Source organism: Dreissena polymorpha, chromosome 6, assembly GCF_020536995.1.
Source record: "Dreissena polymorpha isolate Duluth1 chromosome 6, UMN_Dpol_1.0, whole genome shotgun sequence".
In the NCBI taxonomy this organism is placed as follows: Eukaryota; Metazoa; Mollusca; class Bivalvia; order Myida; family Dreissenidae; genus Dreissena; species Dreissena polymorpha.
This window is the reverse complement of record NC_068360.1, coordinates 94,131,524-94,203,612: the sequence shown is the minus strand read 5'-3', so window position 1 is coordinate 94,203,612 and position 72,089 is coordinate 94,131,524. Positions and strand designations below refer to the sequence as shown.

Here is a 72,089-nt window from a genome sequence, read left to right as displayed (position 1 = left end):
ATTTTTATAATAACTGTTCGTGACAAGCAATGAAAAGCGAAAGTTATAAATTAAATATGTACCTAAGGTGTTGTAAGATCACTGAGCAACTTTAAAATGCAAATTATATACCACGTTATTTGCATAATTTTACCGGCTTGCAAAACATACAGCTAGACTTGGTAATATATCCACATACCTGGAACACATAGTGTTATTTCCGATCATATACTGTTATTGCAAACGCTTTCGATCGCGCTTTCCTTCAGCGGCAAATATCCATTGTCACATTTCAGGATTCGTGCAGACCCGACAACTGACGAGTTCCCATCAACTGTTCCATGTTTAGGTGTGATAAATGTCATACAGTCTGGAAATATATTATGTGCGTAACGTGTCTTTTTTAACCATCAATAAGCCTTTTTTTAAATATTGTATTAGTAAAAGAATGTCCACTTATTATAAACACACACAATATCCAATGGTCTCGCTTATCTTATAAGCCATTAAAACCTTACCCATATCTGAAAAGGTATTTGAACTGCATTTCACATCAACACATTATTGTCCTTTATATCACACAACGGAACAAAATTGTCAAGTATATCACACATCTGAACAACAACGTCAACCATATCGCATTCATGAACAGCGATGTATAGTACATCATTTGAACGGAAAAGTCATTTACAACATATATCTGAATAATAACGTCGACTACGTCACTTTAATGATATTATCAGACATGGCAGCTACATGACACATCTGCCGAGTTATGTCAACAAATCACACATTGGACATCAATGTCAACTACGAAACTTTAAAAATCGTGACGATAATGTCATCGACATAACACATCTGGGCAGTACGGTGGCATAGAGGTGACATTCAGTCATTTTTTTTAATTGCACTCCTTTTTTTCTATCTCGTGGCCACGACTTAGTAACTCGTGGCCACAAGTTAGCTCTGTCGTGGCCACGTGATAGAAAAAGAGGAGTGCAAAACTTAATAAAAGAGGTGTGCAATTAAAAAAAGAGCGGTGCTGTCAATTAAGGAGGGGTGCATTAAACAAAAGAAGGGAGCATTTCGAGATCTCGAGATCCCGACTTAGCTAACTCGTGGCCACGAGTTAGTCAGCCAATCAAATTTTGCGTAACGTGTAAATATTATGTACGCATATATATAGCTGGCCAAAGCGGGCTTTTTATCTGATGATTACTTCCTTTTCTATAAAGATCAGCAAGGACGACCCTATGGAACAATTTGATTGGCTGGCTAACTCGTGGCCACGAGTTAGCTAAATCGGGATCTCGAGATAGCAAAAATTCTCTCCTCTTTTGTTGATGTTTACCTCCTTTTGTATTAAGAGCACCATGAACGCCCGTATGGAACAATTTGATTGGCTGACTAACTCGTGGCAACGAGTTAGCTTAATCGGGATCTCGAGATCTCAAAATTCTGTCCTCTTTGGTTTAATGCACCCTTCCTTTTTTTACTGTACCGCTCTTTTTTAATTGCACTCCTCTTTTATTAAGTTTTGCACTCCTCTTTTTTTCTATCGCGTGGTCGCGACAGAACTTAATCGTGGCCACGAGTTACTAAGTCGTGACCACAAGATAGAAAAAAGAGGAGTGCAATTTAAAAAAGAGCAGTCAATGTCACCTCTATGCCACCGTAGGGCAGACATGTCAACAACACTTCTTTTCTTGTCGCACATAACTATATCACTAGAAATTTATAAATGGCTAATGCATAACTTGAATATGAACACAATCTTAAAGGTCTAATCACCGTCTTATTGGAGTGGTATCAGTGAGTTTAAATTACGGAACCGGTACATATATATGTACATGATGCGAAGCAATGCCCTAATTGTTCACAATTCCAAAATATATTCCTTCACAAAAAAGGTCGCTTTCTTTCCTGAAAAACTCGGTCATAATGGTAAAAGGTATTGCTAAACATAAAATTATTGACGACAAAAGGATCTACACTTTGAAAGCTTATGCCTCTAAAACATTCCGTTATATTCGACCATTTACCATTTGTACATCGGCTTTCTACGTTCATGGTGTTACGCGGACTGTAGTTTTGGTTGCAAGTCGAATTCCTAGTAGCCCCTTAAAAAATAGAATATCCGACAACCGTCCCGTTTTTTATTTCATCAAACGGAGGGCACACTGAATAGAAACGGTTTCCAGATAAAGAAGGGTTATAGGGCAATCTACCCATTATCTAAAACTATTTTAACATGAAATGGTGAGCTATTTGGAACTTTGATCTGACGTCTGGGACAAAAGTTATGGGTAAATAAATAAACTCATTTTACTAACAACATGTGACGCACATGACAATAACTTTTGACTCAGGGGTCAGATCAAAATTCCGAATAATGCATTGTCGCATATATGCTCATAGCTACCATGTGTGTCAGTTTCAAGGTTCTAGTGCTAATAGTGTAGGAGGAGGTAGTGAAGAATGGGGGTTGGGGATTCCGCTGACCTTCCGTCTGTCCTGGCCACTATATCTCCCTACACTATTAGCATTTTACATTAACTTCTTCATTTCTGCACCGATTCACTTCTTATTGATACTGAACTTCTCTGATGACAATACGGTCAATCTGAACAATGCATGGCCCCATTACCAATCCTGGGGCGCCCCGCCCACAAAGACCACGCCTACCCAAAATTTTGTTTTAACATAACTTCTTCATTTATTCACCAATTGAATTTAAATTAATATTCAACATTTCTTATGACAACACGGTCTATCTCGACCATCCATGTCTACATTACCTACCCCGGGGCCCCACCAACATAGGCCTTGCCCACCCAAAATTGCCTTTTAATATAACATCTATGCGGCGTGGGTTACGCGTCAGCCGATGCCGCGCCTTTTTCTAGTTTTGTATGCAATAATGTTAATTGTTCGTGTATGCATCGCTTTCTCTTTTTTAACCAGTCTTTGCTTTATAGTCCGCAATCTGGGCTTGTTAAAATGCTTTACACTCGCAAACGTTAATACAATTATGTGTATGTATCCGAGCTTATTGAATTGCATCTATATTTAAATGTTCAATTGATATAAACAATGTTTTAGTACATGCGGTTTTAAAACGTACCATAGCTATTCACAATTAAAATTATTAAAAGATTATAGCAATAACATGAAGCTATTCAATTACACAATCGCTTAATATCTCTTGACCTTGAACACAAGTCGTCAAGTTCGTCCATCGCCCACTCTGACATCTACTTGTAACATTGTTAGTGTCAATCGGAAGGTAACCATGGTTATATTGCAGCCTGCGCTTACGACCTTCCTCGTGCATGTTTCAAGAGCCTTTCCGTTGGCCTGATCTTTAAAAGGTCAACCTTATATTGAGGTTTTCACGCCCGATCGCTCCATGACTCTTTTATCGAGGTGTTCACGCCCGATCGCTCCATGACTCTTTTATTGAGGTTTTCACGCCCGATCGCTTCATGACTCTTTTATTGAGGTCTTCACGAATGATCGCTCCATGACTCTTTTATTGAGGTTTTCACGCCCGATCGCTCCATGACTCTTTTATTGAAGTTTTCACGCCCGATCGCTCCATGACTCTTTTATTGAGATTTTCACGTTTGATCGCTCCATGACTCTTTAATTGAGGTTTTCACGCCCGATTGCTTCATGACTCTTTTATTGAGGTTTTCACGCTTGATCGCTCCATGACTCTTTTATTGAGGTTTTCACGCCCGATCGCTCCATGACTCTTTTATTGAGGTTTTCACGCCCGATCGCCCCATGACTCTTTTATTGAGGTTCTCACGCCCGATCGCTCCATGACTCTTTTATTGAGGTTTTCACGCCCGATCGCTCCATGACTCTTTTATTGAGGTTTTCACGCTTGATCGCTCCATGACTCTTTTATTGAGGTTTTCACGCTTGATCGCTCCATGACTCTTTTATTGAGGTTTTCACGCTTGATCGCTCCATGACTCTTTTATTGAGGTTTTCACGTCCGATCGCTCCTCTGCCGATAATGCTCTCAGTTGTTAGCTCATTAATGGCGTGTAAAACGTTGCAATGTTAGCTCATCAATGGCGTGTCAAACGTTGCAAAATTAAACGTTCCATATTTATGTTATTTTTAGCAATCTTCGAATGACAGTTAAACCCGTTTGAAATATGCTCCATCATGCAAATTATAGCACGTATATATATGAAACTTTTACAACAAACATATGGAATTATTCCACACAAATATGAACGTTTAGAACTCACAAATAGTTTGAAAATTATTCAACGAAAATATCAGAATAATACCACATATATATCAATACATATTATACATGTATAAACTTTTAGAACATATAATTGTATGAATATCGAACATAAATATAAAATTATACAACATACATGTATAATGCAATACACACACAACTATATATACTATATAGACCATATATATTCAAAAAGATAAAATAATTATGGGAACGTTTTATTTTGCAACATCTGACACGCCATACTCATCTGCTCTGCAAATGTTTGGTTTTCTTTAAATAAACTCAGTAAATACGCGCTACGGATTCCTAAGTTGAAGTCTGGCTGAAAATCAGTTCCGGTGCTTCTAATTCAATATTAAATTGATCAATTAAGTTTCTTCAGATATTGACCTTATATACTACGTCTGAAAATAAACGCGAATATTTCATTTACGTTTCAATAAATGTTTGTCGAGTGTGTTATTGGATTTCATTCTCGATATAGGACGATTTTTGTTGAACTATTAGCTAAACCATTGACAATATTGATTAAACTCGACAAGTTGATTTTGCATTCGCAATGATTTCAAAAAGCATTTGGAATAAATGCAGGCAGGGCAATTAATACGTTACGTATCAACCGAGTTAGTTTTAATTTTAATTACCATTAGTAAGTCGCATAATTTTATTGTATTGACACACTTGTGAAATACAACGCGGTTGCATTCCAATGTCATTCATATTCCATCTTTGTTTTTATTTTGGCACGTTGCCCTAATTTGAAGAAAAAACAACAGACAAACCAAACAAGTAATCCATGATATACTGAACAGAAATGAACGGCAACAAAGCGTTTAAATGGCATTGTTCTCAGTTTTGCAAATTGCAAATTAATAAATAGATTCAAGCTGAGAACATTTGCATTATATTAAAATGTGCACGTAAACAAATATAAAAAAGAAAATGTTTGACAATAAACGTTCTATTCTGGAGTATTATCATTTAAAAGCGGGACAATATTATGCCTTTTTAAAGCTGTTCACAGATAATTACGCAACAACGTGTGTTACCGACATTACCGGCTTGTGCAACCCCTAATTAAAAATACTGCCTGATGTAGTTCACCAGCGGTAATTGTTATTTCTAGAGTTAACGGGTACACAACTCTGGGAAGAAGTGTTTTTGCTATATTAGTATACTATTTAAAACTATTTAAAGAAGTCCATGTAAAGCATATAAATTTGCAAGAAGCTCAACACTTCTTTCCTGAATCAAATAAAGTAATATTTATCTGCCCTTACACAAACCTATACCAATTGAAGGAAGTTGGTCCGTGAAAGTATCTTTACATGTTAATTCATTTAAATATTACCTTGTTTAATATATCATATCGTCTGAACATCATATTCTGGTATTGCTCTTCACATTTTTCGATGTTGCATTGTGTTAGTTTCGAAGAGATGTTCTCGAAAAATATTTCGCAAAAAACATGCTTACGGTAAGCGACAACTTTGCACCATGGTCGCAACGCACATTCATTCAAACAAATAGCCAACGACGGTTGGAACAGAATGATCCTTGGTGTATTGTCTTTACCTGGGAGTCCGTACCATGACGATTTGTATTCCAAGGTCCAAACATTTGACACTGAGACGAACACACAAAGTAAAAGAGTTCTTAGAAGCCTCTCCATTATTTTACGTCTGCTAATAACAGTTTAATAATACTTTAATGTAAAATATGAGCACTGCAACTGTGTTTAAGAAAGCATTCGCAACCTCAGAAAATGCTTGCGGCCCACTTATTAAATATTTACTTAATGTTTGTCGATTGTTTTAATGGTTAGGCTCAGCAACACATTGCGATTTTAATATCCGGTTATATTGTTTCTGGAGTCTGGAATCTCTGAAATATCGACATTGTAATGGGCCATTTTTCCAGTTAATATTTGTACACACTTTTCAAATGCCATTAGCCGATTACTGTTCAAAATGAGTTGTAACAATAAGTACTGAACAAGTTGGCAATCAACATGGTTCACGTCATTGTGTCTTCGCTTGTCAATTACGTCATAACTCTTTCTCTGTTCCTGGGTACATGGATTTTTTTGACGTCATACGATCAACTTTCCAGTTGTAATCTACATGCATAGGTCATGGGTTTATAACGTTCAATTTTATTTATACTTTCTCTCTGATAGGCGTTTCTTGTTTGATTTTATTATTATTATATTTATTTTTTTAGCAGTCACATAAATTACCAAGCAATGTAATATAGAATTTGTACACCCATTATTGCTGCTTCTTCCTGTATTTGCGCGATGATTATCTGAAATATTAACTTAATGACGCTATATTCTTAAATCTTTTTCTATAAAGAAGGAATGTAGTAGACACTTGTTTGTAGTTTCATTTGATCGTTCGTCATAAAGTTGTAACTCTGGTATCTTCAATTCCATTGAGTAATTTAATTGTTATTAAATTGTATGCGTTTTAATTCCCTTTTATTATCGTTTAATTTGAGTTACAATGCTATGACGTTGAATTTTATTTACACTTTATGTATAATGAATATTGCTTGGCCAAGTGTGAGGTTGAGTGCTCTATAACCGGTTTAAACCCCCAATGCTTTGCATTGACCGTTCCAAGGCGGTGACCCCAGCTTTATTCATATTTTGTGTTTATGTTGGTTGTATTGTGCTGTTTTGTGCTGTTTTGTACTGTTTGGGCAATCGGTCACTTGCCTTAAATAAAGGACCAACTAATTGTTTATAATGAGAATTCAATACTGCTCCAGCAGCTGGAGTTTCACTTCTTTATATTTTATGAAACTTTATTTAAAAGATATTGATATAAACACAGAAGATTGCCACGTTTGACATGTCACATATATCATATATAGCTGAAATTATGCACGTTTCTATTATTTGAAACAATAATGTTGACTATTTGGTTTAAAAAAAGTAATATTGCTTTTTATTATATACCTGTTTAATGCTTTTAAGACTAGCCGGACTACTTTATTTCTACCCATTTAATGACGTCACATTACGCGCATCGAAAATAGGAAACCCCCATATTACGAAATATATTATGTAGTATATCGTGGGACGTCTTTTCTGTGACGAAACACAATAGTTTTATTTAAAGCTCTCTGGAATTTAAGGACATGTCGGACGTGGTGTTTTTAACAATAATCTATTTGTTTAAAACGAACGAATGCAGAACGTTTTTCGGAGTGTGTGTGTGTATCATGCATCAATGTAAATTTCGATAGGAATACAATAAAATAGTGTGGTTTAAACTAAGTTTCGATAAAGTCATGGAAGAATAGAAGTGGAAGTGCATATCGTTTCAACGCTTTTGTTATAAACGTCGGATCAAAGTTGTCAACTTAATTGTTATAAACATTGGATTAACGATGTCATTAAGGTAAGCGTGTCGGAATTCTGTGTTTTCCCGGTTCAAATGTTTACACGGTAATTTACATAAACTGTATTCATACGCGTCTTAAATAAACTATGGCGTACCGTTTAAGTCATTGTTTTGTCAGTTTTGTTAAAGCAAAAACACAATTTTTAACTGTTTTTGTTAGTTGTTGTATATAATTAAAGGAATATTACGCTAGCAAAATGTTCCAAGAGTTTGTATTCAGTCTCGTGGCTTGTGCTATTTCGTCATCACACAAGCCACTCGACTGAATACAAACTCTTGGAACATTTGACTAGCGTAATATTCCGTATATATTACTTTACATGTACACAAATAAAGAGCTACACATTATGTTTTAAGTAATATTATGCACATCTACCAGTATATGCTATATTTATAGGCGTCTATCGCAACCGTTGTTTATTTTAGGTGTTTTCACTTCAAATACACTTATATCTGTTCATGCAGCATCAACATACTAACAAATATTCCGGAAAGACAAAAAAAATGCTTTCAACTAACAATCGAACTTTCGTTTTGACAATTGACGATAGACGATGAACGATGCGTTTCTAAATTTAGTTTGAGTGCAGATTCGTTCATACGACACAAAGACAATTTTTGTTTTACGGATCATTTCGGCTAAGAAGACTGGACAGTCATGTAAAATATCGAATATAATATATATAAAAAAATATAAACAACTGGTAGCAAGATGAGTTTTAGATAATTGGTCAGTTACCACATTTAAACTAACTCTTTTGACCTGTTAATTCGTCCAGTTCAATTCAACAGTAAAAAATGCGCATAATATCACTTATATATATATAATAATATATTTTGGATGATTATTTTGTGCAAATTTCGTCTGGATAAATGTTTGCGCATGCATACACAGGGTATGTACAGCTACTCTCCGAGTAAAGTCAGTGTTTCTTTTAAAATTCAACTTGGTTTCCATTAATGTTTATCCAATTTGTATTAAGATGCTAGTATGTGAACATTATTTAATACACCAGTTTTTATCAATTCTATGATAAAAGTCAAACACAGTTTTTCCTGCTCATATTATCCCCTGCGTGTACCATTGTCATCGATAGTCCAGCATTTACAAAATACGTATCGGTCTGATTATGCCGTTCATGGGCAACGGGAAAGTCTATATAAAGACAATGGTTATGTCAACCCAGTCTGGCCAAGTGTGAGGTTGAACGCTCGAAAACTGTTTTTAACTCCCAGTGCTTTGCATTGACCGTCCGAATGCGGTGACCCCAGGTTATTCTACTATGTGTGTATGTTGTTTCGTATTGTGCCGTACTGTTTTGGGTATTGATCACTTGCCATCGATAAAGGACCACGCATTAAATGCATTAAATAAAAATGCAATACTGCCGGAGCCGCTGGAGTTTCATTACTTAATACTTTACAACACCATGAGAGTGCTGGCCTCTGTTACACTAAGGAAGAGCCTTTTTATATTTGCTGATGTGGAGTACTGTCAGTAGTATAACTTGATACGAAGTATACATCTCGAAGCGGATGATGCAATAGCCGGGATTGCATAAGGGCGGGTAATAGTGCCCTGGGGATAAACGGTTCAGTTAAATTAATACACGTATTTGCTGTTCAGCAATTTACAAATGTTCTAACTTAATTTTGAATATTAAGTGTCCATTACATTTTTAGCAAATATATATTTTATTATAAACAAATAACCACTTTTTCATAACGAAACTGGGCATGATGATTTTGCTAATGGAAAGAAAATAACCATTATAGATCAAAAAATTGTGAAAGTGAGTAAATATCGGCTTTCAATGAAGTTTGAATAAATAATGAAGACAATGAGTTCATTTGTGCCGTCCCCATCGTGTTTTCATTAGAAGGGAACTAAAGTACCCACATGCCGTTCAAGATTTAAAGGGATCTTTTCACGCTTTGGTAAATTGACAAAATTGAAAAAAGTTGTTTCAGATTCGCAAATTTTCGTTTTAGTTATGATATTTGTGAGGAAACAGTAATACTGAACATTTTACCATGGTCTAATATAGCCATTATATGCATCTTTTGACGATTTTAAAACCTAAAAATTATAAAGCGTTGCAACGCGAAACGATTGAATAATTTGGAGCGTTCTGTTTTTGTCGTTAAATTTTGTGAAACTACGAAGACTGCTTATATAATGTATAAAATACTTCGAGTGTATGTACTCGGCGAAATAGCTCAGTAGGCTAAAGCGTTTTTACTTCAGGACTCTGGCAGGACTCCAGGGGTCATTGGTTCGAAACCTGGTCCGGGCAATGTTCTTTTCCTTTTTTTAATTTTATTCTTGATTTTTTACTGGAGCTTTTACGATCCAATGTTTACATTTATCGATATAAAGCATTTAATGAATAAGTTAAAAAATGCCAAAATCTGTGAAAAGGCCCCTTTAACCTTTTGATGTCATTTGTATATGCTGAAAACAACCACGAAACAATGTTAAGTCATAGTGTCAAAATTAAAAAAAAAACATTGCTATAATGGTTCTTTAAAATGAGATACTTCAATTTATTATATAATAGAAAAAATACAGATCCGGACTAGTTAATATTGTGTGCATAGTATTTTATCGTAACAGCTTAACCCTTTCCCCCACTAGAAGCTAGGTTACTAGCAGTCTGTTCAGGTTTTATGTGATTGTTGCTCAAAGGGTTGACAATGACGCCTCTGAATTAGAATATAGTAAGAAATGGAGGATATTTGTTCATGTCAGAGTAAGATTGATTGTTATTTCATGCAGCGGCGAGTGAAAATAATATTTTTCTATGATCACGAGTGAAATAACAAACGATCTTTCACTGACATGAACAAATTTTCTGTTTCTGTTATGCCTTGTTTTCAAGAAAATAATTAACAGCTGTTTCCCTTTCGCTGGAAAGGTACCCTTTCTCGGAGTTTCTTCCGTGGCGTGCCTAAATATATTTCAAAACACAAAATGACGTCATAAGTGACAAAATGACGTCATTATGCCAGCGAAATTCCAGCGAAATTCTCCAGTAAAAATCTGTTACAATGTAAATAAACGGTGAAAAGGCATTAAAAAAAAGAAATGTGTTGGATTCGGTGGATTGTCGATTTTAATTCACTCGTGATCATAGAAAATATACATACAATTATTTATGATAATCTAAAAATAGAAAAAGAAGTTCCGAAAATTTGTTCTTTTCACTGCTTTTATTTTACTGCAGAAATGCCATATTGTATCATTAGGTAATATGATTAAAGGTGCTACCTAATTTACGGGCAAGAGCTTTTTTGATAACGATGTATTTTTTATTAATATATGGACATGACTGTGTTCAAAATATTAAAGTTGTTTCAATAATAAAGTAATGCATCCAAAAAGTCAATCTTCAAACGAGTAACATGTTCCTTGCTTTAAGATCTAGCATCTTATAATTGTGTGTGTGTTTTCTAGCCGCAGGAATTTAAAGCTGGTTCGATGGCTGCGGTATAGTGGATATGGTGTCTGCTAAGTCACTGGGAGGCCTCTGTATTGATCCCTTAAGTGGGAGCGTTCTAAAGATCACCCTAAAGACACTTAGTACTGGTCTTACCAAGGAAACAGTTTATTTCAGCAAATGTGTCAATTCAACTTAAGCTTGCTAAAGCAGTTGATTTTAATTCAGCATACACTGATATAACATAATCAAAATAATGTGATGTGTCAAATCAATTTTTATTTACAGGATTTTTTGTAATATCATTATGTGGAACAGAAAGAAAGAATACTTGTTTTGCAATAAAATAGTTCATAAATACAGGTATCTTGCAAGGTTCTAATTTTCTTTCGCAAACTTTTGGCGAATGGTTTAAATTTTGACGACACTAAAAAACTAGCCATTTTGTACCAATTCATAAATCACAGTCTAAACTGCATACACTTAGTTTGTAGCTGTATAGTTACAATTTGAATGCAAATAAACATAATGTTATACCATCCATATTTTTTTATTTAAACATTCCAATAACACATACAATAAAACATAGATTATCTGTAATCATATGAGCTTATTTATCTGTCAGTCATTGTTCTTGGCTAAGCCGCTAGCAGAAGCCTTGAAAAGATGTTAATGTATATATTCAGTACATATATAAAAAGGTATGTGGTATTGTGAGGAGATACAACACACTTCACATCATTTATTCGCACTTAAAAGTATAGTGACGCAATAAGTAATACTAAAACGCGTTCATCAACTTACAATAATATTTACGTATATGAAACTACAAAGTGATGTTATCCTTTGAAAAACTGTGGAATCTATGAAGTAACATTTTATTACCTTTTACAAAATTAACAATGCTGATTTTTTACGAGAGCATAAAACATTTATCATGGAACAACAAGTAACAACAAATTTATTAATTACACAATAAAAAGGAAATACATATTAATGTCATTATGAATTAACTAAACAAGCTTTTTGCTACTGTTTAGAATTACAATTAAGAATTAAGTAAGAATTTATAATCTAACTAAACATTCTTAGTTTTGTTAATACTATTTTAACATTGATTTGCAGACTTAGTGCTTTTAGATACTTGTGGTAAGTGTTGTTATACTAGTTTGATATTTATTGGCAGACACTTGTCTATATACACACTTAATTTGCATAGGAACCTTAATATTTCTTCAGCATAATTGCCTTCAAATTGTTAATTTAATAACACTTTGACAATGTTTGCACATCTGATCGTAGAATGCAATAGCCGATTTTTGTTTATAGATGTACAGATATAGACTTTTCAAAGTTCTATAAAAGTTCACACATGTTCCATCCAAGTAAACCAACAGTACCAATAAATTAGATCACCACAGCTAACAACTGTGTATATAGCTTGGAAACGTTGATAGTCCAGGAATCCTTCCTTTTTTGATTTCTGGAAACCAAAACTGTCAGTGTTGGTACGAAAATCAAACGGTATTAAATTTTGTGGTTTTAGGCCTTAACTTTATATAGTGATGTGTAACCATTCGGGATGCGAGCAAATGCGGTGTAAATACGTTTAAAATAAGCTAAAAGACTACAAATTTAATCGGACTATCGTTAAATTTTGTGAATAAATGTGTTGCTGATGGATAACAATCAAAACTCACCAAAATATTGCCAATGATTACTCGTAAAACAGGTGTCTGAGAGCGAATGAAAAATGCGTCACGAATTCTGACAGGTTAACACCAGACGCTGTATGCGCAGTGGTTAGCTCCCCTTAAAAATTTTAGAGCTCGAAATCAACGCCGATGTTCATGAATTCAGCGTATTAATTTTTTAAACAGTTTTATTAGCTCATCTATTTTTTTAAAAATTATGAGCTATTGTCATCACCTTGGCGTCGGCGTTGGCGTCGGCGTCTACGTCGGCGTCGGCGTCGGCGTCCGGTTAAGTTTTGCGTTTAGGTCCATTTTTCTCAGAAAGTATCAATGCTATTGCATTCAAACTTGGTACACGTACTTACTATCATGAGGGGACTGGGCAGGATAAGTTAGATAACTCTGGCGTGCATTTATAGAATTATGTGCCCTTTTTATACTTACAAAATTGAAAATTTTGGTTAAGTTTTGCGTTTATGTCCACTTTTCTCAGAAAGTATCAATGCTATTGCATTCAAACTTGGTACACTTACTTACTATCATGAGGGGACTGGGCAGGTAAAGTTAGATAACTCTGGCATGAATTTTGACAGAATTATGTGCCCTTTTTATAATTAGAAAATTGAAAATTTTGGTTAAGTTTTGTGTTTAGGTCCATTTTATTCCTTAAGTATCAAAGCTATTGCTTTCATACTTGCAACACTAACTAACTATTATAAGGGGACTGTGCAGGCAAAGTAATGTAACTCTGACTGGCATTTTGACAGAATTATGTGCCCTTTTTATACTTAGAAAATTGAAAATTTGGTTAAGTTTTGTGTTTAGGTCCACTTTATTCCTACAGTATCAAAGCTATTGCTTTCATACTTGCAACACTTATTAACTATCATAAGGGGACTGTGCAGGCAAAGTTATGTAACTCTGACTGGCATTTGGACGGAATTATGGGCCCTTTATACTCAGAAAATTGTAAATTTGGTTAAGTTTTGTGTTTTGGTCCACTTTACCCCTAAAGTATCAAAGATATTGCTTTCATACTTGGAACACTCGCAAACTATTATAAGGGTACAGTAAAAGGACAATATGCATAACTCTGGTTGTAATTTTTACGGAATAATGGCCCTTTTTGACTTAGTAACTTTGAATTTATGGTTGAATTTTGTGTTTCGATCCACTTTACTTCTTAAGTATCAAGGCTATTGCTTTCAAACTTCAAATACTTTCATGCTATCATGAGGTTACTGTACCTGGCAATTTGAATTTTACCTTGACCTTTGAATGACTTTGACTCTCAAGGTCAAATTATTAAATTTTGCTAAAATTGCCATAACTTCTTTAGTTATGATTAGATTTGATTGATACTTTGACAAAACTACTCTTACCTGACATACCACAATAGACTCCACCCAAACCATCCCCCGTGCCCTCCCCCCCCCCCCGAATCCCCCCCAATATTTTTTTTAAGATCATCTCACAAATGACCACCACACCCTCACACTTAACCCCCCCCCCCCACCCCACCCACCCCCCAATTTTTTATTTGAAACGGTTAAAAAACACAAATATTTATTTTTATTATTTTATGTTTGAAATACCGTCCAACCATCGCACGCAAGAATAACCCCGCACCCCCTCTCCACCCCCCACCGCCCCGAATCCCCCCCTATTTTTTTTAAGATCATCTCACAAATTACCACCACACCCTCACACTATACCCCCACCCCCCCCCCCCCCAAATTTTTTTTTGAAACAGTTAAAAAACACAAATATTTATTTATATTATTTTATGTTTGAAATACCGTCCAACCATAGCACCCAAGAATCCCAACACCCCCCCACCCGCCGAATTTTTTTTTTTTTTGCATTTTTGCATTTTTTTCGCTTTTTTGGAAGATAATGTAATAAATGTCCACACCCCCACACTATACACCCCTCTTCACTCTACCCCTCCCACCTTTGTGATGGAAAATGAGAGTCCCTTCACCTTTAAAAAGAAAACAGATGAGCGGTCTGCACCCGCAAGGCGGTGCTCTTGTTTATTGTGTAGTGAGGATAATAATAAGTTTAAGATATTTAATTAATTGAATCAAATACATTCGCAACTAAACAAACGGAGGTAGAACATGGACATGATAAGTATTCAAGGGAGATAATCGCGAAAATATATGTCGCGTGGAAAAAAAAATTAAGATGCATCCCTGCGCATATTGTTTTTGTCTAAATTTCCATATGTATGAACGGTTAACGCCCGCTACGGGCGCGGGCTTTTGCCAGTATAAAAGTAATGTATTAATTTTAATTTAACTTTCTATGGAACAACACATGTGTCCAAATACGTATCTAAGTGGTAACAGTTTAAATATTGAGGTAATATAATAATTATTCCCACCTCCCCCTACCGCTACGAACTTTAAGTGTACACTTAGTTTAGCAATATATAAACATTCAGTATTTTCTTTAGTGTTTAATTGTAGAATCATAATGTTATACAAACCGACTAAATGTAACCTACAAAATGGTAACATCAGTAATCCCATAATTCAAATAAAACGAGTAATTTGCTGTCCCAAAAACGAACTGACTAACGCGAATTATTTAGTTACATACATGAAATTGCGATAATCAATACATGTATGTATTTGCAACCATTTCATGATTCTAATATTTTGCTTGCAGCTTTTACATTTTTGTGTTAATGGGAAAAAACAGGAAACAAAACATGCATTTAAGTCAATGATTTCACTTTTAATTAGAAACAAATGTAAATAACATACATTTTCTCTGTATGCAAGTATTGTCTATTCAATGTTTTATATAAACACTTCAACGTAACTTGATAGCAATTAAGCAAGTTCAACAAATATTCGAAGCATACATTTCTCAAACAAAAATTGTTGATTAATATTGTTGTGGTGGAATTGAAGAAGAAGCTGGACAATATTTATCCTTATATACATTGAGGGGATATCTTATATTTCAAGTTTTAGTATAGAAAATATTAACGATAATCATAATTATAGTATAGGCAAATTAACGAACAAACAAAGCATTTAACGTACCAACTGGATGTTGAACATAAATACATTTACTTACGAAAGAATTCTTTAGAAACACATTATATACCTTATGTTAAAAAAAATTCTTTATGGGATAGCGAGTGTGTTTTTTGGAAGTATTCCATATACTATGTTAACATAACGCGAAAAACCCACTGTCAAACTGCATAAGAAAATGACCTGGTGTTTCCCTCTTCTTGTTAACTTAGTTTATAAAACCTAAACATCGTCAAACGATTATCATTTTTATCTGATACGTGTGTGTTCATTGAATGACGATGCATTCCCAAGAAAACAACCAATGATGTCGTAATGTTATCAAAAGTGCCGCCCGAAATTCGACCAATTAAACAGCGTGAGTTTCGGCCGTCTTATTGGTGGAAGGCTTGCCGTCTAGTTTTTTGGCGTTCATGCACTTGGTAAGAACGCCGTATGCATGGCTCTTTTGATCCGCCGACATGTCATTTCCGGCGGTCAGGTTCATCAGCAAGTACTCCAGCTGCAATACATGTAAAGCATGATCTGAGAACAAACCAGACTATTGCCAAGTAATGTATGTCCCCTACCGGCTCCACCATTGTCAGATTTTTTGTTTGATATTCGTTGCCATAGCAACTAGAACTGTTGACGTTAGAACAAAATAAAATGACGTGCATAATGTCTATCTATCCACGTTTTAAGTTTCATGAACAAATATGAAGACTTTTAAAGTTATCGCAGGATCCAAAAAAGTGTGACAGACAGACGCAGAGAGCGTAAACCATAAGTCCCCTCCGGAAAAAAATTGTTGATTTGCGCGGCTTATACGATGGCCCTGCTTATCGAAATAGTCGGGTCATTCTGAAAAAATACCACTCACCTTCCAAAATTGCTACAAAAGGTATTTTTACTGAACCTGGTAGAGTAGAATGTCCTTTATAACATAAGTTTGCCAAAATCGTTTCATCCCAAAGAGTTTGATTTTTTAGATGGTACCGAAAAAGGGCCAACAAAACCTATTAATGATGATAAGTGTGTGAGTGTACACTCAAATTGCATTATTTTGGTGTCTATACTTAGGTTTTGGTGGTCAAATAACACATTCAGATGATTAAAATGTGTCAGTATATTACGTAACTGAGACAATCAACATAGCGTCACAATGATCACGTATACAATGCAAGTGCATAACTATTGACCCAAACGTGATATGCTTTTGTTCGCAATTTTATAATAAATAAATATGTATGTTTTGTTTTAAATATGTATTCATATTATAACCTTGTATACGGTTATTGAAGCTCAAACTTAAAAATGAACAACACAATATAAAACCACACCACCACTATACATACATATCAATCCTGCGTGTACTAAACACTGCCTCATTCTTGGTTATTGTTTAGGGTTGCGTCAACAATGCCATTGCATTAGGCCATTTCTGTGTTAAAGAGGCCGTCCAACAGATAAAGCGTCGTGCGACGCGAAACGAAATTTTGGGAAACTACGAGGATTGCTTATATGGCTAAACAATACATCCGCTAAAAGCATAAACGTGGACAGTCGAGTGATCTTGGCGGGAGACTTGCTACTCCAGGACTCCAGGGTCAGTGGTTCGAGCCCTGTTGAGGGTTACTTTTTTTCCTTTTTTAAATTGTATCCTTGTTTTTGTTACTGTGGATTTTGAGTTTAAATTTAATTGCAGCATTTCAAATCAATTCATTAAACAAGTTAAAATCGTCCATTTTGTCATTGATGATTAAATAATGAGTGCAAACACATCCCGACAAGATGTCTGTCCAATATAAAGGAGGAGATTGAGATTTCCAGAATAAATAGGATACTTTTCAGTGGAAGGGAGTGAAGGAAATAACTGAAGCTAGTGTGAAGCGGATGTATGATATTGTAACTACGTCTGGTACTAAAGTACTTACACATGTTGTCAGTAGTACACAAATGATAAAAACATTAACAGTTATGCTGCAATGCAAAGTTGTAGTTCTGTACAAGAAAGAACCCCAAGGCAACCAAAGGGCAGTTTTGAAAGTCATTAAGACTGAATACTCTGTGGTTGTAAGGTTAAATTGGACACAGGGCATTTTGACGGTACACGCACATACCAATTAATTTCAGAGGCCTGTGATTTCCGTTCAGATGCCATATGGTTATTCTATGGAAAAGACGCATGGCGCTGATTTTGGCAGTTGGTCATGCTAGTATTGAAGCAGTTCGTGTACAAGCTGTAATTGCAATACAAGTGGAACCTGCTGCTCAAATCAATCATCTACATCGTTCGAATGTAAGTGTCGAATTCAGCGGATTTGGAACCTGATATCCTGGGCAATGATATAGATTAGTTGGAGAAGTATGTTCTCCCTGCCGCCGATAGTGTTGATCACAATACTATCACATTTGACGTTAAATGTACATTTCATAGGATGGGTGTCAAAACATATATTACCCCCCCCCCCCTCCCCCACAATCCGATTCCGCAGAAACAGGCCACAGAGTTGAACACTAAAAATAAGATAAAATTCCTATCTTGGAGTACCAGTTGGCAAGCCATGCTTACACTGAGGTAGTATTCGAAGGCCTTTCTGGGTTATGACAAGAAGGTCGATATATTCTGAAAGTCTCATTCAGCTTCAGGCATGCGACGACGATTTGGCAGGGAATGATGCATATCTTGCATCAGGAAAGCCAGCACCCTGATCATAAAGTTGTGCATAATGTCAACATTAGACTCTGTTTATAACATTCCCATGAAGCTCAACCTTTTCACCATTTTAATGTTTGACAAACTCTTGTATTGAAAGGCCGCCGAAATCATCATTGATGCGCCACAAAGTAGTTACATAAAAAGTATTTTTTTGATGTTGGTATGTTTTTATACACTCATGAACTTGCATGGGGCCATAGGATTCATCAATCAATGAACAGGCTAAACACACTTGAGACTGTCTATGGGGAAAATGCCCTCGTGCACATTATGACAGGGAAAGCTGTCCAGACGGCATCACGGGGCCATTTTCGTGTTGACAAGTGCCTACACAGTAAGTTCATATCAGGATGATCCCGAGATACAGATAATGCTTGATCAGGCAGACGAGTTGTACTCTTCCATTTTTAGGGTCGAGATGCTTCATGCTCTGATATTTAGATGACACTCGGGACGGCTTCATAGAAGAAGAAACATGAACTTGCCAAAACCATAAAGAAAAGCAAATTATTGCTGAAATATCACCGTATGGTAAGCAAGGCAAGAATATTGATCAAGCCAGGTCGTACTGGTTGTTGGGTGATGCATTAGAGGGCAGTATCCAACTGTCGTTCCGTATTTGATGCAGCTTGGTACTTCATTTACCTGCCAGCTCATTAATAACTATCTTCAGCCAATGAGCAACCTATATGAAAAGCACCAAGACGTTTATTAACAATTCGTTAATGTTTTTTACGTTGTTCGTATGAGCAATCAGTGCTGGGCTGGGCTAAGCAGCGTTGTTGCAATTTACCAAATTGATGAAAACTCTTAAGAACACAGGTTGTCTCAGTCGCGACAATGGGTAAAATGACGTAATGCAAAATGTTGGATCCTTTCTGCACCCGTTACATCCGAGTACAACGGTGCGATGCAGGATTTTATAGAACTTGCCAATACAGCAAGTCCACGACACTAAGACACAACTGAGGTGAGCATCAAAAGAGATTTTTCTGATCTCTAGAAGATGCAGACAAAGATTACAACCTACACCCTATCCTCTTTGAAAAACATTGTCAATTGGATAGTGGCTGGATCAGATGTGAATGTTCATGCATTTCAGGAGGTTCGGAATACGGTCGTAGGATATATCATAGGAAAGTGGAAATTTCTTTTATAAATCTAAGAGAAAAGACAGATACCAAAATCATGGGAATAGCTCAGCTGTTAAGATTGCTAAAGACCGTGCTATTTATCCTGCCCTTCTGTATCAGCGTTTCCTTCAAGTGTCAAAATCTGAAGATCTTTCCTTTGAAACCATGAACATACTTTGTAAAGCAGACACGCCTCAGATCATTCACTCAATGATAGATCAAGCTGTAAACGTATAAAGTGAGGCTCTGCTTAACTGTATTCCTGAATCAGATTGTTACGTGCTTAAATGAAGGCTCCTTGCTTCATCGTTTTCCATGGAAAAATGGCGAAACAGACAACGCAATAGCCAAGTGTTATGCGGATTTCACGGACAAGCAACAGTGGTGTTCGATTGTTACGAAGACGGCCCTTCTATCAAACATCACACACCAGAGACGAGGACAAAAACGTGAACCTCAGTTTGACTTTCAACAAAGAATCAGAATGATTATGCAAAAATTAGGAATTTTGTCTCTAGACAAAAACAAGGCAGGCATGATTGCTCTGATCAGCACAGCTCTGATTAAATGGGGATGTTATATAATTATGTCATCAGGGGATGCAGACGTTGATATTGTTAAAGCAACAGTGGAATGATCCCGTCCATAGCCACACAGCTTTGATCGGTAACGATACAGATTGTGTTTCAAGTAAAAGTGGCTTGCGGAATGTCATAAATTAGATTTGTTCATGAATCAACTGCTAAGTGATATCAACAATTCAATCAACGTGTTTTTTGTCTCCACTACTATTGACGTTTTACATAAATATTATCATCTTTGAGTCAAACGTTATGTACTTGTGATTGAACTTATTGTGGCGGCGGCAATTTTTGGAGGCCATGTTGGATTTATTTGTTTCATTATAACTATCTCAAAGTGTTCTTTAGTCCCCTAAACATGGGTATAGACACCAAAAACATCAAATGTGAATGGATAGTTGCATAGTTATAATCATAAATAGGTTTTGGCGGTCATCTTGGCAGCCATCTTGAAAAAAAATCTGGAGGTCCGATTTCGGAAACTTTTGATATGTTATAAAGTACGTGCTACCCTACCTGGCGAAAATACCGTTTGTAGCAAGTTTTTGGGGTCAAAGTGTATATGTACCTGACTAAAAATCTGCTCTCTCCATATGATTTTAAATGACTCCAAAAGCAATATTTACTATATAAATTCGAGCCAGGTTTTATCATTTTTCCATTGCACTGGAAATTGGATTCTTCATAATTTACAACATAAATCATAGCTTATTGTAAGACATATTGCCTATAAAGAAACTAAAATTTGTTGTATTATGATAATCAATATCAAACAACAAATACATGACAGAAGAGAGACATAGCATAAGCCTCCAGCTGTTTTCTCAATTCGGTCAAATTGTATCCTACGACCTTAATGTTAAGCAATACTGCAATGTCTTCCTGCCTTGTATATCGTTCGAAAATAATGTGTATGTTTGTATTGTATTGCTTATAAGTACTTTCTAATGAACTAAATAAATAGTGTTTAAACCAACAAATACATAGCTTAGATTAAAATGCACAGCTGAGCAAATAAAATTAGAGCCGATATGGGTCAGATACACAATCCTTCTTTGGACCGCACAAACACACGTTCGCAATCACATTCGTTATACATAGAGGCACACATTGCAATAAAAGATAAAACATATGAGTTGAGTGGTTTATCAAATGAATAATAGCCACAGTAAATGCAAGTCGGAAAACTTACCTTGAGAATAGCGTGTAATTGAATTATAATAAATGATTGTCATAATTAAAAAAATATCAACAAGTCTTATTATAAAGTGCATCTTTTTAAATTAAAGCCAATATGGTGCAGACATACATTACACTATGTATATTGTTTGATAGGACAAGTATATGAACCTCTGTCTGGAAAAACTTGGCTAACTGTATGTTCGTAAAGCAGTCCGCAAATGCTAATCAGGGACGGTACTTTTCTCTTAAACTTGATTTTTTGCTAGGAAGAGACTATTGAAACGAAAAAGATCATTCAAACAAAAGTGTCGTCTCTAATCATCCTGTGCGAACCGCACAGGGGTATCTGAAACGACATTTTTTGCACAGGTATTAACTCCCATTTTCAAATAGCGCTGCGCATATGGTTTGCCATTTAAGCAGAAGTCCGATGTTTAACTGTTACTGGGAGTTTACTGTAACTGGCTATATTACATTTGAAAACTATAAAAACATTTGATTATTTGTTCAGCTGCTTTGATTTTTGGAACCTGCATAATTTACAAAAACAATTATATTTAATTGTGGTAAATATTGCGTTTGGAGAAACGTTAACTTGATACAAATCATACTTTTGAGTATTAAACAACTTATTAACATATTCATTAGACATGCGACTCATTAGATTAGAGTAATTGGACTAATAGACATGCGGTCAGCACAGGTTAATCATGGACTCTTGCTAGGATGGGACTCTCATTAAACGAGAACATACAATTAAAGCGAAAATGCCGTCAATGATTACCCTATGCGCACTGCAAGGCTAAACTGTGACGACACTTTGCGCACAAACATTATGTCCAGTTTACCCAGAACGAGGCGCACATTATACCAGTGGCCAACCCGTGCTTACCTTGATGAGCTCGCATCTAGGGATGACCCACACGTGCTGAGATTTACCGTCAACCATGTGGTCGATCTCAATGCCTCTGTACCCGCTCACATCCGGAAATGCTTTGGGTGTCTCACTGTGTCCCATACTCTGAAACAGCATAATAGCATTTATAGCAAATTATTGCTATAGCTGAATACCCTTGAGTACATAACAGTATTCAATCTATTTTTAAAATATGTCTATGGTTGACTTAATCTCATTATGAAATCGTGCTGCTTATATCATGTATTATACGTGTATAGTATCAGACAGGGGATACAATTACGTGCAATGATATTGAAAACAAAAACAGAACAGAATGAAACCCCCTTGATGTTGTTTCAAATGACACACAATAAATGTTTTTTTAATCAGTGTGCAGAATCACGTTACGTTATGAGGTTCACAGTGTTGAGTAAAGCATTTTATAAAATATATTGTAGTTACAAGTAAATTGCCGCAGATTAATGTCTTTTGACTGATTAGTATCCAGGCTGTTTGTGTGACAATAGTTGCTCGAATATTCTCGGTACTTTCCGATTAATACAATTAAGTTTGTAAATTAGACATACAACAGAGAACAGACAAAACAAATACATATTGAAGAACCATATTCCATCAAATGAAATTCAGTCTGAATACAATTAAATTATTATTAAATATGATATAGCCAAAGGTAACGGGAGGTAACTGCATCGTTAGGTTTTGTACATGCCAACGCGCGTGATGATATGTATATGGAACTGGTGGAGTATAAACATGTGCGTTATTTAAGGATCGTTGTTCTACTTGACAGTATGAATTCATCACTTGCAGCAACTTAAATTCGCCAGATTTACATTTAGCACAACTTCTGCATTAAGTTATTTTTAGATCAGTAAAATGTTTTTATAGACCATTACAAACTTGGTTCATACCAATTTAGAAGCGAGCTTAAACGGAAACTAGAAAGGAAAATAAATTGCATGATCGAATTTGGAATCGAACACAAAGTACTGAATCTGATATGTATCGAAAACAAAACTAATGCGTTGCATATCCAGAGGGGGTAATCACGTGATAGTCAAGATGGCGACGTCCATACCGAGACGGTTATTTTTCGCCGTTTTTTACCCTTTATTACTTCTGTTTATTTTTTAAATGGCACTCACTTTCCAGCCATATCAGTAAAAAGGTGATAAGCGTTTATTTCGAATTTAAATTCGCTTTATATCTCGACTTTACTCCCCGCAAATGTTCTTAGTGGAGCCCTAATTAGGTAATCCTGCTAAGAAATTTCGCACCGAGTTAAGTCGAGATATAGAGCGAATATTACTATGAAATAAAAGCCAGTAACTTTCTTCCTAATATGGCTGGAAAGTGAGTGGAATATAAAAAATAATACGAGTCATACAGGGTATAAAACGACGAAAAATACCTGCCTTGTCATGGACGTCGCCATCTTGTTTGTCACGTGATTACCCCCTCTGATATCGCGCCACCTGCCTAGTAAAAGACACACAAAAAACAGAACATAAACGTGATCCAACTTTTAATTTTAGTCAATAATTGACGTATTTAGATATCGATCAAAGTGTTTTAAATCAAACGGTTTGGACAAAACAACTCCGGATGAATATGAACAAAGTAATAGCGTTTTAGAAAAAAATATTAGATTAACTTATTGAATTAACTCTGGCATAAAATGACAAATGGTAATATATACTGTATTTATATGATGTATAGAAGGTTCTTGTTTTATAATAATCTTTATTACAAAATAGAAGTATATGTTTCACAAAAGATCGAATAACTAAACAGCATTATATATTTACTCGTTTAAGACATTTTTATGTAACAGGACCTATTAATTGGGCAATCTGTATATTTACGATCTGTCTGACAAATTTTTAAGTATATATTAAGGAACTCAAATTGATTTCAAGGGATTTCAAAATGATCATTGGCTAACATACGACTAAAAATATGAGCCTAGCTTTTGGAAAACAGGGTTTAATGCATGTGCGTAAAGTGTCGTCCCAGATTCGACAGTGCAGTCCGCACGGGCTTATAAGGAGCGACACTTACGCTTTTGTGTTATGTTTTTAAGGAAAATGACGATCTGGTAAAAAATGCATTCAACTCAGATTACCAAGAGCGGGGCTCGTAATGTAAAAATGTGTAAGATCAGTACGCACATGTCCGACATTTGTGATGTATTTTATGAGCGTTTTTATGTCGGGGTTGCTTGTGTTGCCATCAAGTGTCCACTGAGGATCGACCTTTCCAGAGCTAATAGACACCCGGATTTTGTATGTGTCTGTCCCAGATACTGCAAGAAACGTTGAAAATACTACTTTAATGATTAAGAGAAAATATATGCCAAACATAAATGTACAGTGATTACAAACGCGGTAATGCGCGTCCTATATTAAGCAGCCGCCATATGTAGCCGTGTACAGTTTTACAATACATAAGCAGTAGCAATAAAGCACTATGTTTTATTAAAAAAGGCCGAATTAGAGGAATTCCAGCTTTTTTGTGTGAAGTTTAGTTAGAACATAATGATACAGAATCTGAATTATTAAAATAGTCAACACATTTTGGTATTTTATTTGAAAATTTGTTCCAATAAAACCAATAAACACTTTTGCACTTAATGTCAATAAAAGCAGTATTATTATGAGTATATATATTGTCATGGTGTGTATTCGTATAACAGTTACATATATTGGATATATAAAATCGCGTAAATACATGCTCATTTTTACAGTTGATTAGGTTAAGCTACGAGTGTTGTTGTTGTTTTTTTAACTTAATTTAAGTTATTTGAATATATCATTTATAACAAAATGTAATAATTAAACCACTTTAAACATTCAATCAAGACAAATTATGAAAGCTTGTGGAAAAAAAACGTTAAGTTCGCATATACTGCTTCATTATTATTTGTATTTTTGCTGAAACTGGACACTGTATTTGTATTAATATGCGACATTTACCTTTAGTCTTTGTATAATGCTTAAAGTTTTTTTACTTCCAAAGAACAACACAAAAACATAAATGTGTCAAGGATTAAACACGTTCACTAAATATTGGCATATGAACACGAAATATCATAATACAGGAATCGAAAAAAGAATTGTATAACATTTTGTCAATAACTGTCGAAGTTGCCCTTTAAATACAAAATGATTATATGTCAGTTTCAGTAGCTTCTCGATTTAATTTACGAGCGATGAGACACATTAATAATTTCATAATTTACATAAGATACTATAAATTGCCTCTGATCTTAAGTGGGTGAGCAAGACTAATTTCTAAGACTTTCTAACGAAAACAACGTGATATGCATTGTATGCCAAGTGATTACAAAAAGTGCTTAAAGTTGTGTTGGTAATTTTCGCGGGAGTAATACCAAACTGGCGTCAACACTACGATGCTACATTTAAAAGTAAAATAATCGATACTTATTAACCACCGGGAAAACATATAATAATTGTGATTATTTAGAACGGAAACCCAAAACTAACTATAAAACGTAAACCCACATCAACAAAGTTAACTGATACAATCAAACGACCAAAGCAAGCAACTGAATATATAGTAAGTTTTAAAATAATTAAAAATTACAATAAAATTGTCAAGTTTATATTTACCGCTATGGGTATGTTTGACTGGTACAGTAACAATCCCGGTGCAAAAAAAGGCAAAAATCAAACAAGCAAACATTCGAAGGTCCGCCATTTTGTCTGCCCGTTCGTGTATGCAGAGCGCGTCGCTTTGCGAATCTTCTTGTGTTGTGTATACAGTAAACTGGTCGGCAAAATAACGACACTAAACAAAGCAACTGAATTAAGTGTCCCCAGCAACTGTCTACAACAGCGGAGAATGATTAATAAGCACGTCATTAGGCGTGATGAGAGAACGAAAATTATACATCTTTGACGGCTGCGGTTTTGTTGTGTTGTGGCTTTTTACGACAAGCAAGTTGACAACTATAGCTTTTCAGGGAATAGACAACAGCTATTACTAATGCAATGAAAGACATGCAGACTGTATTGGTGGTAATGTCCGCGAATGACCAACACGACAATTGCCAATTGTAATATATTATTACAATATTGTCAAAGTTACGTCCACGTTGCGTTGAAATGTTGTCATATTAAAGGGGCATATCTACGGCATAACGATATTGTATTTAGCTCAAGTAAGATCATGAGCAATCAATAAGATTCAAATCATTAAATGACTGATTAAAACATATGTCTCATTTATAAACGATCATTAAAAATTATAGTACTAATGCAATTGATAACTTGTAACATCTGTGATATCAAATATGTTTGAAGATAATGATTTGTGCAATTAATTGTTCGAAAATCTCTGAAAACCTCAGATTTTCTTAAATATTACACACTCATCCAAAGTATTCCGATAGCTTACAAACAACAACTATCTGAAATGGACTTTGTCAACTGTAATAATAACACATTAGTACAAAATGTACAAACAACTAAAGCAGTGTGTAAATACTTGTATAATTTACAACAAACCATAGACGAAAATAAAACCAAACAAGAAAGTAAATGGGAACAAATAATGTCCTAATATGAAACATAGCATTGACTGGAAACATGCTTATCTGACACCATTTAACGCCACCATAGATAATAATTTACGCAATTTCCAATACAAGATCCGTCATCGCATATTACCCACTAATGCATATTTGTATAAATGTAACTTAATAGCTTCAAGTCTCTGCACCTTTTGCTCAAGTTTTAAGGAAACAATTATACATGTTTTAAATGAATGTAATTCTGTACAACCCATATGGAGGGAGCTAACATTGTTTTTAATCAGCAAACAATTACAAATTGATCTAAATGTAAATGATATTTTATTTGGTACCACAAAACAAGGCTCAAATAATCAAGTAATAAATTATATAATTATTCTGATGAAGTCTTACATATTCAGTACTAAATCAAGAACGGAAAAGCCAAACTTCGAGATTTTCAAAAACGCTTTTAGATCGAAAATTATATTAGAGAAGCAAATTGCTTTTGAAAAAGATTAACATGATCAACACGAAAAATGGAACTATTTTGTATTAACTCCTTAAAGAATCTTGCCTATAGCCTTTTTTCTGAGGATACTTCTCTTTTAGTTTTGTTATTCCTGTCTCCTTCCTCTTTTCTCCTTTTAGGATAATCGTATAACTACCAAAAACACGTAAGTGCGTATTTTAGGCGCACAGAGAGTCAATGCGTTTTCCGCTAAAGAAACAATTATAGCGTGTCTTTTGAATTATTGTTTCTAAAATTATTTTCACATTCCTTAATAAACTAATCTTCTCCCCTTTTTCAATCTTTACAAAACAATTATAGCATCATCTCAAAAATTTATTTTCTGGTAACGATATGAAGCATAAAAACATGGATGTTTGATCACATTTCCATATTATTGTTGTTAGTATAAACCTGAATAACTTATGTGTGCATTAATATTGAATGTAAATAATACTGAAGTATATATATACGTAACTGACGAAACATGTTATATTTATTAATATGTGCAATCATGATGCAATTGAGATGTATGTTGAAAATAAGAAAAAAAGAAAACCTCTGGGAATGTGTATCGACAAATATACAGTGTATGTAAATCGTTTCTATTCGATAATCAAAAAACCAGTGCCCCTAGACCCTGAATTGTAAACCTGGGGTTATGGATTATGGATTGTGTTACCTGGTCATATTTCAGTAACACGCCGCCGATATGCCCTCTTAACTATTCTCATAGTGTGAAATATGTATCAGGCGGCTGGTAAAAATATGTTCTAGTTTAAGACAAGCATAATACACCAGTTGTTCATGCGGTGTATAAAGGCGCGTGATATCGTTATTTTCAAGAATAGTTTGTTTTTGTTTTATAGTAAGAAGGTATATAATACATGTGATATTTCCAGGCTTTGCGGTGATATGTATCGCACGCGTTGATAGTGTCCCATTCCACCCGCCCTTTGGGCTCGTAAATAAAAACATCATACAACCCGCAAGTGCTTTACAACACACCGGAATGTATAATTGCCTATCAATTCCATGTTGTCAGTTATACCGACCAGTGGTAAGTTTTCTCCACAAATTAAGTTCCGAGTGTCATCATCTTGGATAAATTATTACGTGAATTCTTTTTTTTTGCATTATCGTTTTTATTGTGAAAATTCTTCTCTTTTTTGCAATATGGCTTGTATCAGGTACAGAACGTGTTGGCTTTGGTGCAGTACGTTCGTATAAACATGTATGTTTATCTTTAAAACACTCATAAAATGAATGCGTTTTAGTAAGATTTAGTTACTTTTTGACTTGAAAATTATATTTAAAAAAAACATCTCATTTTTTTAAATACAGCATGCGTATTTAAGTTAAATAAATATTGGACAATGAACTGTTTTCCAAAGCTTGCACCACTTGTCAAAACGATTTAATGCCATTGTTACATGCATAACACCGCCTGACTGCTTGGTGTAAACATTCATAGTTCACACGACTCTTCAATTTAGTGCTCCGTAACCGCTGAAATACAGCTGACTCATAGTGCACGCCGAACGAGGCATGAATGTTCTTGAATAAAACATATAGTTAAGTCTTAACAAAGGTTTTCTTTATGCCATGTTCTTTCGAGTGGAGGTATTCTTGTATCATAGCTTCTAATTAATAATGTTGTCACTGTCATCTACAGTCGCATCATAATGTTGTGGGCTGTATATATCATAATAGTGTAATAAACTTAAATATAAATATACGGTTGACATTATTCCAAACGAATCACAAAACAAAGGCATCTTTATTATATAATTTGACAGTTGTAAGTTAACAGAGATTATATGCATACTTGCGCATATGATTATAATCGCCTACGGAGCTCGAAAAATAAAACATAAATTACCAAGTTTGTGTTCGCTGGCCTGAAGAAAGGCTGCAAATTATGTGTGCATCGTTATCAGCTGTGGTCCGATCAAGTAAAGTATTCATTTTAAGCGAACATGTCTGTTCGTACGAAATAAATTGTTTGTTTGGTTGTGTTGGTTTTAATTTGTTAAACGCGTATTGAATATATTGTTGAAGAGTGTTCTTATGTATGTAATCTAGTTTACACCCCACCCAAACCCCTTCTCCCAAGTGTTTGAATTGATTGTCCAAAGGTTATTACTTAATTGTTTTATTAATATTGAAGATTTGTTACTTTTCGAGTTTTTAATTTTGTTTACGGAAGCGACCCGGGGTCTCATCGATTATTGAGCTGTGCTCTGTTAAAAAGGGGTTTAATGCATGTGCGTAAAGTATTGTCCCAGATTAGCCTGTGCAATCCGCACAGGCAAATTAGGGATGACACTTTTCGCTTTTATGGTATGTTTCGTTCACAGAAAGTCTCTGCTTAGCAAAAATCCAGTTAGGCGGAAAGTGTCGTCCCTGATTAGCCTGTGCGGACTGCACAGGCTAATCTCGGACGACACTTTACGCACATGACATTAACCCCGTTTTCATAGAGCGCCGCTTATATGTTAACCGGATGAGTAACAATCTATAGACAATTAATAAAGTCTACGATATTACTGAATAAAGGAACATCATGAGTGTGGTTAGATGTAATGATGCGTTAATAAAAAGTATACGCTGTCTTCACAAGTGAATAACACAAGAAAGGCAACATATCAACGTTTTTGCTATTCAGTTCCTTTGGCTATAAACTATAATAGAACATATATTTTGTTTAGTGTGCTTGTTGTTGTTTTTTGTTGTTTTTGTTGTTGTTTTTTTGTTGTTGTTGTTGTTTTTTTTGGGGGGGGGGGGGGGTCAAATATGTTATTGTCACTGTCAAAAGGTATGATATAGTTGGTGGGTATGCACATATATACCTTATTAACTGATGTTAGACTCATACCGTAACATGATTAGCAAAGTGATTGAATAAAAATGTCATTTTTATGTTATTGACAACAAAAATGTTTGTTTTTAAATTAAGAAATAAACATATTATGAAAAAAAGACCAAAAAATGAAAAGAGCTATAGGAAAAACATGTCTACCTTTTACTTTCATTTGTGTATTCCAAAACGAAATGCCCATTTATTATATACGAAAGATTTAAGCTGTCTTAACCTATTTATTGATCAAGCAAGTTTTATCCAACACCAGTTCATATTGTTGTCTTTCAACCGTAACGCATACTAATTGAATATATTCTTTCATATTGCGAACCCAGTATGCTATATACAATATATACAATAATATATCAAGGTTTAACTGTTTCTTTGTCAACATTAATAAATGCACATTTCAATTGCATTTGTACGCCAAAACAAGTTGACGTTATTGATAAAAAAAATCACCACAATGTGCGATGCCATGTGTTAACAAGACAATGTAGGCTTTTGTAACCGCCACTGACAGGTCAATCTGATTATAAACTAAACATAAATTTTGCACTTGTTAATTAATGTTTTAATTTTGTTTTGCAGTTTAAACAATCGAAAAAATGCGTTCTTATTTCAAATGATATTGAGTGTTTGTCCCGTTGTAACATTTACAGTATATAAATACTTTATCTCTGAGACGGTGACTGTGACAGTGCCTTCAGTGACAAATGTGAATGATGTCAACCGGAGGGTTAGTAACGGCCTACGCCCACATTCGGACTGCCGAACATGTGTGTAAGGAATATATTGTCGTGTTTTGACCTTGTGCGGAAATGACTCATTCCTTACATTCATGGTGTCTGGCTGTGTGCGGAAGCCATTTTTATTTTATGCTTTCCGGTGGTTTATAGAGAAGAATCAGTGAAATAAAAGTGATATTTCACTGTTATAAACAGTGGAAAATAATATTGAAAAATATCGATATTTTTCACTGTTTTACTGTGAAATGACGTCATTTTTTCGACGAAATGACGTCATAAATCCAGCAAAATTATCCAGTTAAACATTTTTACAATGTAAATAAAAGGTGAAAAAGCATAAAATAAAAAGAAAATTTGTTGGATTCGCTGGAATATCGATTTTATTTCACTCGTGATCATAAAATCAACATCAATATTTCATCGAATCCAACAAATATCCTCTATATTTTCCTCCGATTGACAACTGGACTTGTTTCATCAAAGGAAGTGTACCAGATACGATCAAGGAGGGCGTTACAACGCGGCATATACCAATGCACTACAATAAACAAACGGAGCATTCTATGCTGGATATTGCGTTTTAATGTATGCAATATTTATTTTTGTTAGCATCAACAAAGTCGAATGTGTTGTTTGTTTCGTTAATACACGTTGTATTGTACTGTATATTGCCTAACAAAGGCTTACTGTGATATCTAGCGCGTCAATAACCGGACCGGAAAGGTAACGACCGTATATTCAAACAATTATGACTACTTCGTGGGGATATGATTAACAATATAACGAACCAATAAACTTCAATCAACATTAGATGTCGCAAGGATGTTTAACAATTGAATTCAGCCAACAATAAAACAATAATTACAGCAAAGCAGTGTTATAACAATCATCAAGTGTATATGTCTCTATCATTAAATGCGTACAGCGATAAATACGAGAGTAAGAGAACTATATTGATATTGAAAGACAAAGAATACATCGCAGACGGAATACATAATTAAACATTTCAGGCATAATTAATTATAAATATGAGGAAATACGTAATTAAACATTAAACATTTTAGGCAACAATAACAATATATTACCGCATAGCTGAACATAAAAGCATTATATACGATTCTTTAATAGCCCGTAAACGTACAATTAGCATTTTATTAACGCAATTAGCATTTAAGGTTTGATAAAACATTTACAATTTAAAAATATGCATGTAAGCGCGTAGCATTAACGTTCAGATTCCATTAAATAACTCGACGTCGCTTAAATAATGGCGGTCAAAACTGTATTGTGTTACAGACGTTCCGATTCAATGATAAAATGTGCTTTCGACGAATTAAATTTTATAATTATGGATCAGTTCTATCACGCATGTTAAAAATATAATGTACTGTTGTTTCTGGTATTTATTTTAGCGCTATATTTCGTCGCGCAGCATGGGTAAGCCGCGTCACTGCCGAGTATGTACAGAAAAATAGGGAAGCAATGGAGTCTTAACAACCATAATCTATGATATATATCTTTGGATCTTGCTTTCTTCATGAAGTTTTTTGAACATTAAAATTGTATTAACTGCAACACGAATGTTTCTAACCTGTGTTATGTTCGATGGCCTTTACGGCATACTATACCACAGTTATATCGTGGTGACTAAGCAGAAGTTTTATTAAATATCGGCTTGTACCGTCCACTACAAAGTGCTAGAAATGTTCAACAGTTTGTCAGGAGATTTTACATATTGTCATGAATCAGTTTTCATATCCAATTTGCGATGGTCATTTTACTTTTTGTATTGATATAATTACATATTAATTAAAAGAATAATACAACTTGTAGTTATTCCGAATTCGTTTTAACGATACCTAAAAGTTTCACACTATCGTTTTAATAAATCGTTCAATGTGTAAACAAATACATTTCTAATAACACTGATTAATGTGATGTCATCTGTAACACCATATATATCGTCATTTAATAATACAAACACTATGCTAGCGATAATAACAACCGAATAACAACATTAACACGTCGATGCATAATAATTGTCAAACCTCGATCAAAGTGCCCGAAATACATAGAGGAAATGTATAACATTACAGACATCAACATTTGGATATAAAAGGCTTTGAAGGATGTCATGCATTACAAACAAACACGAGTGTGTCATTCACGTGTTAACTATATCCGGGAGGTGTTACATAATTAAGTTGCAATGAATGAAAACATGGTGCAAGCATGCAAATATGCTGTCAAAACGTGTGCATAAATGTCAAAGTAACAACAGTTTGACATGTTTAATACACTTTTTATTTCTGTGTAATGCCAACAAGACACTGACACTTTTGGTACAGACCGCCTCCATTGCTATAATCGCAATAACTATCATTTTAACCGATATCAGAGCAATCATAACGAAGATTACCGGAATAAACCCCCTTCGAAAGAAACCCCCTTCCATAAAAACGGAATAGCGGAAAAAAAAAACTTTCACATTTTGCATACGCGGAAGAAACCCCTCGCTAGTTTTGCATAGGCGGAACAAACCCCCTTCGAGTTTTCAGACAGGCGGAATAAACCCCCTTCGTGTTTTCAGAGAGGCGGAATAAACCCCCTTCATAAGTGTTAAGTCTTTCTCGCAGAGGTAGTAAAATCCCGACTCGAACAATTCCCCAACACATCCGTTTCAACCCGACTCTATTACTGCATGCTTGCTACTTTTCAAGTTTATATTCATTTCCCGATAATCCCGTTTATAACATTTTTAAAGCACTTTCTGGTAAAAATTAACGATAAAAGCTCTCAATAATATCTTTAACACAAACCTTGCCATTTTTTCTCTTGTATCAAATAAATTTCGGCATAAGTGACTATTTATAGACTTGATGAAATATTCCCTCCGGACATGCATCAATCCCCTGATGTGTGCTTGTTACAACGCTCAATACACCCACGCTTTCTATGCTGCATAATTTTCGCGCCCTTTTTATTGAGAAAAGAGTCAACACAAAATAAAATTTACACTGCAAAAATATTTCTTCAACGTTGCGGTAACATTTACATTCGGAAGTGTGTTTCGTATTAAAAACGCGTTAACACGAACTTACGGGAGTGTGTTTCGGATTTACAGTAAAGAAATGTACCGGCCGTTTGTTCACAAGTTGTTAATGAAGGTGTTAATGATACACACTAAATATTCAATCTGTGAAACTCAAACATCGCTATCGTGATAATTGAATGAAGGTGCGAAAATCTGATTAAAGGAGTGTACCGGCCGATCATGACACAACTTCTCATCATTATCTACAATAGCCGGTACATTAAAGGACCTTTTATATAATTAAATGAAGGTGCGAAAATCTATTTCCAAACTGTTATGTGCTGAAGAGATGTACTAGCCGTATGTTCACAAGTTGTTAATGATGAGATGCTCGTGTGAATTTGTCTTGCACTCGTTTCAGTGAGATTATACCATTTTATATGCGTTTACTTGTACTAGATTGATAAAAATTACAAAAACACAAAATTAGCGTCCAGAACCGATAGTGACGAAGATATTTCGTACATATTTTCCTTCAATAACCGAAGCATTCTTCTTTAAAAAATTGAATCATGCTCCCCGGGAACTTTCTGAAAATTAAAGTGAACTTCTGTAAACAATTACCGTGCGTTTGAATGTAACTAAATCGTCTGGAAGGGGGTTTGTTCCGCTATGGGAGGGGGTTTCTCCCGCCCATGCAAAACTAGCGAGGGGTATTCTGCCGCCTATGCAAAACTAGCGAGGGGGTTTCTTCCGCGTATGCAAACTATGAAAGGGGGTTTCTTCCGCCCTGCCGTTTTAAGCGACGGGGGTTTCTTCCGGAGGGGGTTTCTTCCGTACACCATAACGAACGACTCATTGTGATCAGCACTACCATCAATACCTCTACCATCAACACCACTACCATCAACACCACTACCATCAACACCACTACCATCAACACCACTACCATCAACACCACTACCACCAACACCACTACCATCAACACCACTACTATCACCACCTCTACCATCAACACCACTACCATCAACACCACTACCATCAATACCTCTACCATCAACACCACTACCATCAACACCACTACCATCAACACCTCTACCGTCAACACCACTACCATCAACACCACTACCATCAAAACCACTACCATCAACACCACTACCATCAACACCACTACTATCAACACCACTACCATCAAAACCACTACTATCAACAACACTACCATCAACACCTCTACCGTCAACACCACTACCATCAACACCACTACCATCAAAACCACTACTATCAACAACACTACCATCAACACATCTACCATCAATACCACCACCATCAACACCTCTACCATCAACACCGCTACCATCAACACCACTACTATTAACACCACTACCATCAACACATCTACCATCAACACCACTACCATCAACACCACTACCATCAACACCACCACTATCACCCCCTCTACCGTCAACACCACTACCATCAACACCAATACCATCAACACCTCTACCATCAACACCACTACCATCAACACCACTACCATCAACACCTCTACCATCAACACCACTACCATCAATACCACTACCATCAACACCACTACCATCAACGCCACTACCATTAACACCTCTACCATCACCACCTCTACTATCAACACCACTACCATTAACACATCTACCACCAATACCTCTACCATCAATACAGCTACCATCAACACCACTACCATCAACACCACTACAATCAACACCACTACAATCAACACCACTACCATCAACACCTCTACCATCAGCACCACTACCATCAACACCACTACCATCAACAATTCTTCCATCAACACCACTACCATCAACACCACTACCACAAACACCACTACCATCACCACCTCTACCGTCAACACCACTACCGTCAACACCACTGCCATCGCTATTGTCATTGCCATTACCATCGCCATTTATGTCATCATTGTCATCAGCAGCATCACCATCACCACAGCTATCATTATAATAACCACTGTCATTGTCATCACCATCATTGCAATCGTCATAACAACCACAAACTCCGTCCTTATAGTAACATTACCTTTAGTATAGAAGAGCGATACGTTGAGGTATTATTATCAAAGATGTAGTAGAAGTAGATGTGGTTGTTATAGTAGATGCGTAACATCAGCATTAGAGTATTAAGTAGTACAATGTTGTAGTATTATATGTGAAAGCAAGAGTTGTTATTGGTGGTGTTGGCGATGGTGGTATTTCTAAAAGCAAAACATCGAAAGGAACACGTTTAAATGAAACATGTCTCGCTGCTCAAAAAGGGAGAATACTCAAATATAATGTCGCAGTATTAGTAAAAGGGTTGCATTTCTTTCTGTATCTGTATTTTTCTTTAACTCTAGAAATGCAGTTATTGGATTTTTATTTAAAATAGTTGGCAAAATATTTGGCAACGCTGTTCTCCCGTTATCATATGTCTTACTTGCATTTAAACTCAAATTCAGTTTTGTTTTTTAAACGGATTTGTATGCCTTTATTTTCACAGAGGTGTGTTAAGTACGAATAAACAAAGAGACCTGAAGGAAAATGTAAATTTCGTGACAAGCGGGTCGAGTCCCAGTAAGTTACTCACTCTGTTTTGGTCTTAAATGACCGTTCGTTACATAGTTTGTTTCTGTATTGGCAAAGAAAAAACATTGCTTGGAACCAGGCACACATGTTATCTTCAGTATCACCAATACTCAAAACGACATGTAATTGTTGGTGTTATAAAAATCAAAACTATCCCTGCATTAACACAATAAAAACAAAATGTATATACTTAAAAAGAGAAAAATTCACGAAAATACAGCACTATAGCAGAAAAATAGCAATAAAACATTTGATTTAAAAGCGTATAGCAATATAAGCAATATTTTTTCTTGTTCACGTATCGTTATGAAAGGAGTGAGAATAAGTGTGTTTGCATAATGGAGTTTTAAGTATTCATCCATTGTACTAAATAGATTTTGCCGAACACAATATAAATAAACGGGTCGGCTTCTACACATTCACAATTATTTTAAAAACGGATTGACACTGCCTTTAAATTTCAAAAATAGAAACTACATCTTAACCAGTAGGAGAGAAAACAAATGTATGTCCATATAATTTTGAATCGTATAAAACAATCGGTACATTACATAAGTGCAATTTGATTTAATATAAATGTTGAGTTATTGAACAAGTAATGCATATAACGCCTTGGTGTGCGAAAGATAAAACGCTTGAAGCTGAGTCCTTAAAAAAACACAAATATGTAATTAATGTCTCTTTATAAAATGTATCTTATCCGGTCCAAAAGGTTGCAGCGAGTAACCAAACAAAATATGCAAATACAACTAATTAATTAATTCGCCTAGGATCCGTTATGGAGCAACTAATACTAAGAGTATGATGGCGAACACGGAACTGGAGAAGAAATGGAAAAAAAATATAAATAATTCAGTCGTTTTGAAAGGATTTAAAATATTGCTTGTAACATAATTGTTGGAGGTGGCGATAGCGATGTATATATGAGTGACTCCTGTTGTACAAAATCAATACATTTTCGAAGTTATTTTGTATGCGTAGATTCTACTTGTCGTTATTTTGTGTCATTTTTGTGTTTTATCTTGTTATCTTTTTTAGCTATATCAACGTGCAAATGTATCGATATGTAAAACGCAATGACGTCAACGCGATGACCTTTTGTCAGAGTGTTAACATCTATTTGTGGCAATGCCCTTTCTCTTTATCTCTATCAAATTAAATTAAAAAATAAAGAGTGATATACCGCTTTAACTCATTTCATTTCACTATAATTATATGATGATTCTTGTGTTCATATAATAAATACTCTAGTCTCCTATAACTCGATACTTTCGAGAGGCAGCAATTTATTATTATTATGCTCATGTTTTATTGTAAGTTGTGATTATATAAACTTGTATGCTGATGAGACTTTAATAAACTAATAAATTTTCCAATTTATTTCTTAATACGCTGATAGCACTGCTTTAGTTTACCCACAAATTGGTCGGGATATACTCATTTTAAAAAAGTCCTGAACAGAAATATTAAATATAGATTTTTCAACGAGCGAGGTTACATACATTGACATTATTTTGTAATCATGAAGTCGGCATTATTAAATATCATAAATAACTTGTGTCGCTTTAGCCGTAGACAGATAATGGGCGTTTTGAAGTTTATATTCCTTATGTAATATAAATCTAATTAAGATCCCCAATTACCGTTGTGATTTATTTTCATCCGTGTCAAATGATCAATGACTTAATTATGCGCCTATCATACTGTCAATTCAAGGAACGCTGAGCATTTCCCGTGTATCGAGTGATCGCGATTTATGTGCCCTTTCATTTTTACACATCGTTTTATATGTTTGAAAGATTCGACTTCGCGAGCCATAGCAATGGCTTGACTGAATTTGAATGTTGCATGTATATGTCGTGTTCTGAGAAAACTGGGCTGAATGAATGTGCGTTAAGTGTCGTCCCAGAAAGGGATGACACTTCCCGCTTTATGGTATTTTTCGTTTAAAGGAAGTCCCTTCTTACCGAAAATCTTGTTAAGGCGGAAAGTGTCGTCCATGATTAGCCTGTGCGGACTGCACGGGCTAATCTTGGATGACAATTTACGCACATGCATTATGCCCAGTTTTCTCAGAACACGGCTCATATTATCTTTTTTTTTCTTTTAAATTTGAACAACGATGAGTCAACTTTAATGATTATTTTAATTGTATGTTTTGTTAGTAATAATGGGCTAACTATTTGGTTCGGTAATCTTTTCAACTAGTTTAAACTAAACCTATATTGCTTTGACCGTTCCAAGTCGGTGACTAAAGCAGTCATCATCATCATTTGTCAAATGTCATATTATATATGCTAGTTTGTACTGTATAAGCAATAAGACATTCGCGTTCAACAAAAGACGAACGGTTCTCCAGGTGTTTTTTCTCGTGTTTCACGTGTTTTATATTTTTAGAAATGGCATTTTGGTGGATATTAGGAAGTTGAACAATCTAACAACATATAAAACCAAAGCATATTTGTAGGTTTGCTCTTGAATTAGATTTTTTTTAACAGTGTTAGACGAAAAAAATGATAATGAAAAAATCATAATATAAGTGTAAAGCGACGCCCATGTCGATTCTCTGTTTAAGTTTTAATTTTCAATAACGTAAATGTGTTCTTACAACAATAACCAGACATCTGTCATATGACATATGATACAAGATAGGTATTAATGCAAAGCATCAAAGGCCGTTGGGAATTTCAGTGTAAAGGGCACTCAATGAAGTTACATGGAACGATTTTTTTACTGTAAATATTAATGTATTGGCCGAGTATTTTAATCAAAATAGAAAAATATACTGGTATAACCATTATCTATGATTTTGTGTTATAACCCCCAAATAACCATTATCTATGATGTTGTGTTATAACCCCCAAATAACCATTATCTATGATTTTGTGTTGTAACCCCCAAATATTCAATAGTTCATTTTATTAAAATTGGTTTCTTTTTTTTTACTGGCATCCGTGTGCAATTTTCACTAATGGAGCAGAACTGTGTAGGTTTTAAAAAATCTGCGTAATCTCACAAAATGCGCATTGATAGTGTCACCTAAAAAGTCCATACCAAAGGGTCCATACCACTTGGTTAATAATGCGTGTCGCGCTTCGCGCTCTATATGTGGTTCTTAAAAAAAACTCCGAGGAGTGCTTGACTCTAGGGAAACGGGTTGCTAGGACACAGCTCCTCCTTGATAAGCGGCTGCTCCCTTTATCACAACTCATTGTTACGATCAATAATACGTGTCGCGCTTCGCGCTCTAAATGTGGTAGGGATAGTACTTAGGGCCTATGATTGACAGCCATAAACAACAACAAAAATACATGCAAAATAGATGTGTTGTTTGCATTTATTTGTTAATATAAAAACACGTGTATTTTTTTAAAGATATTTAAGAGTTGTAAGAAATTTTAATTAACGTTGTCACAACGCGGCATCCATTAATTTTAATAAAAATGTGCAACGTTGTATTTAGGTCGCATTTAAACGCAGTATTTTTAAATTCTATTTAAAATAATATATTATATATCCATTTGGTTATAGCAAAATTGTTCAGCCCTTGAAATAGAATGGTGACTCTTATTATCCACCATACCTGGATTTTTAAACGTTATATATATATTAAAAATATATATTAATATATAATATAATAGTTATTATATAATAATATATAAAATATATATAAAACTATAAATTAAATAAAATATAAAATAAATGCTCACCGCCTGGGAATCGAACCCACCTCATCCACTACACCACAGAGACTGTTTAATATTTCAGACAAAAATGTTGACTATTTATTTAAAGTTTCACCGGTTCGCGTATTTGCCCAGTCCCTGTGTTTAGCTATTAATTAAAAGAATTAACTTTGCATTTTTTGGCAATAAATGTTGTTATAAATATAATAGGCACACATGCAGTACTTATTTACACTAATTCACACAAAAAATCACCACTATGCAAGATATTCTTAAAACAAAAATGTATGCATTGATCCGTACAATAACTGCTCCTCCCATAAGCGAAAAAAAATGCATTACATACTAGTCGCCGCTCTCCAGAGCGACGCCAATAATTATGACGCATACTGACACCTGGATTCTAGTACCGTTGAAATGTTGTCAATATATGTTTCCTAGAAACTACAGGATATATATCTTGATAAATTAATACCGCAGAATACAACACAAATATATGCATGTGGTATGAAAAATGATTTATAATTACACCAAGCCAGTTACTCTTAATATTTTCAAGATGTATAGTTTCGCGTTTTTAAAAAACTAAATTGTGCAAAAACCTTCACCTCCAATAAAATTGTCAATGTATTGAATCCACCATAGAAATGACCTTTTAATTTAAAGTATCAGGAACGCTGAAGTAAACGTATTACAATCTCCAAAATACTGCATAGTACTTAGCATGTACATGAAATCATTTGTCGGGTAAATGCTGCCGAATACCTTATTTGTAAGGCGTAGTTTGAACGAATAATAGTAAGCACAACAATATAGACCGAGAAGGCCGAGAAATTTCGTTAACACTACGTTATAATACCATTTATTTGAATGCGTATTTCATTTGTGTGTTCCGATGACTGGTTACAGCCGGAAGTTTGAGCGTCTGGGGACATCAGTCGGATTCACATTGGGAACGTGTTGGTCGGTAAATTATTAGACGTTGTCGGAGTATTTTGCACTGTTTGTGTACCCGAGGTAGAATGCGAACTACATCTTAACTAGTATTGCTAATTTATATTAGCAAAGTAAACTAACAAGCATTTTCTATAAAGGACATTGCAAACAGCGTAAACCCAGATGAGACGCCGCATGATGCTGCGTCTCATCTGGATCTACGCTGTTTGCTTAAAGGAATTTCTGTAAGAATTGTTCTAAATATAGAAATAAATATACTAGACATCCCAAATTTTGGAAATAAATTGATCCAACTTAGAAGGATGGGAGAGTCCACCAGGCATTAATGGGTTAAGAGCTGACATCTAATGTTTGAGTATCAAAACGATCATGCATATAATGTGAAAGTGAAGAAAAAAACAGCATGCAATTCCAAGAAAGAAAATGCTACCATGTTTCACACTTAAATATTACAGACAGTACATAACATTCATTGATAATGCGAATTTAGTTTTAAATAATAAATATTTAATGATAAAAAAGTTTTTAGTTTGCGATTGTTCTGGAGAAAGAATAACAGGCAGTTATTTTATGTTTATGAAAATAAACTTATGATGTTAAAAAGCTACCTTGCCAGCTCTTAACCCATTTATGCCTAGTGGACTCTCCCATCCTTCTAGGTTGGATCAATTTATTTCCAAAATTAGGGATGTCTATTATATTTATTTCTATATTTAGAACAATTCTTACATAAATTCCTTTAAGCAAACAGCGTAGACCCAGATGAGACGCCGCATCATGCGGCGTCTCATCTGGGTTTACGCTGTTTGCAATGTCCTGTTTTCAGGACGTTAGGCAGTCCTGCTCTCTTTGGGAAGGATAAAAGCAGCTGTGTTCCTTTCCCTCCGATTTTTTGTCATAGTTATCCCATTTATTCCTAACGTCTAGAAAAAAGGCCTTGGCAAACAGCGCAGACCCAGATGAGACGCCGCCTGATGCGGCGTCTCATCAGGGTCTGCGCTGTTTGCTGAAAGGAATTTCTGTTAGAAATATTATAAATATAGAAATTTATAAACTAGGCATCCCTAATTTTGAAAATAAATTTATCCGATTTAGAAGGACGGGAGAATGGGTTAATGACCACTGGAAGAGTTGTGCGTACTAATAGAGAATACTATGTTTGTTTTCAAGGGTCCTTTTCACGTTTTGGTGAATTGACAAAATTAAAATAAATTGTTTCAAAATTGCAAAGTTTCGTTGTAGTTATGATATTTGTGAGGAAACAGTAATACTGAATATTCAACATGCTAACAAATATCCATTACATGCATATTTGAAGTTTAGAAACCTGAATATAATAAGCGTTGCGACGCGAAACGATTGCACACTTTGGAGAGTAATCTCTTGCACGACGGTCACATTACATTTACCTCTGTGTTGGGCTCAGAACGGACTTTTGTTATGAAAGCGTCTCATTCATCACGGTGCCTATACCACGTGACTTTTTAAGATCTGTGTGGGGAGTTAAATGTCAACAAAAGCACGACAAAGGTAAGATTTTTAAGGATAACTTTTTAAATATGTCATCATTATCAATGGGATAAAGTGCAGAGCCCGCTCATTCATGAGCGTTTTCTTTAGGTATCATGATTTTGTAAAACAAATGAATTTTTTTTTCAGTAAAGTGCAACCGCGCGTTTGAACGGTTAGAAAAAGGTAGGATCAGTGTGGGGACATTATTTTATTATGACACAGAAACATCACCTCTCGTGAAAAAAGCAATAAACTTTATGGGCGGAGCTTACACTATATCATTTTGCATTCTTTTTTCAGGTTTCTTTCATAGATTTATGAAAACAAAATCAACAAAAATATTCTAACAGTAATATGATCTGTGTGGTATACGTGTTTAGAAGGATCTGTGTGGTATCCGTGTTTCTACAATTTACGGATAAATTGAGATAATAACGACAATATATATATTTTTTGATTAATTTCAATTATTTCAATACAACAATTACTACTACTACTACTACTACTATTACTACTACTTCTGCTACTACTACTACTGCTACTACTACTACTACTACTACTACTACTACTACTACTACTACTACTACTACTACTACTACTACTACTACTACAACTGCTCGATTGGTCATTGTCGGCTCGGGTACTACTTACATGTACCCCGGGTACTCTTAAGTATACTTACATGTACCCCGGGTACGGTAAATATACATAATCGTACCAGGTTGATATTAGACTGTACCCGAGTCGTAATCCCGCCTAAAATCCGATGTCGTAAAACGCGCTACCGATTATCTTTAACAAACTTCTCTTTAAAAAAAATTGTGTCAACATGCTTTGTGAGTATGAGTTTCGATAATATAGAGGCCTTTTTACAGAAAATTGACATAAATGTGAATATAATTAATTTCAAAGTAATAGCCGACAACGACCGATTTAGCGTTAAATTTCCCGGGTACGTTTTAGTATATTTACCGTACCAGGGGTACATGCAAGTATACTTAAGAGGACCCGGGGTACATGCAAGTAGTACCCGAGCCGACAATGACCAATCGAGCACTACTACTACTACTACTACTACTACTACTACTACTAGTTGTAGTATTATTAGTAGTAGTAGTAGATCTATTATTATTTAAAAATTCATTCATTTCAGTAATCACCTATTTGGCACTAGTGAGCGGACAAGGGGTAAGGGAAGAAAAAACAGAGGAAACAGTTTCACGAGACAGGAATGCTAAACAGAAGGGGACACTAGGAGTAAGGTGGGAGCGGGCGAGACGAAACGATAGCAAAATGTTGCCAACAATAAGAATGCGGATAGACGAACACAATGGACATTTTAATTTTGACACAAATTCTGCAATAGAAATTGTGTCAAATATTACACAGGTTGACAAAAAGCAAAAAGCAAAGGCATGTTCTTTCCGGAGTAATACGTATGTTTTAAAATCAAATTTGGAATTTGGAATACAAACTGATAAAACAGAATCCACCAGACGTATTGGCTTGTCATTTTGTTGTTATTTAAAGTTTAAGGTAAACAGTATGTTTATTAAAAACAAAATACTGGTCATAGTAGAAACATATATATATGTGTGTGTTTGTGTGTTTTATTTCATATATGGAATTCATATTGTTGCATTAGTTTATTACATAGTATAGATATTGACAATCATTCGCCATGTGTTGGTGATAATGTCATGTTATAAATTATGTCGTTGTATTCAGTGTAACAAATGTATGCTTATCTTTAGCGTTAATTATTTTGAAGAGAATATAAAAAGTAAATGAATAAATATTATATTATATGATTATATATGTACGATTCTCCTCTTGTGTTGTGGATGGATGCACCTCTGAAGAATGTCAAGACGTATTTCGAATTAAGGAGTATTGTATTGTATACACAACCACATTGCATACATTGTTTACTGTCAATTACCACGGCCTAGAGTAATTATAAGCAGGCAGTTAATTATGTAGAGCAATCGTGAAAATCCCTAGTATTAGAAACCCTGGCTGCTTATAATCGAACTAGCTCGTGACAGCGGTATTTAAAATTGAAACCAACGAAAAAACATCGCAAAACTTTAATCAAGTTATAATTAAAAAAGAATCACAGATTCGATAATACAAATCACAGATGCGATATATTAATGAATAACGTAAATCCAAATTATTGCACAATTATTTGAGATGATTTCAAACACACAAACGAACTAAACGAAACCTAAAAATTAATCGAATTCGGATAACTTTAGAATCATTTTGAAAAGTAAAGTAAAAGTAAAACAACGAATAAAATAACGTAAAACGATAATGAAGTTACACAGACAAACTGTAAACTATTATGATTTTTAATCAGTATTCACGGATTTATGTGAAGTCCTCACGTATCGAGAAAGGTTTGTTTTGCGTTTGTACGTTTTGAAACACTCCTCACTACTGTAACACTTGTCATGCATGTGGGTATTGACGTGCTCTCTGAGGTCATTCTCACTCCTAACTGCCAACCCACACTGGTAACATTTCACCAATCCCTCTTTTTTGCACTTTTCTCTCTAGCCACGAGTAGGTACTTGTCCGCAAAGCTCCTGCCGCACTGTACACACACGTGACATTGGGGTCCTTTGTTCGTTGAAGCCTTCTAAGATTGTAGGCATCATGAGAAAAAAACAACATATTTTATTCACGTGATATTTCAATGCGTAAACACGCTATTTCAAAAATGTTAGTATCTGAGGACACGCGTTCGTTAGTTTTAAATTACAAACGATTTGACGATTATTGAGTTATTTCAAAATATATGATAACCTGAGAGATGAGATATATTGTATATTTGTGTTGTTTCAAGAAAATCCGTTCATCTGTTTGTTAGCATAACTGTATAAAAATGTAACTATTTTTAAGGTATTTAATCTTACCTGAAATGCTTTCCAACAACAGTTATAGTTTCCAGAGTTAGCGTGTCCCCTAATGTGGCGCAATAATCCAGCTCTGGTCTTCGACATTTTTCCGCATTCGGAGCATTGAGCCATACCTTAAAGCAAATATAATATCAAAAATAATATACGATACATTACTTCACCTGACAGTAGTGTTTGGCGCCAAAATAAAAATGGAATTTGATACAATAACATAAAGTATACACTTATTTAAGGTAAGCATGGACTTGTCATCGATTTAAGATGCTCCAGCGTAAGATTTTAATATTATAATGGGGATTGTACAGCATGCCTGTAAATCATAATTATGTATTAGTTTAACAAGCGGTGCAAGCGTAGTGTATAGCCATTATGTGTTTTACATGCTAGCGCATTTGAAAATCCCGTTTCAAATACATTGTTGACAAGCATTTTCTTAAACAACTAAATAAAACTGAAAAACTTAAAAACAGTATACCACACAGATCCGTTGAAAAACGTATACCACACAGATCATATTACTGTAAGAATAGTTTTCTTAAATTTTGTTTCGTAAATAAATAAAAGAAACCTGAAAATGGATGCAAAATGATATAGTGTAAGCTCCGCCCATAAAATTTATTTCTTAATTTCACCAGAGGTGATGTTTTTGTGTAAAAAAAAATAATGTCCCCACACTGATCCTACCCTTTTCTAACCGTTCAAACGCGCGGTTGCACTTTAGTGAAAAAATCCTTATTTGTTTTATAAAATCATGATACCTATAGAAAACTCTCATGAATTAGCGGGCTCTCCACGTTATCCCATTAAAAATGGTGACATATTAAAAAAGTTATCCTTAAAACTCTTACCTTCGTCGCGCTTTTGTTGATATTTTACTCCCCACACAGATCTTAAAAAGTCACGTGGTATAGGCACCGTGTTCATGTCATGATCATTCCAAGCGTTCATCATTGAGGTTACAGTATACTAAAAAATCTCTTGCACGATGGTTACATTGCATTCACTGCATTAAAGAAAACCATCTCATACCATGATATCTTATATCAGTCTTAATTCATTATTAAATAAAGTTGATATGTTTTTTATGTTAAGAAACCAACATACATACACACGTCGAAACAATTCCTAACGTCACTCAATAAAAAAGTATGTTCAACTGTTTACATTTGTGAAGTGCATGGTATGATTCCATCTGCGTAAATGGGCAATAAAATAGTTCCAAAGAGTTGCATTAAAACTCGCAAGTTTTTGCACGATTTATCGTACATTTAAAAGTCATATTTCTTAATTTAATGCATGCGATCTTAAATATCCAATTAAATTTACATTGAATGCGTTTGTTTGGTTTTAGCTACTTTATAGACAAAATGGCGTGCTGAGCCTTTCGCAGAGTAGTATGTGATAGCAAGGAACGACAACTCTGCGTGGAGATTGTTTGGAGAGGTCTGTTGTTGTCGTTATATTTTGTGATACTACGTGGATTGCTTACATAAAGTATAACATACATCACACAATGTATGAGCTCGGATGGCCGAGTGGTCTAAGCGATAGTCTTTAACTCCAGGGGTCAGTAGTTTGAGTTCAGTTGAGGGTTACTTTTTATTCTTTCTTTAATTGTATTCTTGTTTATTTTCTTACTGGAGCTTTTTAGATCAAATGATTACATTTGTCAATATAAAGCATTTAATGACAATCTTCAATGCAGGTCACAATCTGTGAAAAGGTCCCTTTCAATAAAGATAAGGCTTTTAAGCGAGATTTAGAGTAAATCAAACACGATACTTGACTTTAGTTTCTCTTATAGCATTTTAAATAAGCTTTGCAAACTGAAGAGACAAAATCTAAAATAAACAAAAGAAATATGATAGAATACAGAAGAAAGAATTAAATGTGTTTAATAATTGTATAAACATCATTTTCAATATTTGTAATCAACATTTCAATTTTCTTTGTAGTGTTAAGTTTATATTTGTAAAGTTAAGTATGCAAAAGGAACGTATAATTATATGCATTTACGTTTATTTCAATATCAAGCAAGTTAAATATGCTGCAAAAACATTACAAGTACTTAAGCCATAACTATTTACGTTGCTTTGTTATTAACATATTATTTATATTTGTGTTATATTTGTTATTGTTTTGTTAAGCATTGTAAGGGACCCAACTAAAAACATGACATGTTAAGTTGTGTTTAAACGAATGAATATATATACGAATAATATATACCCGGTATATACTTAAGCCATAACTATTTATGTTGCTTTGTTATTAACATATTATTTATATTTGTGTTAAAATGGTTATTGTTTTGTTAAGCATTGTAAGGGACCCAACTGAAAACATGACATGTTAAGTTGTTTTTATACGAATGAATGGTTAAGTAAACCTCAAAACCCGTTTGCTTGTATTTTTTTTACACAAGTAGACAATATTTTATTGAATTGAGTGACTCTATATCTAATAATTGCGAACTTACATGAACATTTGTGTTTACTAATGAGAGTGGATCTGATGGTTGAATAATCTTTGAAAACGTCTCAACCAAACTAATACTTTTAAAGCATAGTGTTTCAAAGAAAAAGAGACCATACGGCTGTTTGTATTAAACAAACTAATGTCGTGCAACCAAAGTAATGAAGACGCACTCGAAATTCAACTTCAGGAAAAAAAAATTAAATATGTTTTATTTTCGGTTATAAATTTTTGAGATTATGTATATATTCTTATATTTATTTGCCGATGATGACAAGTAGACAATATTTTATTGAATTGAGTGACTCTATATCTAATAATTGCGAACTTACATGAACATTTGTGTTTACTAATGAGAGTGGATCTGATGGTTGAATAATCTTTGAAAACTTCTCAACCAAACTAATACTTTTAAAGCATAGTGTTTCAAAGAAAAAGAGACCATACGGCTGTTTGTATTAAACAAACTAATGTCGTGCAACCAAAGTAATGAAGACGCACTCGAAATTCAACTTCAGGAAAAAAAAATTAAATATGTTTTATTTTCGGTTATAAATTTTTGAGATTATGTATATATTCTTATATTTATTTGCCGATGATGACAGTTTGCCTTGTCGTGACTTTAAATATCATCGTATAGTCATCATAATTAAATGTCGCGTATAAAGAAACTTCTGTTAATGTCCCAAGTAAAAGTCATAAAAACCATGACTAAATCTGTTACATGATAGAAGTAATCCAACAAAATCTACTTTATAGGCATTGTATAAAAGCAAATGGTCACATATTGCACTTTTTGAGGTTCTGATATTTGTTCTTTTTCAGATATTTTATAACCGACATAAATAATACACATGAAAAGTATTTATGAAAGTTTAAAGCGAAACGCTATAGGTGAACCATTTGTAAAGAATATAAATAATGGCATACCGATCTATTTTCCGTAGCAGACAATTTATGATAGACGTTCAACAATTCGACATTTTATATCATCACATTCATATGTTAATTCAGTATAATTGATCTTAAGATCGGGTCTATTTTGATCGACGTTCCTTTTCCGGGAACCCTCGCGATTGACAGCGCGGCAGCAAAACGCATACACGTTTCAAAATATGAATAGCACATCATTGCCATTAATGATTATTCGTTTAAATTAAATACTTGAGAGACTTTTTATTCGAATAATTTAATAAGTTAAATAGGATAAAAATGATGACAAAATAATATATGCAGACATATTCCCTTTCAGTCATGAATGAACATATGGTATAATATATAATTAACAAATGAAATTGAGAATACATTACTAACATGTCTATAATTTTTTTTTAAAGAATACTATTAATTTAAACGATTTATTCAACTGTTCACTCCGATATGCACTAATTAATATATTCTTCGAAATTGAAACTAGAGACTATAAAATAAACATTGTAATGTTGCTTTCAAGTTCTTAAATCAGATTAAATGATACAAATATCATTTCAGATATGTGGTGTCCATAAAGAGTTTTCTATCATTTTGTGCTTACTTGCAGAAGCCGTAACCGTAAATGGCACAGTACAATAAGTGCTATTTAAAAATTAGAAACTTATAATTAATAGCTCGGACAATGCTACTTATATTTAAAAACGCGTACAAATTTTATTGTCAAAAAGCTATGATTAAATGATATAATATATTCATTTAAAAGAATAAATATTAATTTAAAGTAAGCTATACACTTGAAAAACGAATTTATTTTGAAAACTTAATTGTTTTTCACTCTGTTTACACAAAAAACGAGATATTTTATTCAAGAAGCTTATCATCTATGAAAAACTACACAAGGATTGTCAACAATGCCTACGGGTTCAGTTGAAGGAAGCTGTATAGATGTCAATGGCCCTCCGGTCAGGTATTGCATAAACACTAATGCGATCATCAACACGAGCATAAACATTGCACAGTAAAAGTCCATATCTGATAAGTTTTCGATTAAATATTATTCTCCACAATGTCAAAGACGTGACCGAGTTGAGTGCGTTCCATGATTGTAATAGCCTGGTTTGAAGTCATTTTTTGTTCAGGGAATGAATTATCGGATGTTGGCGTTTGGGCCGACGCCGAGGAATCCGGCAAACACGGTGTACGGACCGGTGTCAGCCATGCGGGGATCCGTGATTGTGAATCCACTGTCGTCGGTGTTACGGGCGCGCGTGCGGCCACTCTTCTGGGACCAGGTTCCGTCGTTGTCTAGGCGCAGATAGTGGTAGTCCTCACCCGGCCAGATCACAAGGGCGATCAGGCACTCTCTTCCGGCGTCCGGTATGCTGAGCGGCGTCAAACCATCGCGCAATGAAGCGGCGTATACGTCCTGCGGCGTGGTCTGTGTGTAGCGTCTACCGGATGCTCGGCCTGCAATAGGGGAACTTCGATAAGTATAAGTTTAAATATAATTATTGTTTTTAGAAATATCGGCTATATGCATGCGCGTTAAGTTCGCTAAGACTTATTAGGGACGATTAATACCGCGTTAAAGGATTTTTTCGTTTGAAGGAAGTCTACTCTAGACCGTTTAGGCTTATAGTGTTGTCATTTTTTAAGCATGTGTGGACTGCACAGGCTAATCTGGGACAACAATTTACGCATATGCATTAAGCCAAGTTTTACAGAACATTGAGATCAGTATTAATGTTGATAACGTATTTCTTGGGATTTATTGCTGTCAAACATCGTTTAGTATTAGTGTATGGTTCATAATTGCTTGTTTCTTTGTGTTGTACGTGTAGAATAGTAGTTAACAACATTGTGTGAACAAAAATACGCATAAAAGTACAATAACAAGACATCAATCAAAATCACTCGCTAATTGGCAGGGGGGTCATTTTGATTGATGTGCTTGTTGTGCGTAGTTTGATTTATTGAATGCCATAAATATTTGTATGATTAATTTTTACAAGATTTACCATTTGGCATTTTAATAGAAAATGGTACGACTTTTTACATACCGAAATATGTACTTCTAACGTTTTATACAAAGAAAGAACGTCTGTTTAATATACATTAAAATGTTTCAACTTGTACATGCGGATAAGTAGTATGAAGATTGTCACAATTTGTAACACGTAGCATAACTAATGAAATTCGAAAACTCACTTATCGCTTTCTGCGCACATAGTACTTAAAATTAATCGAAGTCTTTCGAATGCTTTGTGACACATTTGTTTACATTAAAAATATTAACGAAACAGAGAAATTTAATAAGGAACACGTATTTGTATATATATAATCTTAAATTGTATGTTTACCGTAACGCCTACAATTTAGCATCTAATACTTCCAATAACGTATTTTATCACATTTTGGAATTTACACTTTTGTCTTCAATTACTTGTTTCATTGATTCAAGTTCATGATGGGTGCATGAACCCTGCTTTAAAATGCTCTCCGCTCTGGGAAAACGGGGTTTAATGCAGTCCGAACAGGCTGATCAGGTTCGACACTTTCTGTCTTAATAGGCATTTTGCTAAGTAGACACTTTATTTTAAAGAAAAATTGAATAACGGCGTCAAGTGTCGTCCTTAATAAGCCTGTTAAGGCGGTACGAAACCTTACGTATATAAAAAGAACATATTTTACTAGAGCGAGGTTCAAAAAATAACCAATTCCATCCGGGAAGAAAATATGTCAAGGCTGACAAATAAACACATTCCATCGATTAAAATACCTGGCTGAGCAAATGTGTTGGTCTGCATGTTGGTTGCATAGTTGTAGCAGTTGTTTCTGCGCTGCACTGAAGCGTAGTTCCAGTTTTCCGGCGCAAACCGCGTGGCGCACATCTGGGCCTGACGCTTCCGGCGCACGAGGAAATGTTGGCGGATGCTGACGCTAATCGTGTCCTCCTCATTGTTATACGTCACGTGCGCTTTGGAAACGGTCTTTGGTTGCGGAGTTTGTGGGAGCTGAATAGGTTCGTGAAATATTGTAAATTTCTTTGTGAATAAAAACAAAAACAAAGCACTGAGGAATTTTGTGTGCATTAATATCAAAAACTTTCAAAACTATATTTTTTGCCTTTATGATATTTTCTGTATAACGAAAGTCTTCTTAGAAAAATCCAGTTTAGTATGTGTTAATATATATCTGATATTTAAGTTTATGTTAGTAAGCGACGAATGACACAGGCACAGTGTCAAATGTGCATAATGCTTCAAAATATATTGTGTAAAATTGGGCTTGTTTAACTAAGAAATAGTCGCAGCAAAAACACGTCTAAGTTTGCAATAAAACTAATGTTGTGTAAAAATAAGTTATGTATAACATCGATTGATATAAGACAGTACATGAGTTTCTGTTTGTTTGTTTTTTCATATGAACAATGTGATAATATTTTTAATTTACGGTATCGTATAGTTAAGAAACATTCGGATTGCGATTTGATGTATTAACATGTATTGATCTTAAAACATCTGGTTGCGTGTGAAAACCTGTCAATCGTATTTAAATCAGCTGTCAAAAACAGAAATGTTTATGGTAAAACTGCCTCACCCTCGTGGTTTGGGGTCATGCGCATTATAATTAATGATACTTAACGCTAAATAGAATTGTGCTACTAAAATTACAAGCAATCAGCACGTGCGTATTTCCTCTATCATCAATATAATAAAACTGTCACACAACGATTTCCTATACGCGGTTTTAATGATAATGATCATTCGTTATTCATTTATAATAGACATAAAAGAGCGTTTTCTGTAGTAACATTGCTCTGCATTCATCTACATGACACGAATTACGACAATTTCAATGGAAGAATTCGCCCAATAATGACTTGCACATATCTGGTATAAATTTGCATTACAATTATATATACATCCTGCTTGCTTATATTTGTTACAGACAATACTTCTTCCAAAAGTGCATACACTGTTGTAATAACATAATGTCAACATTTAGCGAAATAATGGATTTCCTAAATGAATATATGTGTTTGTTTATTAAATAAGTCATAAATATACCAGTAATTAGTATATAAGATTCTTAGTGTTATTTACTTGTTGAAGACACATAATACAGTTTTAAAAATTGTTCGATCTTCTCTTATCGATCATCCCGACAATATTTTATTTAGTTTCTATCATATTATTTGTTCTGTAATTTTCGGTTTTATCATAAAGATCAAACGCTTTAATTACGTGCACGAACATATTCTTTTAAATGAACAAAGAACTGAGTCGTGTTTGACACCCTATGCCAGCATGAAACTTGATATAGAAAACGTGATATTAATGACACGCTCGCTAAGTCTTACAGAATTTTAAGTTCATTCTTTGATACTTTGATATCAGGAAACGATCAGTGTCTGTTTGATGACCCATCCTACACACACGTTGTTAGAACGCATGTTTTGTGAAATGCCATTGTTGTCGCGTTACGATATCAAAGGCTTTGATATTGCAGTGTTCTTGTAATGTTCAATATTTTTAAAGAAGCAATTACTATAATTCGGATCGCAACAAAAAAAAATCATAAGTAAGAAATTTGTTCTGTGAATAGAAGTAACTTAAAGGTGACCGTTTGAAAAACAGTTATATCATTAAGGAAATTCACGAATCATTGAAGAAAATGCATTTAAAATTATAATGTTTTTTTCGAAATTTAAAATATACTTAATATTTATTATGTGGTGGTAAATGAGACGGATGAAGTTAAATGACTTAACGTCTTTCAGTAGTTTGTTGACTTTTAAAATTATCTGAAAAAAGAAGCACAGTTACTTATATTTAAAAATATAATTTGCAACAGCAAATAAACGTGTTATACTAAAACATAGTTAATTATTTATGAAATCAACACTTGTTTTATACATATAAATCATTGTGATCCATCATAATTATAGTCACCGCCTTCATTACAGTGCCTTAAAAATATGACCAATTATTCTATGTATAAGACTCCTTTGCGAACAAATAAGTAGTACTACCTTTCTTAATTCCTAAAATTTATTGAATTGCGTTTTAGATCATATATGCAAACTGAATATGTAAACTAAGATGATCATGATTCAGTTATATATGCATAATGACAACTTAATAATTATATGAATAGAAATGATTTTTCCCATTAAAAATGAATTTTAGGTACATTTCCTAAAAGTTGCTGAAACCAATTTATTTTTCTCGATTGCATCGAACGCCGCTGACTTATTGATTCACTCTCGAGTCCTTTTCAGATCAAAAATAAGAAGTTGTCGTAAGAAAAAAAAATCTTCCAAAGTTTTCGAAACAGAAACCCTTATATCGTTATGCAAGCACTCCTCTCTTATAAACTTTATTCAAAGTTAAAAGTATAGCTGTTTATTTCTTACTGACATCTATTATATTTAAGCGTGTTATTGTGCAATGTTGGGGTTAGAGAAGCCGCAGTATCTTTCTAAGCTCAAATGTCCGGTAGCGGAATTTCACTCGGTTGACAAGGGTGAGAAGCGCATTAACGAACCGCTGCGCGAACAGAACATTTCTCTTTAGTACTGCCAAAGTATGGAGCTTAGTTAACGTGACACAGTATTTTAAGGGCTGCTCACCTGTCCCAAAATTGCGGCGTTCACGTGATTCACCAGCTGAGGACTGAGCCCCACGCTAGATGGGCAGGACTTCAGGAGAATACTCTCGATGCGCCGGCTCGTGTAGCGGCCGACCGTCTTCCATGCCGTTTGGCCGTGGGCGTTCGTAGCTCTTACAACAAAACCTTGGTAGCCCATGTGTCGCTCATCGATGCTGTTGTTTTTGAAAATGAAAATGAAGTCGTTATATGCTGCATTATTGTTCGCATATAATATTGTAAGATAATAAAAGGAATATTAATGTATCATACCGATTGCCTTTGTTAGTTTTGGGTAAAGAGTTACTCGAGACAATTATATATTGCTTGCAATAACAATGCTTATTTGGTCGAATATTCGTTATGGGCGGCCTGTGCCGTCAGAACATGTTCACGGAAGTGACCGTCATATGTAACACATCCACATCCGAGTATGTTCAGGTGACATTAAAACTTTTTGCTTTTTTTTAAATTCTGCAATTTATGATTTAAATGATATGTTGTTGTTTCGTTTGTATGCATTATGCATCGTATGCTGTGGGCGGTGTTTTCAGGGCTTGCCAATACACTTTTAGTTATGCATCCTGAACATTTCGTCAAATAACGAGTCGATATGTGTTTAATTGCAACGTCTACGCTAAAGTTCGTCATAGTTCATGATTTTTTTTGGTTTTATACACATGAAAAAAAGAAGTAGATCCTTTGTAATTGCATAGCCTTTGTGAAATAAATTAAATGTATTCAGAATAATTGCATTTGACATTCTTATATTACCGGCAGTGTAAGACTCGCTTAAACCTAGGAACACTTGACAAAATGTTCGAATAGATTACAGCCCCATTGGTGCAAAACAGGCACCATGAGACATTTAAAATTAAATCACTTGGTACATTTTTGCACCAATGGATCGATTATAAGAGTCGCGTTCTGATAAAACTGAGCATAATGCATGTGCGTAAAGTGTCGTCCCAGATTAGCCTGTGCAGTCCGCACAGGTTAATCAGGGACGACACTTTCCGCTTTTATGGTATATTTAGTTTCAAGAAAGCCCCTCCTTACCGAAAATTAAGTTTAGGCGGAAAGTGTCGTCCCTGATTAGCCTGTGCGCAGTGCACATGCTAATCTGGGACGACACTTTACGCACATGCATCATGCCCAGTTTTCTCAGAACACGATTATTATAATCATTCAGCTTACTCTGTAGGTCGCTCGCTGTTGACGGCCCATGACAGTTGTTGGTACATGGAGTTGGTCTCGTCTACTTCCCATTCCGGATTTTCCCGACCCGAAAACACGTTGAGTGTAACTTGATACTTCACGCCTGTTAATGAAACCCGGAAAATTGAATTTGTTACCATTCGGTTGTAATCGATCATTTCCGTAATTTCGAACTTTTTACTAATATATTATGATGGTAATTTGTTCTGCTTAACAAGAAATAACTGTATGCCAACTTCATGGAAGATAAATAAATACAAAGTGTTTATAAAGTATAACAATATAACTGTCATCAATTTGCATTGTTATTTTTCAATCAAGTTTCTGAATTGACTTTATGCAATTAAATATAAAAAACTATTATAAACAGAAAATAGAACGCACACTTATATAGATGTTACATTGTAAAATGGTACAGAGTATATAGGACTTGTACGTTGAACATACAAGGAAGTCTTCATTATTGCAATAGTCAATTGTCCGTTCTCCGGTCTAACATTTGACATGTTTATGCAATGAACTTGACACTTTAAGTAACGTGGGTGTTAGAATTTATGTCCTTTCGGGCACTGTATATTTCACCACATGACAACCGAAGCAAATATACGAGCCTTGTTCTGAGGAAACTGGGCATAATGCATGTTATTACAGTGTCGTCCCAGATTAGCCTGTGCAGTCCGCACAGGTTAATCAGGGACGACACTTTCCGCCTAAATTGGATTTTTGCTAAGAAGAAACTTCATTTAAACGAACAATGTCATAAAAGCGAAAAGTGTCGTCCCAGATTAGCCTGTGCGGACTGCACAGGCTTATCTGGGACGACACTTTACGCACATGTATTATGCCCAGTTTTCTCAGAACGCGACTCATATTATTGGATGCAATTTTCGGAAATATGTGCTATTTGTATATAGACTAACTATGTGTTGAATCGTTCACTGAGACATTTGAGTCGCGTTCTGAGAAAACTGGGCTTAATGCATGTGCGTAAAGTGTCATCCCAGATTAGCATGTGCACTGCGCACATGCTAATCAGGGACGACACTTTCCACCTAAACTTGATTTTTGGTAAGGAGGGACTTCCTTGAAACTAAAAATACCATAAAAGCGGAAAGGGTCGTCCCTGATTAGCCTGTGCGCAGTGCACATGCTAATCTGGGATGACACTTAACGCACATGCATTAAGCCCAGTTTTCAGCCTCTTTCAGTTTATGTTGTCTTCAGTTTGAATGTTTCATTTTCTTGCAATCTGGCAGTGACACGGATTCAACAAGTAGAACTAAAGACATAGTATCCATTTCGAATACTCATATTAGACCACAGTTCAATGATTTACTATGGTTACTAGATGTTACACGTATCTACAGTCAACTAGTTTTTTTTAATGCATCACTGACATGAAATTTATAATCTGTATGATAATTAATAAATAGTTTCAAGCAATTTGGCTGGACAAACTGTTTATTGCTAGTTAAATGATTTTTATCATGTTTATGTCGTGCATGCTTAGTTTTAGACCCACATTAATTACGTTCAGATTGCCTTACACGGGATACTTTTTGTCCGACTCGCTAGCAAGATATTATAGTGAAAAAGCAAGAAAATAAATAACATCGTGACACTTGACAGATGAAAAACATGCATCACTTACAATCCACACGAGTGTGTACAGTTTGAAAGGTTTTGACAGTTACAATTGTTCTTTGTTGTATCAGTAGAGAGCCCTACATACATTTGTAGAGTTGTACAGCAATTATTTAAGCATTGTGGTTTTTATAGCAAATCTGCCTTATCTTTGTTTGATACATTTTCAATAGTTCAGTAAACCATTTCTAAATCGTTAAAATGAAATGAACTTATGCATACTAGAAACTTGTTTTTGTCGAATGTATACCATATATTAGTACTATTAATTTTGTAATGTTGTTAATGTTATAGTGATGTAATACTTCCAAACCACGTTCTGTGGTTGTCTCCTATATCTTAATCACAGCGCCACCAGTGCTTTGCTATTGCATGTTTGTAAAAATTCCATAACACTTCATGCGCAAAGATTGCTTCAATAAATGTCCTATGACAATTCATTACGCGAATAAAAATATTTCACAAAAACTGACACGCACTACGTGTTCTAATTACGTTTTTCTTTTCCCTTTCACGTACCGAAGTCTACAAACTATGGTATACCATATTTTGTCGCAATTATGTCCCCATAGATATTTAACAAAGGTTGCAGAATTCGTACATTCAGTTATAACCAAAATATTGCGCAGTTTGCACGGACTAAAATAATGGTGTAAGCATATTACAAAAATATGTATGTTTACATGGTCAGAGTCGATGAATGTTATGCAAACAATCGCGTTTTGATATCAACATCATTTAAGAAAACTTATTTCAATACAATTGTGAATATGCATGCTAAATGTAACTCAAGTAGTCATATTTAGATTTTAAATTAATATGCGCAATTTAAGTACTGGCAAACTAACATACGAACAAAACAATTACATATAGAGTGTCAACATAACTTAAATAATAAGGCATGTATACAATATGTTTTATATAAGCATGAGTTTGAACCATCTGTATTATGAAATTGCAAAAAATGCATTTAAACATTTGAAACTTACCAACATTTGCGAAAGCTGCTTGGACTAAATTTACGCATAAATTAAATCCAAGTAAAATTAGCAAACATCTGATTTCTGCAGTCCGTCCCATGGTGGTGTCGAAGACGTGACTTTTCGGCAACGAGTGACTCTCCACGCTCTAACGTCGACGTCAAAACGTTCTTTTAAGCGATCGCGTTTCCACTTAACGGTTTCCTTTGACAGTCTGACAGACTGACAATATGTGATGAATAACAGTCTTGGTAGCCGGAATAATGAGCAACACACAATACATGCAAATTCGTGTCTCGGTTCAAAGGCAAGCCGGACGTTAAGATGTCTTGAACATAAATCGCCTCGAGAAACAAAGGCTCGTAATATATGTGTATTGAACCTAGCGTGTCTATGCTGTAGTCAACCAATCCTTGTGACGTCTTACTTTTGTCAAGTCTGTTTAGTTCTTGCCGCTTGGCTAAGTATTATTTATCAAAATATATTGTCATTTATTACAAAATAATCGTTTTGAGATATGTTTTATTTCAAAATAATAATTGTGTTAAAGATTTATAATGATAAGTAAATAACACGTAACGTCAAGCGTCGATAGTCTTATTACGTTAGGTTAACGCTTACTGTTGCAATGCGTTCTGTTACGAGCTTTTTAAAGACTTAGTCGCCATGCTATAAGCGTTCTATTGCTGTTGTTTATTCGTTATCAATTTAATGTATGATTAGAATAAATTATTACAAGGAATGTCTTTAATCATTTTAATTACTCTGAAATTCGAAAATTGTTAAGCGTTATTGATCAATTAAATAACATTTAAATTTAAACGATTTATGTGACATTTGCTTCGCAATTAAAGTAACCCTTGTTCGGTTGTTTGGTCATTTATTATACACATTGTGGTATGATGTATGCGGATAGGTTTCCAGGTTAATTGATTTTGATGCATGTTTAATGCAGGCGTCACATTTAACAAATACCATTAATCTAAATGATTATCTTTAACACGAAATGACACAAAAGAAGTAATGACTATACACATTGTAAGGAATACCAAAGAGCATAAAATGATATTAATTATTATTAAGTTTTACTTGATATACAAATACGTCGTTAATATTACATCGTTATTGCGTCATTAGCGATATTAAATCGTCACGAAATCGCTGATATTGAGTGATCTTTAACTCACAAAGATATTTATAACATTGTGAACGTTTATCAGGCATGAGTATGTGTGTACATGGTGTATAAGGCTTAGTCAGTCGGCACATAAAATATAAATATGCTGATATATTGAAATGTCAATATCCTCTTATCGTTACTGATAGTAGTATCATTTGTTATAAAGTCGTAATTAAGTTTCTCATGCAGTTCAAAGCCCATGCTATCAATACATGCATATTTGGTTTCATCTACTCGTGTCGAAGGACGTTGTCTATTGCATTTGGTAAAACGTTGATAAACATGTAATTTCACTAAGTAATGCGATATCTCCACCACATATCCTCCCCCACCCTTCTATTATTGTCACCACAAAGAGTGAGACGTGTCGCATTAAACTCAATCCACGCGAAAGGGATATTTCTTCCTGGAAACTCAAACAATGGATGATTGTATCAATCTTTTAATACATTTGAAACATGTTCTAAGAAAAAACTTGGGTCTCTAAAAGAAGCAAGTATCGTTCAAATTAGAACGTGCGCACCGAATATGCTAATCAGTGCCAACACTTTAACCTAGTGCGCCAAGCAATACCCAATCTGTGAAAACACTATAACCTAGTGCGTTAAGCAATACCCAATCTGTGACAACACTATAACCTAGTGCGCCAAGCAATATCCAATATGTGACAACACTATAACCAAGTGCGTTAGGCAATACCCAATCTGTGACAACACTATAACCTAGTGCGCTAAGCAATATCCAATCTGTGACAACACTATAACCTAGTGCGTTAAGCAATACCCAATCTGTGACAATACTTTAACCTAGTGCGTTAAGAAATACCCAATCTGTGCCAACACTTAAACTAGTGCGTTAAGCAATACCCAATATGTGACAATACTCTAACTAGTGCATTAAGCAATACCCAATCTGTGACAATACTTAAACCTAGTACGTTTAGCAATACCCAATCTGAGACAAAATTTTAACCTACTGCGCTAAGCAATACTCAATTGTGAAAACACTCTAACCTTAAGCGCTACGACATACCCAATCGTTGACAACACTTAAACCTAGTGCTTTAAGCAATACCCAATCTGTGACAACTCTTTAACCTACTGCGTTAAGCAATACACAATTTGTGACAACACTTAAACCTAGGGCGCTAAGCATTATCCAAACTGTGTCCACCACTTTAACTAGTGCGTTAAGCAATGTCCAGTTTGTGTCAACACTTTAACTAGTACGTTAAGCAATACCCAATCTGTGATACCATTTTTACCTAGTGCGTTAAGCAATACCCAATCTGTGACAATACTTTAACTTAGTTCGTTAAGCAATACCCAATCTATGACAACACTTTAACCTAGTGCGTTAAGCAATACCAAATCCATGACAACAGTTTTGCATAGTGCGTTAAGGAAAACCCAAAGCTCGGCTCGTTTATAGGAACATTTCAACCATAAGGACATAGAGGAAACAGGGTGCAGGATCACGTGACTTTGTTTGGTTTCCAATTAAACGTTATTGGAAGTAAAAACACCGGTAAGTGCTGCTTTTTTCCAAATAACTTTTTAAAACAATGTTTTGTAATAATTTCAACTAGTGCATGAAAGACATATTTTGGGGCTGCGTATGGCAATGTGAAATACATCAGAATTACTTTATTTAATAAACATGTGTTCTTGTTCAAAGATTCCATGTATATTACATGATATTTCGTCACGAAACGTTAACTTTTGTCACCGATTTCAGAAGATTTATTTTTATACCCTAAGATATCGGCACAAACTGCAAGACAAACTGCCTTTCATGTGTTGAGCACTAAAGATTTGTGCACATGTACTTCAATAACTTGAGATTTGCAAAAAATAGTTCTTAACTGCGGTGTGTTTACATTCCGTCCAGCCTGTGTGTAAATCCATGAAAACCCCGATGATTCTGCACCCTGGAAATACATGTTAGAAACTGTAATTTGACGAGCATGCATAAGAAAGAAAAACGGATTCGTTTGCCCACGCGACTGTTATTTCTCAAAAATAAGATACACATCTGTTTTAAGATTTTATAAATTTTCAAATAAGTATTATTATATACACACGAACACATATTACACAATTAGATTATGTAACAAAACATATACACATTGAATTGAAATGTATTTGACTGGCGTATAACGAGTATTCATTTTGAATTTCATGTTACTTATTTGTCCTCGTTTTTGCAAATGATGTTTCGTCGTTAAAAATCTATTTGCAGCACACCAGAAAATGGTATAAGTCGTTAAAGGTAACACGCGATTTAATAAATAAAATAAAAAAATCGATTAACTTTTTGTCTTGTTATTTTCTAAAACAAATTTACAATTTTGAGAGGGAGTAGCAGCTGGGGGAGGGGAGGGGGAGTAACTCATGCCGAGTGCTTTTGGTTAATATATATAAATGTTTTGCACACATTGTACATTATATCCATTACGTGCACATGCGAAGATTTGTTTTTAAAGAATATATTCACATAATTACGCAGAACGTTTATCTTTCCTTTTTCGGATTCTATTCTATTCTATTCCGTTTGAATATCGAATTCGTTTGCATTAGAAGTCGAATTTAGAAGATTACTTTGTTAATATTTGTATCAATATGATACCACTGTATAATCTAAAATTCTTGAAAAATTAATATTCAAAGTTAATTTTACATCGGCAACATTAATTTGAATCATATGTGTGCGTGTGTTTTCGTGAATGTATAAGCTTGTTAAAAGGAAAACCCCTATGATTTGTATATGTTTCCTATAGAGATAATGCATATGGAGTCAGAACGTTTTGTTAAACATATTGTTGCATGGATTGTATATCTAACTTATTAGAATATACTCGCTGATTCTTCAATATTTATCTTCTTTGAATCGTCAATTTTCGATCAATTATTATAAACGTCAGCAACTGTTCTATAAATTTAAACTCAAACGGTGTTAATGTTAGCATCAGATGATATGTGCGTCTATATATTAAGCTCAATTTTATAAACTTACGTTCTTTCATGTGCTCAACCTGTATAGATTTATTCGGCTGTTAGTTCATTGTCTGTGAAGTTTATTTGATTGATCATGATACGTCACCTACGTCTTATATATAATGTTTATGTGTCAGTATGATATTATTGTACGACTATTGAGAAGCACTAAAAAAATACAAAGTAAAGGAAGAGTAATTACCATTCAAATTAGCGAATAAATAAAAAGGACATGAATGCAAATGATTTCACATTAAAATTACATACATAAAATAATAATTTTTAAAAGTGCTGATTTTATATAATACTTAATTGACGTCCAATCAACCGAATTATCACATTAAATGAACTTTGATATCGTAAATGATAGTTAAACATGGTTCAAGTCAATAGTTAAACATACTATGTTCTGTTTTTCGTGATCGTTTTTCACGACTTAACATTGAAGTTAAAGATTAAAAACAGACCAATAAAGTCAGGCCGTGGAATATCTACAATTCTCCCGTACGCACATGTGATATTTAACCAACTTGGAAAATGCACACCTTGCGAAGGCCGAACAATCAGTAAAACGTAAATGCATACACCGTTGATTTTCATAAAATAATGTCTATTTTATTTTCAATGTTAAATATTTCAACCATCCATAAAATATCCATAAAATAATAGCGTCATCTTGTTCCAGTATGTAAATATCTGCCATGGCATTCTGATGCAATGTCGCAGTATTGTAAATGTATTGTACAAATAGCATAATTCGAAACATACCTGTTCCATTTTGAATCTGCTCCACGTAAATTGACTACATGTAGTGTTTTACAGCTTGCATTTGTGTGCGGTGTGCTTACTATATAAAGTACAAGTGAGTAGTCGCCAAATGATGTGCGTAATGTAAAATGTGCGTCTTTCTATATCCTATTGTCTGCCGATATAGAAAATGTTCGGTATGTAAATTGTAGCTTTGTACACATTATTTAGCGTACATGAGCTTTGTTGGTTGACTTCATATGATCCCAGCAAATAGCTTGAATTTAACTCCAGCTTCATGTACAGTAACGAAACTCATATTGTATTTGTCTCCTATTTTCAAGAAAACAACGTATTTACTAAACCGTGTCCAATCGCAAAAATCTCGCATTTCTTCTACTGGAATTCCGATTTCCGTTTTTTTGTATAAGCAATCAAGTGGTCATTGCTAGCATGCGACGATTTATTGCGCAAAACACACGACATTTACATTTTAATTATAGAAATTTGATTAATATGTTCAGACGATTTGACTTACGCAATAAACTATAATAAGTCAATTTTAAGACAAAATTAAGATGAAAAGATTAAGATAAAAAGGAAGCTACTTCGCAATTCTAGTACCGTACCTGTATTGATAAATGACACGTGTTTTCACACCCATTTATTGATAATCTCTAAAGTAAAGGCTTATACAAATTCAAAAGTCACACAATTCAGGAACTTATCAATACTCGATAAGAATACTACATCTCATCTGATACGGTGTGTTACAGTGAATCAGAAGTTTATGTACAGGTCGGCTCAGAGTCTTCACGACTACTTTTTGTACGGATCTGCCCATGTGACCTTTCAGGGAAAAACATCGTTTTTTGGGATAAATTAATTCAAATTTAAACCTACTCCCTGGGTATTCGCCAAAGAAGAAATTTCGACTAGTGCACTGGAAGGCAATTTAAATACATTTCCTGTCTTGTTGCCCTTAAATGCCCTTAAATAACAAGGTTACTTCGCCAAGGGAGTGCTGATAATGTTCAAAGATCAGCACGTTGAGTATCTTGAATACCGCCGTCGCGGGACACTTCTATTCTCTTCATAGGGCCATCATCTCGATGTCCTGGCCAGCATGGCTGCTCCACGTCCGCCCCGTCCTCCTCTACGCTACCACACCCGCCTGCCCGCTTCTCTCGTCCCTCTTCCGGCGATGTAGTGATCCACTAGCCACGTATTACCATTTCGCTTTGAGATCCTTCCAAGTTCTGGAAGTAAGCACAATAAGCGGCAGAAAACGTCCGGCTCAAGGGATGACAGTACTCACTGGATTGGCAGTGATATGTTAAAAGTTGTCAAAGCAGTCGTTTAGAAAAATAAAAAAGCGGGAGGTTTGTATCTTTAAATTCAAGTTAAACAGAGGGGGTTATCACGTGATAATCAGGATGGCGACGTCTATACCGAGAAAGGTATTTTTACCGTTTTATATTCTTTATTACCCGCATGTATTTTTTTAATGCAGCTCACTTTCCATCCACATTAACAAGGAAGTTAGTGGCGCTTATTGGGCATTAAAGGGATCTTTTCACGCTTTGGTAAATTGACAAAATTGAAAAAAGTTGTTTCAGATTCGCAAATTTTCGTTTTAGTTATGATATTTGTGAGGAAACAGTAATACTGAACATTTACCATGGTCTAATATAGCCATTATATGCATCTTTTGACGATTTTAAAACCTAAAAATTATAAAGCGTTGCAACGCGAAACGATTGAATAATTTGGAGAGTTCTGTTTTTGTCGTTAAGTTTTGTGAAACTACGAAGATTGCTTATATAAGGTATAAAATACGTCTACTAAGTGTACTCGGCGGAATAGCTCAGTAGGCTAAAGCGCTTTTACTTCAGGACTCTGGCAGGACTCCAGGGGTCACTGGTTCGAAACCTGGTCCGGGCAATGTTCTTTTCCTTTTTTTAATTTTATTCTTGATTTTTTACTGGAGCTTTTACGATCCAATGTTTACATTTATCGATATAAAGCATTTAATGAATAAGTTAAAAAATGCCAAAATCTGTGAAAAGGCACCTTTAATATTCTCTCTATATATCTCGACTTTACTTGCTGCGCAATCTCCTAGCGGGATGACCTAATTGCAGCACCACTTAGAACATTTTCGGGGAATTAAGTCTAGATATAAGGCGCATTTTTATTCGAAATAAATGCCAATCACCTTGTTACTGAAATTACTGGAAAATTAGCGTCGTTTAAAAATTAAACCAAAGTGATAAAAGGTTTTAAACGGCGAAAAATAACTCGTTCATTAAATCGTTTTTATAAGTTTGTTAGTAAAAAGGTTACGCCAATCGACATAACGCAAATGAAGTCACATTTTTGTTAAAATATGTTAAATCAAGCAGACATAATACATTGCCCAAATTGTTTAATATGTCCTTAGTTAAAAAAAAACACATGACGGCGTAGCAACTGGAACAATGGTCATCGTGCAATATTTAACACGTTATAACGATTCGTTTTGCAAATTAGCGTACTTAAATGAAATCATTTTTTGGACAACGTTCAATACGGTTGTTATGACCAAACGTTGTCATTTGTCAACTCTATCGACACTAATGACAATGACTAGGTGTTATAATGACGTCATTACGTAACACGTACTTAAATAGTAAGGTCATCAATGTCAATAGGTCACGCGCGTTGCATAAATAGCTCCTCATTATACATCGTATACAATCTCCGCAAGTATGAAATAGATAAATACAATAGTTGTTTTTAATATTTGATTCCCATGAGTGTATTGTATGGACAAAAAGTTGACGATGTATTACACATGATAAAATAAAGCTTTATTTGTTGGGTTAGTTAATATGCACAACATGTTAACATTAGATTTAGGACTTTTTGATTTATTTTTATTATATAAACCTGTTAATTTTACGAAAAAGACATGCACACGGTCAAGATAACTGGACGAAAGATGCACTTTAAATTTAAGACAGTACGTGCTTTATGGTTTTGTTAAAATTATAATAATCACGCAAATTTTAGAGTATTCACGAATTCAATTCAATTTGGTAATTACTTACAAAACGTGTTAGCATTATTTTACAATAAACATTCCTAACCAACGATCGCCCACACATAAAGTCAATTAGCTGAAAGAGTTAAGGCTTGTTAAACATGAGTTTGAATTACATACCTCGGGGTAAATGTATGAAGGGACACGTGCAATGCTTAATGCCTCTCACATTGTGTGAGCATAACAATACAAACGGCATTGTGAATTACGTATGTAACGTTTTAAGCTCATACAGGCCAACGTGATAACAACGATTTACAATTAAGTATAATGCATACCATTAGAACAATTTGCGGTCGTTGTGGCATGTACCAGGGCATAATTAAGTGAACGCCTCTGCTTTCTCAGGGTTCCGTTCCTGGAGACATAACATATATGAAATAAACGTGTATATTCATAAAGTTGAAACACCGGTTTAAAAATTAGTAAAATGCATACCATTATAACATTTTGCCGTCGTTGTGGCATGCCTCAGGTACAATTTAGTGAACACCTCTGCTTTCCCAGTGTTTCGTTTCTAGAGAGAAAACATTTAGGAAATCAATTGTTTGATAATTCTGGATAGAAGCGTATTGTTGTAAAATGTTTCCAAATATTTGACGAATTTGGTCTGTTCAACCCCATCCACCTTATTAAATGGTGGTTTATTATTTTGTGTTGGTTACACCAACATGCAACCATGGTGTTCGTGTTAACGAATACTCCATAACTAGTCTTATAAAATCCTTAAAACTATTATTTCCCAACAGACCTTAATCTTAAAGCGACGACGCGATCAATATAACCCTATAGTTGTCTTTTATTATTAATTTTATTCTTAATTATACCTCTTTATTTACCTAAAAGTTTGTTTTCCTTAACTTTACTTGCCGTTTCGTTTGTGGATACTTATCCTTGTCTGAGAACTAGATTTACCTGGACATATGGTAAATAAACACTAACACCATCTATGATGACTGCACATCTGAGTATTAACCTGGATGTTTACGTCTTTGTGTCCAGTATTATCATCGTTGATGACTTCACATATGCATTTAAATGTCAGTTACGTGTTTAATTAAATATCCTACTGTTTATGGCTGTCTGTATAATCATCATGGCTGATGACCACGTGGATAAAAATGTACATGTAGCTTTTCTATATCAATCTTATGCTTATTATAATGAAACTCTTTCAAAGTTGTATTCATTGTTTTATTAACAATGTTTGTGAATAATGCATTGTCATGTAAAGTGTAGCAATTTGGCACATGCCTTTTATCAAAGCGTATCCGATGCTAACAAGTATTGTTCTTTTGATAATGACTCAGGAGATTTTTTTTCTGGAACGGCGTTTAAGTTTTAGAATAGTTTTTTTTACAGAAGAGTACAATTGGATGAAATGTCAAACATATATTTTGCTTTTATGCAAATGGACGTAAGTGTGAGCGATTTTACAAAACCTAAACTTAATCATGTTAATTATATTAAAATGTATATTAAAATTATGTTTCAACAAATATTAAACGTAAATGACCAGAGCGTTTAAAAAACATTCATAAAACGCAAGTTAAAATGTAATCACATACAGGTAGTATACATGTTCCACGTTGACTTAGAATAACCTACCACTTTATTAAGCTATGGTTTATATTGAATAAGGTACGTGTACATTTTTCAATGTTTTGTTCAGGAGACTAAAGGAGCATACAATCCGCAGACAAAATGATCCGGCAAACAATAAAAAAACTTAGATATATGTAGACATATTAAAGAAGCCATTATCGTGTTAGTTGTTCTGAGCTACAGATAATGTGTATGCGTATTTATTTGATGTTTTCTCATTGTTACTATCCAAACGGGTTCCCGAAAAACAACGTAGTCTTTTAAATACCGAATCCGGTACAACAATGTGCATAGAAGTCGTGTCGCTAGATTGCGCAAATTCATACACAGAGTTCAAATAAAACATATTTAATAATTTTATGTAAAATTGCCATACAAGTCATTTAAAGAATTGCTTTTTTCAACTCTCAATAAAGGGGCCTTTTCATAGATTTTGGCATGTTTTGGAGTTTGTCATTAAATGCTTTATATTGATAAATGTTGACATTGGGTCATAATATTTCCAGTAAAATAACAAGAATACAATTAAAGAATTAAAAAATATCCATCAACAGGGCTAGAACCACTGACCCCCTGGAGCCATGGAGCATAAGTCTACTGCTCTATCCACTAGACTATCCGCTCTTATACCATTTCCAATGTATTGTTTATCTCATTTATGTAATCCTCGTAGTATCAAACAATACAACGACACCAACAGAACTCTCCAAATTATTCAATCGTTTCGCGTTGCAACGCTTTATAATTTTCAGGTTTTTAAATCGTCAAAAGATGCACATAATGGATATTTTAGAGCATAGTAAATGATCAGTATTACTGTTTCCTCACAAAAATCATAACAGAAAAAATTACGAATCTAAAACAATTGTTTTTCAATATTGTCAATTTACCAAAACGTGAAAAGGCCCCTTTAAGCTATGTGTTTGACACTTTTGATGTCTCCTATTTAAAATGACACATGGGGAAGTTTTATACTGTCATAGCAATTACACACAATTTAACTGTAGATGCTTTCTTTTATGTAAAACATGTTATGTAAGCTGTGTTGCACAAGACACGAACTATTAAAGTGTTAATGAATATATGTATGTTTTCACATTTCATTACATAGTTCCAGCAATACCCGTGTACTTTAGTTTTAAAAAAAACTGACAACTATAGAAACATGGATGTTTTATGTGCCTGTCTGTCTGGCTGTCACATCAACAGCGACAGGACTATTTTGTATGTGAATTCCGTATAAATCAAAATATATTAAACGTGGTATTAAATGCCAATCTGAACATCTATCAGTCATCATTTAGTAAGCAGTGACGCTATGGCGGCTATCCAACCAATTTTGACAATTCAAAAAATGTCACGTGATTATGATAAACAGTTTAATAAATGTTGTGTCGAGATATGCAGACAACCCAATATTTCCGCATTTTAATTAAAAGTCATTCATCAAAACACTAGGGGAACATAAATAACTTACTTGTTATCTTTTAAATATGCAACGTAGGGATATTTTCCTCTTTAATGTATACTTTATTCGATTAGTAAATTAGGATCAATATGCCGATTGCTTTAGGGTCTATCATTAATAACGAACGTGTTTTGCATCGTTTAGAATTAATGCTGACAGACGTTTTTAGCGAATTGTTTCCCTGAAAAGGATCACTGTTTTTTATGAACGATTAAACTTTATTAGAAAAATATAAGTAAATATGAATTCCAATTCAGAGTTATTGTCGAATATCAAAACATGCGTTAATTGCCCATTATTGAATGACATAATCATATTCAATTTTAAATTATATGTATTTGCATTACATGATCATATATATTATAAATATAATACAATGAAGATCACCGATTATTAGATTCCATGTAATTTTGCCCTTTCGGAGATTTTCCTGAATCCACCATACAATAAACAAATGCCCTTACGTAAATTAATTTACAAATACTGATGAAGCGCAACTGTTTTTTTTAAATATAAATCAGCATAAACGGAACTAGGTTTACTTGATGAAAAAAAAACATTTATCTGTTCATACTCAAGCGTATTTCTTGATGTAAGCACTTGTACTCGTGATACTGCATTTGTACAAATTCCTATGTAGCTTAAATGTTCTATGATTTTGCATCGCTAAAATATATGACGCGGGCAGGAAAATGTCGAGTTTCATAGGTATATGTATATGTATGTTAGAAAAGTGAAACAAATGGTGGTCATCGCCAGCCGCTGCGCGGCGGGCTTATGTCCTATAAATCCGTATGGTGTGATTATTGTTTCTTACGAATACATTTTATGTATACATTTATTATATATATATATATATATATATATATATATATATATATATATATATATATATATATATATATATATATATATTCTGCCTTCTCTCTCTGTCTGTCTGTCTGTCTGTCTGTCTGTCTGTCTGTCTGTCTGTCTGTCTGTCTGTCTGTCTGTCTGTCTGTCTGTCTGTCTGTCTGTCTGTCTGTCTCTGTCTCTGTCTCTGTGTCTGTCTGTCTGTCTGTCTGTCTGTCTGTCTGTCTGTCTGTCTGTCTGTCTGTCTGTCTGTCTGTCTGTCTGTCTGTCTCTGTCTCTCTCTGTCTCTCTCTCTCTCTCTGTCTCTCTCTGTCTCTCTCTCTCTCTGTCTCTTCTCTCTCTCTCTCTCTCTCTCTCTCTCTCTCTCTCTCTCTCTCTCTCTCTCTCTCTCTCTCTCTCTCTCTCTTTCCCTCCCTCCCTCCCTCCCTCCCTCCCTCCCTCCCTCCCTCCCTCCCTCCCTCCCTCCCTCCCTCCCTCCCTCCCTCCCTCCCTCCCTCCCTCACTTAAACTCCCATATTTACTACATAACTTTACTCTTGAAGCAGTGCTATCCATCCCCCAATGTCATTTCGTTCCTATAATGTCCGACTCTACTCGCTTATTTGATTCATCCACGGATCTTGTATAACGCATAATATGTTGCATATTCTTGCCGCGTTTGTGTTCATCAATGAAGCAAATATAAGAAAAAATTAATACAATCTTTAAACCTAGTTTAGTTTCTCATAATGCGTAAGAAGCTTAACAGCATGACGTTAAAACAATTGCGTCATTAAAAACAAAATTCGCTGCCGCTGCATCCATTTCACATTCTGTATGAATTTACAACTATAACTTTTTTAAACATGCAAACCTGTATGCAGGTACGTCAGTCTTTATTTATATTACAAAATCTCCGGTGCGCAATGCTTTGACGCAGTTGTTTGATTTCAGAACCTATGTAAAAGATCATTGTACTATGTAACATATGTAACATATTTAATCTAGAGCCTCTAAATTGCGTGGTTCAATTAATATATTTAATTTTAATATCGCTAAAGATTGCGAATAAATTAAATGTTTTACGTTAGAGAACATCCGACATTTTTATGTCTACTGTCAGACGGACACATATGAAAAGTCAAGTACACCCCGTATTCTCCGTAGTAGGATTGTAATACATATATAATCAGGCACTGAAATTCTGTCACTGGTTTAACATATAACATAAATAAAAGTAAATACAAACACGTAAATATGTAATTCACGCATGTTGTGTCTTCGTTCGTATTGCATCATTTCTCCCTCAAGTTCACAATTAGCGAACAAACGCGTATTTGTTCTGCTTCTTGCCACGGTTACATCGTTATGACATAGTCGAGGTTCATAAGCGACCTTTCATCTGGTAAGCTAAGAAAACCAACATCTAGTTAAAAATCATATGTCCATCGAATATATGCTGGAACTAGCGTTCATTTACCAGCCAGTCCTATCCAGATGGCAGAAAGCGCAATAACTCTTACGG

General features: G+C 34.6%; 2 protein-coding genes across 2 annotated transcripts; both read right to left on the bottom strand.

Annotated features, from left to right (window-relative positions):
• Positions 1-15,526: 15,526 nt before the first annotated feature.
• LOC127836132 (uncharacterized) lies at positions 15,527-26,220 on the bottom strand. The gene is made up of 4 exons (XM_052362562.1): positions 25,998-26,220; positions 24,537-24,670; positions 22,339-22,467; positions 15,527-16,351 (listed from the first exon to the last, which is right to left on the bottom strand). Exons 1-4 carry the CDS (start codon positions 26,083-26,085, stop codon positions 16,199-16,201), a joined length of 504 nt encoding a protein of 167 aa, XP_052218522.1. The 5' UTR covers positions 26,086-26,220; the 3' UTR covers positions 15,527-16,198.
• Positions 26,221-49,949: 23,729 nt separating this feature from the next.
• On the bottom strand, positions 49,950-58,781 carry LOC127836350 (uncharacterized). The gene is made up of 5 exons (XM_052362936.1): positions 58,662-58,781; positions 56,008-56,131; positions 54,794-54,986; positions 51,938-52,172; positions 49,950-50,625 (listed from the first exon to the last, which is right to left on the bottom strand). Exons 1-5 carry the CDS (start codon positions 58,750-58,752, stop codon positions 50,306-50,308), a joined length of 963 nt encoding a protein of 320 aa, XP_052218896.1. The 5' UTR covers positions 58,753-58,781; the 3' UTR covers positions 49,950-50,305.
• Between the last annotated feature and the right edge of the window lie 13,308 nt (positions 58,782-72,089).

Excerpts from the sequence above, each read along its gene's own strand:
- LOC127836350 (XM_052362936.1), bottom strand. The coding sequence starts at position 58,752 with ATGGGACGGACTGCAGAAATCAGATGTTTGCTAATTTTACTTGGATTT. Across the intron at positions 56,132-58,661 it reads AGCAGCTTTCGCAAATGTTG|GCGTGAAGTATCAAGTTACA; the intron begins GTAAGTTTCAAA and ends TTTCATTAACAG. Across the intron at positions 50,626-51,937 it reads CAACACATTTGCTCAGCCAG|GCCGAGCATCCGGTAGACGC; the intron begins GTATTTTAATCG and ends CCCCTATTGCAG.
- LOC127836132 (XM_052362562.1), bottom strand. The coding sequence starts at position 26,085 with ATGGCGGACCTTCGAATGTTTGCTTGTTTGATTTTTGCCTTTTTTTGC. Across the intron at positions 24,671-25,997 it reads AGTCAAACATACCCATAGCG|TATCTGGGACAGACACATAC; the intron begins GTAAATATAAAC and ends CGTTTCTTGCAG. Across the intron at positions 22,468-24,536 it reads ACATCACAAATGTCGGACAT|AGTATGGGACACAGTGAGAC; the intron begins GTGCGTACTGAT and ends ATGCTGTTTCAG.